Genomic DNA, 51,992 nt, shown 5'->3' with positions numbered 1-51,992 from the left:
GGGGAGGTTGGAGAAAGGAAAGATTTTAATGAATCAATGTCTGAAATACGGAGAATAAGCAATTTTGTGAAATTAGCCCGTGATGAAACTCAGATTAAGCAGAGAATATATAGTATCTTTTGTGGAAACAAAGTATTTCCTAATTTCCATTCCAGTGTTTTCATTTACAAGGCTGCCCCCAAGTAAGTGATCAAGGCATAATACTCAAAATATAGAGAGAAGCATCAGTCATATAGACCAGATGATTAACTTTGGAACTGTATGGACAACTTCAGACTTATAAAACAAAAAATTCCTGCAACATACTTTGCATGAATAACAAAGGTAGGTTTTGAATCTTGTTATTATTTTTGATGGTGTGAAAGTCATATTTGCATATTTGAATTGCCAGATTTTGACATCTCATCTAAAGCCTTTGCCTGAAATAACTTAAAAGCAGAGAGTGCACATTTTCTAGTAATAAAAATCTTTGCTCTTTTTAACATAGGAACATAGTAGTAAAAAGATGCTACCTGTGTATCAAGCATGAAGAATAATGTTGTTCTGATGTGTCAAAATATTCTTTAATGAGGAAAGGTATATAAAATGTACAAAGCAGGATAAACCAGCTACTAATACCTTCATTACTGTCTGTCAACGAATGACAGTCCTATCAGTAAATGAATGAGCTAGCAGGGATAAATGGACAGGTTATAGAAATTGCTTTCACAGTGATCTCTAAACACAGAAGATGCAGTTTCAAGCTTTCAAATTTCAATGCAGTCATTTTGGCAATAAGAACATAAGAATGCGTCAGGTGTCAAAAATGTTTTACTCTTTATATTCCATAATTAAGCTTTGTAGTATTTTTTTTTAATTTTAAATATGCCCTGTGAAATATCAGTGACTTTTACCCTTTAAAACTGTGTGGTCACTAGCATTATTATGGACTGTTGAATTCAACCTACTAATTACACTTCTAACAAGTTGATGGGGTTTTGGCCTTCCAGAATTAATGGAACTCTTTGTCTTGCCTGAGGCATAGCAACACTTAATACCGTGAACAAAATCCTGATCTGACCTTTGCTTCCAGGATGTAATGCTGGATCATAATATTTTTGAGGCTCATTCCAATAATATAATTATGATTTTAATGATGGCTCTGCAAACATACGGCAAAAGGAAAACACTTCTCATAGATTAAGCAGCATAGCTTCCATTAAACCTCTGGAATGACTAAACCCAGTAAATTGTTAAACACCAAAGTTTTTGTTTGTTGTACTTTGTTTAGTTATTTAACACCTGCCTCGTTCCTGCTTTAAGGTATAATCAGCATTAGAAATACTATTTCTAATCAGGTTGTCAAATCTTAAAGCATATATGCAGTTCTTGCTACTCTAAAACTGTACTGCTGCTGCTTCTTTAAAGCTGCACCTGATGTTTACCTGAGAAGCAGTGGGACTATTTTTCATAAATTAATTTATGAATATTTATATACCAGATGGATAAAAACTGCTGATGTTTAAACCAGAGTAATTGAGAAAGATTGAAGAAATTTGTGGAAATATCCAGGATTGGGGTAGTATGTTTGTGACTTGTATCAGCCAAATTGTTTATGTACTTGGAAGTACATACTTCACATTCTTGCTTGTGCATTTGATCTTGTAGTTAGCCTGTGCTTTTAAGAGCATTCTTTCTGCTGTATATAGCACAAGATTTGTAAAGGCTGAAGGTATGATGATGCCATTAATATGAATATCTGTCCACAGGGTCAGAAGTCAGACTGTGACTATGCATACTTTGAAAGACAGTCTTTGAGATGTGGGCAGAGAGGGAGCAGGGAAAAGTGATGATTTACTGTAAAAGGTGAATTCTGTCCTCCCCTTAGTTGTGTCTATGTATGCAGTTTAAATTAGCTACATTTCAGTACATTTACTTTGATGTATTTGCCCAAGCACTTTGTCAATTCTGAAGTAGCATTTGCTAACAGGCTGAATTTTGGTGCCATCATCTGTTGTTCATGTACAATTGCAGCATGGGCAGATGGGGATCCTGAAACACTTGTACCGCTTGTTTCACATCCAGCTTCATTTCTTGTGCTCACACCTTATGAATTGTGCTTTAAAAAATACCAAACACATACTGAAGTCTATACAGTGGAGCAGCCATTGTCTGTTGGGCTGGATGTCATGTGTGAATATGACAGGCAAAACAGACTTTTTACAGGGAAATAAACTAGACTGTGAACTCTTGAACTACATCTATAAAGCTGATTTTACATAGCCACTTTATGTCAAAAAACGATAGGTGGTCCTGATATTTGGCAGCAACAGTATGCATTGAAGTTATTTGTCTGGAAACTTCTGCTTTGTTTCACTAAAGAGTTTGACTTGGGTGAGCAAAACTTTTTGAAAGTAGTTAATAGTGACTTAATTCTTCACTAGAAGGAGCTCAAATTCCAGGTTTTCGGGGGTAAAGTATCTTGCAGTAATGTGTTCTCTTCAAGACTAGCTTCTGCAGGAAGATTATTGGTTTCTTTGTTTTGTCAAAGTGGTGTCTTTACATCCAGCAGATCATCCAGAGACAAGATTTAAATTATTCTTACTTGCTGGTAGTAGATACATACACTGTAATTGGGCTTTTCTAGCTGTGAGGTGGTGTAGTAGTAAGAATCCTGTCCACATTTGGGGCTTGTTACCACTAGGTGAAAAACTACCCTTCATTTGTAGCCTCAGACTCCATTTATGAATTTCTGTCCAAGTCCAACAAAAGAAATAACTTTGAAGGTGCTGGAGAGATGTCTGGCCTAAGAGTCACAGTTGTCACGATGAAAAATGAGCCTTGGCTACACCTCAGGGCTACATGCCTGATATTTGTGGATGCAAGTCATTGTCCAAAGACATCTGTGTCTGAGTTGATCATCTTTTCCATTAACAGTTAGTGCAGAGAGCTGCTGACATGATCTCACCCTAAGGTAGATGTTCCTAACTGGCAGGCACACCTGCCTTCTGTCCATTGTCTGTAACAAGATTTTGGGATATGCTATGATCTGAATTTTGCTAGGATGGATTCCATACAATACAGCCATACTGTCACTACATTTCTGTCACAGAGAAACAAACTCCACCATGAATATTTACAAAAGATTGTCAGCTGAAAATTAATTACTTGGAAAACCCCTGAGCAACATACTGAAAACTGGCCCGGCTCTGAGCAGGGGGTCAGACCAGACAACTGCCTGAGTCCAGTCTACCCTGAGCTTGTGTTTCTGGGTTTAAAGCAGGTACCCTTTCTCAAGGGTGAGAACCAAGGGAAAGCTTCCTCTCTTAATGTGTGTGGGATTGCTGTGTTTGATCCTTAGCAACCAAACAGATACATAACAGTTATAAGTCAGTGACAGATCTGTGCTGCACAGTAAGCTGCCCAGGTGGACTCAAAACTTGTCACTGATTTTTGCACTTTCTTAATCTTCCTGTTTATTCTGTGCTTCATTAAAGTCAATCTCTGCTGGACAGACTGTCACTCAGGCTAGGCCAGTCCTGCTGTCTGCACTCTCTGGGGATCACCCTTCATCCTGATAAATGGTCTATTAGGAGAGCACGTGTCAGAGAGAAACCCTTCGTGAAGCTAAATAGATTAGAGCCTCTTCCCTCTGAACGGTCTCAGTGGAATGGGGTAGGCGTGATCATTAAAGCGGATTTAGAATGAGAAGACGCTACTCCTCAGGACAGAAATTACTCTGAGTTTACAGAGGTTCTAGCAAATATATAGGGTGAAAACCCTCAGTGTTGGTACTTGCCACCAGAACAAATGCAGTGCGGTGGTCTGGAAGTTGCTGAACTTTCTCATGGTGCCCCCTTGGGAATTGAATAGTTCCAGCCTTTCTCTTTGCATTCTATACCTCCTGCAATTGCCAGCTTGAAGGAGCTGTACAAATTCAGTATTGCAGTGCAGTTTAGCAGCTGCAGATACGTTAGGACTGGTAAAGTGACCAGCAAGCAAAAGGAGGGGATTTCTGGTTCTTATAGACATCCTGTCCCAGCTGTGGCATTCTGAGTCATTGCTGTTCTGTCCTTGACCCTCTAAACCCATCATGGTAACAGCAAGGCCAAAAAATCCCTTGCAAAAGCTGCCTTTGAAATAATGTTTACAAGTGTGACAGTACGTGGCATCACACGCCCAAATGCCTCTGGTCTGTTTTCTGGTGCTGCCTTTATGTGGTGCAGGTTTCCTCAGGTGAGACATGGGAAGGGGAGAAAGAGGTTCAGGTTGCTCCTGTTTGTTTCTTTGTGGAGTTTGGGTAGTGGTAGGGATGGGAAGATGAGCTCAGTTGTTGCTCTGGGTTTAGCAAATTTTTAGCAGAGGTTGCCTCTGTTTTGCAGACCCTCAGAGGCAGCTCCAAGCTCTCAAAACTGCTTTGTGTTTAAAGTATTTCTTTAATAATTTTTTTTCTCTTTCACTTTCATCTTCCCTTTCTCTGCATTATTGGGTGAAGGTGAAGGGAAAATGGATTCCAAGCTTTTCCACATAGCTCTCTGTGTCCTGAGTAGCCACTTCCATTGGCAGCACAAGTTTCCATGTCTCTCGTCTTGAGCTGATTCACTGCTCTGTGGATGTTTAGTGTTGCAGGGATGCCTGTGGGAAAGGAAAAGCCTGTGCAAAGAGTAGGCAGGCAAGGTCTTGGTGCTTCTTTTTTGTTGCTTGAAGGAACATGCAGAAGCTCTGATTTTCACCCTTGTTGGAGCCAGTCCAACAGAAACATCTCAGTTCTCTTGGCACCGAAGAGAGTGGCAGGTTCTCATTGGTGGCATTTGCACCAAAAATGGGGAGGGAATGCTGCCAGAAGACTCTTGTGAGAAGAGTGGCTATCACCTAGGGAGAGGATAGAAAAAGATTATGCTGAGGAAGTTAATTTTTGCAGTTATTGTTCCTAAACTGCATCTTGCTTTTTGCAACAGTAATATATTCTCTGTCTGCCTGGGAAGATTTGGTAGACAATGACGGCAATGATGGTACAAAAGTTGAAAGACGTAATGTGGGGGAGTTCTGGAAGACTCTTTTCAGCTCTCTCTTTTGTTGTCATTTATTTAAATGCAAATCTTTCAGGAAAAAAAAAAGTCCAAAATCTGATAAATATTCAATAGCCTTGGTACATTCATGAGTGTGAGGCTGAGGTTGTGGAAATGGTGAGTCATACAGAAACTTGTCCAGGGAAACAAGGCACTTCTGTTAAAGGAAGAGCAGGGTACAGCTAACTCTTAAATTAAGCCATAGCCTAGAGTGTATTTTAGTGTCTTCTAATAATGATATTTAAAGATATAATGTGTAGGAAAATAGTTGCTTTGGTCATTTTCAGGCAGACCTAAGGCAGCACTGCATTCAGACAGGTGTAATCAGTGCAGTCTCTGCTCCCACACCCAAGGACAAGTGCCTGTGATGTGAGAAAAGTAGGTGCTTATGAAGCCTGAGACCAGGTTACCACACAAAACTGGAGTCAGAATTGAGGGTGTAGAGGGTGGTGTCCAGGAATGTGGTTCTGCTGTGCTGTTTCAGATTCTGGTTTGTGGCAGTAGAAGAGCTCTCCCAAAGCCAGGATCCTCTCCCAGGGCTGGACACAGTCTGATCCAAACAGATGCCAAAGCTCAGTTTCCCTTTCTGTTTCTTAGTAAATCAGTGTTTGTACACTATGACTTTTGCTCCCTGGGCAGCATGCCCCAAAATATGGCATGGGAAGACCCTTCTTTTCCTCTGTCAGGCCTGAAGAAGGATATGAGAGACAGCTCCTCCACCTGAACAATGTTATGTAATGCTGTAAATATGTTAATTCTCTAATTTCTAAAGGTTAAAACTTACTTGACCTATTTAAAAAGTGTCACTGTTTCCAGGATTTCACCAATTATAAAGGTACCTGAAAGAGAACTACAGAAAAGCTTGGGAGTATGTTTTGAATGTCATGTTATTTCATGTCATATTTCATTACATATTTTAGCAATTCTGCCTCTGAAAACTACGATTAGAACAGGATTCCTCCTGGACCCAAGCTGCCCACACCTAGAACTCGGGCTGCCCTTGGAGTGCCAAACGCCTCTGACAATCTGACATCAGGAGTCTGGGGTGCAAGTTTGATTTTCCCTGGAAAAGGGGCCTGTGGCTGGGAGCGGGCTTCTGGCTCCAAAGAATACAGAAGGAGCAGGATTCCTCCTGGACCCAAGCTACCCCCATCAAGAACTCTGGCTGTCTTTGGAGTGCCAAAGGCCTCTGACATACTGACATCGAGAACCTGGGTGGGGGAGTTTTGTTTCATATGAAGCAGTGCCCCAGTTCGTGTTCAGGGGCCCGTGGCCGGGTGCTGGCTTCTACCTCCAAAAATTACAAATGGAGCAGGATTCCTCCCACCTACTAGAACGGGTTCAAAACTTGATGATAGTGAAATCTGCAGAGCATAAAAAGAATTCAAGGTAAACATCTTTTGTTTGTAGGTAGAGATGACACAAAAATGTGTAGTTTGGTATTGGTTGTGTACTGGTATTCTTGTCTATGTTATGTTACCGCCATATTTCATTTTAAGTTCATTACAGAGCTTTGCCTCACAGTATGACACGAGTAAGCTTATATGCTTGTGAGCTCTGCCTATTTTATTGCTGAATTATACATTTTTAGCAATAATTTTTAGAAAATAATCGTCAACAAATATCTTGAATTTTTTTCAGGTTTTACTCAGATCAGCTTAAACTCTTAAAATCTTTGATAAAATAAAATGCAGCATAGTAGAGCCTGTAAATATAACCTTAATATTCATTTATCATTGACTAGAACTGGCCAGAAAATCACTATTTAGGGAGGGTTTACATACTTCTTAGGATGAAATTAATCTTTTTTTTTTTCATGGCTTCTCTGGAGGAAAAAGGGACAAGTTCTCTATCTGATGTAGTTGAGGACATGGAAGGTGAATCTTCTACATCCAAAGCTACTGGCTATTTAGTATTACCTGTTATTTAAGATACATTTCACTTTGTCTTCATTTTCACATCCCACTTTGAAGGCACACTGATTATTATTGTTGGTTGTTTTGCTTTGAGTTGAGGATAAACTGCTACAAGGACTGAGGCTCAAGGTATCCAAAGAAGGATTTGCACAGGGGGACTCCTTTCTATACCTTAGGTCAGACCTTTCCCATTCTAGGCTGTGTGCAGAGTAACAGGATGCTTTGCCATGACTTGCTAAGCCAGCCTTGGAGCCAGGCAAGGTGGATATTTACTGCCTGGAAGGCAAAGAGAGTAGGTTTTTCAAATACTAAATAGCAAAATATTGAAATTCAAAAGAAGAAAGCCCCCCCTCTAGAAATAAAATTTAAATGTATAATCCTTCAGGAAACCAGCATACATTGCATAACAAGCAGATAATGAATTATTCCTTTCAAGTCAGTTTTAAAAAGAGGGAAATATTTAGAAAGTGAATCTTGCAGTCTAGCTAAAAGTGATTTTGTTTTATGCAGCTGCCAGTGAAGAGTCCTGCTGCAGTGGTGACTTGAAAGTCAATAAAAATGAAGTATTTAGAAGACACAGGATAAAAATGAATGAATATTAAACCAGAATTAATCCACTGTGTAAGCACTAAGGAATGTGTATGTGTTCCTAGCAAACTGATAGTGACATCCATTTGGAATCTCAGTTTACATACATAAAAATGGTGTAAGTGAATGTTTCGTCTGATTTTAAATACATTTTAACTAAAATGCATGAACTAACTGTTAAGGATCAAGTAACTTAAATTAGAATATCTACAGTATATAAAAACAGACATGTCTGGCCAGGTGGTGTGAGAATAAGAAGTGACTGGATTTCAAATAAAGAACAAGCAACTAGAAATCATGTGCAATGGGATTCACCTGACCACCAAATATTAAAGCAACCTGCAAAGAAGAGATGAGGCAGTTTAAGAGAAAAGTTTCTATGTTGAAGGAGCAATGAAAAATCTCATTTAACAGAGATACTGTGTTAGTCATACTTTTTGCTTCTTCTGTCTGCAGAAATCAGGTCTCAACAGAGCTCTTGGATCCTGGAGAAACCTGATGAGAGATGTCATTCCAAACCCACTGACAAAAAAGCAAGAGGAGTAACTGTACTCACATGTAAATGAACTGAAAAATGCTTCACAACAAGAGGAAAAGGTGAAGAATTAGGAGTGCCCTAAAGAGTACTTTGTAGTACAATCACCTGTGGGATGGGAAGAAAATACTAAACAGGTAATGGAGATCAGAAAGGGTAGGAATGATTCCTCTGAAAATACTAAAATGAGGTTCTTGAACTACACGAGAACTTGTATCTCTCTAGTATAGATCTGAATGGATATGGAGTCAAGGAATGGTTATTTATTAGCTAAAGCAAAAAGTCCATGGGTATTGCTTTCAAACATACATACTATTTAAAGGACAAGCCCATGTAAAATGTTTTCCAAATGAACTTTGTTAAAATTTCAAAAGTATGAGTGGTTGGGAAAGAGGATTTCCAGCATATCTGACAGTAGAGGAAAAGTAGAAACTGCTCATCTTAACATATCTTGTAAAATTCTGTAGGTCACCCAGTTCCAGGTTGTGTGCCCTTATTAAAGCACCAGGAATGTTTCTGGACTAATTACAGTAAAAGCAAAGTTGTTCAACAGTGGTGTTTATCCGTTAGGACAGCATAGAGATCACAGATTCTTGTGTGAGTGACAGAAAGGTTAAGTTAGAGATCTTCTGAAGGAGGTCTCTTTTAGCCATAGGGGGCCAAAAGGAGGGGAAAGAAGAACTGACAAAGGTTGTGTACAAAGAAGCCTTTAATGAAGATATGCCATAAGGCAAGATAATAGTCCTTGAGTGTTATGAACTGCAGAAACTGCACAAACACATTATATTTTAAACACTTAATCTGTTTTACAAACTATGTACATTCTTCTGCTAAATAAGATGAATTGGGATTCAAGAAGCAGCACATCCTGACAAATCTTCTCCTAAAGGCATCCATTAATATAAATCAACAGTAGCAATTTTGTTTGATCATTTATTTGCAAGAATCATTAAGGTTTATTAGCATAATTATTCCCTGTGGGACTTCATGTCACATAAATGAAAAATGGCATTATCAATATTTAAAAGAGAAGTACGTAATGTTCAGAGTACTTAAACAGTATCCTGCAGGTGGTGTCCAGCTGTAGCAAATTAGATTAGGTTTGATTTCTAAATTCTAGAGATATAACTAGAGACAAAACTAGGTTCCTTATTGTGCAAGGCATAAGCACACAGCCAAACTCTATAGGTACTCATTACTGTTTGTGTGTGTAACACTATTTTCAAGAAAGCAACTTGTCTTAAGATACCAAGGGGGAAGCGAATGTTGTTCACTGGTGGAAATCCTTCTGTAATCTTGTCTTTCTTATTTTTAACAGTTCTATAGGATGACCTGAAATTTTCTCAATGAAACAAGCCAACTTTCTCCCTCATTTCAGTGGAAACATGGAGAAAGGCCCTGCTTTCCTGCAGGAGCTCTGAAACCAAAATCAGCTGGTGCCTCTGTACCAACTCTGTGATCATCTCAGTATTACCAATGAGCTTGGCTTGGAGGAGCACTGTTTGAAGCAGACACAGGGACTGATGCACAGCAAAGCCTGTGGGTAACACTGTAGTGGGAGCATGTCACAGACAGAGCTCTGTGGGCTTTGTCTGGCCCACAGCAATGCAGAGTCAAATCACCACTTCACTGAGGAATTCTTGTTGGAGCACAAAATTGCTGTTTTAGCAGCAGCAAAATATATCAGTAATCACTGTGCACTCTTTTCCTCTCTAAAAGCTCTTGAATAAAACATCAGTGATTTTACTAAACATGCCTCAGGACTCCTCCAGCCACATCCCCGTGTGGGGCAGGGAAGCAGAGCCTCCAGCAGCCTGGGGCTCATCACAACGCTCTGCCAAGGCTGCTGGGCAGGAGGAAATGCCAGCATAAGAGATGGATGCAGGGAGCAGAATGACTTTCACCTTGCTCTCAGCCCTTTCTGGATCTGATGTTTGTTTTCTGTCATTGCCCTTCAGTTACCCTTTCTGTTGGTTGGCTTGAGGTTATGGCTGCAGATTAATTTGTTTAATACGTTGTTGTGTGCAAATGACATCTTTTTTCTTAGTATTCTGCTCTTTGCTAAGCTCCCTTTTGGAGTGCCTCAGCTTTTTAATTATTCACAGAAGCTGAACTCTTTGGAATTAATTGTGTTTGGTGGTATCTTGCAGGAATGAAAGGGATTCCGCTTTCTTCTAAGTACATTTTTTAGTGCTTTCAAGTCTTCACTCTGGTTAGAACACATGTCAACACCTGGACTTGGTGCTTCCCAGGGAATGGGCAATCCCCAGGAAGCATTTGCCATCCCACCCTTTTTGCTAGGTGTATACTTTTTTGTGGGTGCTGGTATGGGAAGAGTTGTAAATCTGAGTACTTAATAGCTTCTTTCTCAATATGTCGTTCAGCCTTGGAAATTACAAATCTTCCTTCCAGAGGTGTACGTTCTGGTGACGTTGCATAAAAAATACCGAAAAGGAAGCTATGTTCAGTGCTTAATGACAGCCAAAATCAGCTGGGGGGATCATCACTGGGTGGAGGCCATGAATTATTTTAGTTTTCCCTCTCCCCATTCAGTTGGGCACTTTGGCAGACGAGCTTGCAGGCAGGTTATTCAAATGCCTCCTCTATGCCCCTCACAGAAAGGACAGGGATAGGCTAGAATAGAAAAAAATATAATCTTTCCTTACAAACTAAAAGCTACAGATAAAGCTTGTTATCTTGAAGGGCAGTTTTTGACAAATACTTGTATCAGAGGTCCCATGTCAAAATCTCAATAAATAGATACTTTTTAAAAAACCTTTTCCAAATAGAACCTTCATACTTATAAACCTTTAGATTCTATACTAAAAATCATTTCCGTTCACTTTTCTAAGTAAGGACTCAGTCCTTCTGCTTGAACTTCTGATCTGTGCTCTCTTTCATTGGTTATGATAGGTAAGTGGATAAAGCTTTTTCCTGCAAAAAACAGGTGTCATTATAGCAGTGTTTTACAACATTCTTTGCAGGAGAACTATATTTACTGTCCCTGGACTGGGTATTTAAAAAAAACTCTCAAGAGGTGAAGCAGAAAGCCTGGTTTTCTCAGCAGAAAGTCCATGTGTGCTCCCCTCAGAAAACTGACTCCTACAACCAAGTACTTATTAAACCCACATTTGTCTCATCAGAAACAGATATATTTTTGTTGAACACATTTGAAGCACTGCGTATTTTTGTCCCTTGTAATATTTTAGTTTAGAGTCCATTATGTCATGAGTAAAAGATTGCTTCTGCCTACTGCTGCTACAGGACATGTTTTTCCTACTACTGCAGGATAATTAAAAAAAAAGAATAAATTAGTGCTGAGACTTTGTTTGACAGTGATAGCCCCTTAGCTGCTAAATCCACTATCCCATCCATCACTAATCTCCAGCAAAGCAAGCATTAGTTTCTCTGTGACTTATCTAGGTCCTTAGTAGATCAATAGCACAGCTCAGATGTTTCAGTCTCTTCCCTCTTAATTCACATTTATCTTTTCATCCAAAGAAGGTAAATTACCTCACAGAGAAGCTGTGTTATCCCCAATAGTGGTTTATAATGTTGCAAAGTCAGCATGACCCACATATCTTATCTCAGCTGGAATGCATTTGTCACTGTCTCATGTTATGATCATCTGGTAAAATGCCCTAGAAAAGAGGTAAACCTGCAAAATGGCTTCACCGTTTTTGTTTAATGACCTTTTCTGCTATGTGCTCCTGTATAACCTTCAACTGAAACTGCTAAATAAAGGGAACTTACTTTTTCCCTTTAATGTTTCATTTCATCGTTTTTACCATTAGCATTCCTCAGCAGTCCTCACTTCTGCTGTCAGGAGTTCATCAGTGGGTGCTGATACTGAGTTTAAGAACTGACTCATTTATTAATATGCTGCATTAACCCTGAGAAAGGACTGCTGAGTTTAACTCTACATTTGTACAGTTGGCTGCTGATTCCCTAAAGCTTTTCAGGCTCTAGGAGGGTTTAATGCTCTTAGGAAAAATAAATGAGAATCAGGTCACTGACCTATAGCAGTAACCAGGCTGCTGCAAGAAGAAATGCTGTATGGAACAAGAGTTTGACAGCAGTTATGCAGACTCATTCCTTTCCATACTATAGGAAGGTAGATATTTCCTTATCTGTTATTCTATAAACTTCATAAACTATGTAATGGAAAAAACCCTTAAATATGAACACACTGGATTTCTAACAAGTCTGGCATAGCTGGTTGCTAAGACAGTGCATTTTTATTCTTCTGTAGAAGAGCAGAGCAACCCTGCCTGGACTGAACTCTGCTCTGCAAGTGTGAAATTCTTAGGTCTTTGACTGAGAAATTAATCAGTGCCATCAAGGAGCTCTGCTTTTTGACATGAGGAGAAGGTAGGTCTGTTTTCAGCACAGTGCTTGATATCTTCCCATATAAGAAGGTACAAGGGAGGCCCCTCCAGGGAGCAGCGACTTGCTGTGACCGCACAGCTGGGAGGAGGAGCAGCAAACACAGGTGCTTCCCTCTCAGTGGAGGAGGAGCAGCCGAGTGATGATGACCTTGATGAGGAGGAGAACAGGATGTACTGAGAGGGCCTGGCACAGAAATGCTTGGCCAGGTGCAGGTGAGAGGAGAACCAACAGGGAGGTGCAGTCAGTGCCCGAGGGCCAGAGAGCAGCAGTGGTTACAAACTGAAAAAGGGGAACTTCTGGCTGGATGTAGAGGGAGGGAATAAAAAAATTAAGATGCCCAAGCTTTAGGATAGCAGCCTGCAGTTCCTGGGGGTGCTCTCAAGAAGAGATGAAACCAGCAGTTGTGTCTAAGTTGAAAGAATGATTGTTTTCTGTCTCTTAATGTATTCCACTTAATGGAAGAATAAGGCAAGGGCATATTGGGTGTTTCTGTGGAATTTCTGGGTTATTCTCCTTGTCCTCTACGTGAAGTGACTGTGCTGGAAGGTTACTTGCCTTCCTTTGGAAATCTGCAGGTACAGTTTACTGAGCTGTCCCTGTGGCTTAATTAATGTTGGGGAAAGCAATCAGGACATTAAAGGTAAGAGTTTCTGAGCATAAACTGCAATAAGGTATTGAGGACAAAAGAATTCTTTGGTAGCTTTTTTTTTTTCTTCTTTGTGTTTTAAGCACACTTCAGCAAATGTGAAAAGTATGGGAAATAAAAGAACACTGAGGCTCCAAGGACTGGAAACCTCAAAATATTTTTCCATTGGGAATCTTCAGGGTATTAGTCCTGTGTCCTGTCCCTTCTGCGAAAGATACACTACTAACAAATAGTTTACATGCAAATTCAAGCCACCTCTTAATTTTAAATATAACTTTGTGAACTGACCCAATGGTCTCTGGTATATATTTCGTTCAAGCGTTTTCACTCCCACTTTTCTGTTGGAGTGCCTTGCTGCCCTGGAGACTGACTCTCAAGGTGTGTTTGTGCTCTCCTTTTAGAGCTGTTCAAAGGGAGGATGTCATGTGAGCAAAGATGACATTTTACATCTCAAGGTTATTTGCTCTTATTTCCTGAAGTGAAGGGCAGGGACTTTATTTTGTTCTTTTGTTTGGTAAGAAAGAAAATTCCATTTATTTCCAGTGAGGTGCGTATCTGTTTACTGAGGAGAAGGGACAGCAAAAGTATCTTTTACAGCTTTATCCCCCCAGTCCTGCCAACTCCAAACCTTGAGCACTCCAAGTCACTGCTGTACCAGGGTAGTTAAAAGATTCCTTTCTAGGTCACTGCCTTGGAATAATTGGGGTATGGGGGGAGCAGTGTTTGACATTTACTTGTTTCCTTGCCTAATGTTGAAAAGAGAAGTATAGTGGTAACACCACTTGCAAAGAAGAATTAGGGAGCATTTTTATCTTCTTCTGTCTCATCTCTCTCTGCTTGTATCTTTTTAATCACATGGTCTCCTGCAGTTTATTCTTCCCTTCCTCAGGCATTGTGGGGGAACACTGTTCTCATTTAAAAGACAGAGAATAACCAAAGCTTCAGAAAGAATACAACCAATTTGGGAAAATTTATAAAATATTTAAAATAGTAAGTGTTCTCATCTCAAAAAGATAGACACATCTAGGACTGCATCAGTAGAAACAAGACAAACTGTTACCTAATTCTCAGAGGTGTTCTTCTCTTAAGCTTTATTAATTTAAACTAATTTTATAAAGTAGGTGGCATTAATGAGTTTAAAATACTGCTTTAAATAAGTTTAAAGTCTTTAATTTTACTTAACTATGTGGAAAGGAACATTAAGGTGAGGAAAGTGGGTGGGCAGAGTTCGGGCAGTTGGATGCCACAGCGTTGATTTCCTTGCTGGAGCAGAGTTAATCCAGAAAAACTGTAGGGGGCAGTTGTGCTCATGTAAAGTCTCTGGAATATTGAAGGCTTGGTTTTCTTGAATAAAGCATACTCTGTACCAAGTAATCTTACCAGAATCCTCTGTTTTGGTGATGTTCATGTTGTGGCTATTGTGTTCCGCCCTGTGCCTGTATCTCCCATATCTGCTAGAGATTCATCCTCATAGCTGTGAAGGAGAGAAATTCTTAATTAAACGCTGCCACCTGGGGTTTGTGTTTGGAGGTGAGTCGAATGCATTAATTTCAAGTCACGATTCAAGAAATGCTTTTAAATACCATCTTTCAAAGTCCCCCTCGCGGTGACGTCACGCGGCCAGGGACCCGCCCACCCCTGGGTCATGTGTGGGGTCGGCTCACCATCCTGGCCAATCAGCGGAGGAGATGCCCCGGAAGTGAAACCGCGCCCTGGAGGCCGGCGGCGCCGGGCGTTGCCACGGCAACTACCGGCGGGATGGTGAGAGGGAGCGAGGGAGGGCCGCGATCGGGGCCGGCATGGGGAGCGGGGCCGTGAGGGGAGCGGGACCGTGAGGGGAGCGGGGCCGTGAGGGGAGCGGGATAGGGGGCGGTATGGGGAGCGGGACCGTGAGGGGACAGGGACCGTGAGGGGAGCGGGATAGGGGGCGGCATGGGTAGCGGGACCGTGAGGAGACAGGGACCGTGAGGGGAGCAGGACCATGAGGGGAGCGGGATAGGGGCCGGCATGGGGAGCGGGGCCGTGAGGGGAGCAGGACCGTGAGGGGAGCAGGACCGTGAAGAGACAGGGACCGTGAGGGGACAGGGACCGTGAGGGGAGCGGGATAGGGGCCGGCATGGGAAGCGGGACCGTGAGGGGAGCAGGACCGTGAGGGGAGCGGGGCCGGGGTCGGCACGGGGAGCGGGTCCCTGCGGCTGTCCTGCGCCACCGCCTCTCCCTTGTCGCCCGCAGGCGTCCGAGGAGCGGGAGTGGAGCAGACGGGCGGCCCGGCTGCGGGCCGAGCTGGAGCGGGAGCGGCGGCTGGATGAGGCGCTGCGGGCGGTAAGAGCTGCGGGGGCGACCGCGCTCAGGGAGGGGGAAGGCTGAAGAGAAGTGTTCGCCTGGCTTTACCTTTGCCTGTCAAAAGCTTTCCCCATTCACAAGCATTTACTGACTTGTATAGTCTTGCTTGACTGCACAGTCTCCTTGCCATCTCCTAAATGTGCATGTGTGAGAGTTGCTACGGAAATTGTTCTGATCAGGCAGAAGAGAACAGAAAGCAGAGAGTGCTGCAGCTGGAGCGAGAGCAGAAGCTGGCGGCTGAGCTGGCGAGGCGGGACCTCGAGAAAATGAAAGATGAAAAGATAAGGCAACAAGTCAGAGCAAACAGGTAATTCAGAAATTTCCCGGCTGTATCAAATTGGCTGCTCCTGTTATCAAGATTTGAGAAAGCTGTAGCAGGAGTGGAGACTACTCATTCTTGGAAGGAAAAGTTGCTTTGAGATTAAAGTATAATAGAAAGTTAATTTTATGCAAATTTTGTCAATAAAAAATGTTGATCCACAAAATTTTCATTTTGAATATGTATATGTACACTTGGGCATATCTGTGAGCATACACGTGTGTGTATGTGTATTTGTGCTTACGTAGTTAGAAGTGAAGTATGCAGAACTGTTAGCACATGTAGAAATACAGGTAGCTCTTGTTTTTAAATGGATTTTTTTTCTTTTCTGCCCTTTAACTAGAGCAATATTTTTCATCAGAGTTGCCCCAATGAAAAATACTGTTTAAATAGTGATGGAAACTTAATTTTTTCCCCTAGATATCTACCCCCTTGTAATAGGATAATTTTTTTCCCCCTCCAGTCTTGAACTTCGAGAGTTAGAAAGAAAGCTGAAATCTGCTTATATGAATAAAGAACGAGCTGCACAGATTGCTGAAAAAAAAGCTATATACGATGAGAAAATGGTAATTAATGCATCCCAGCACCTGAGTCCTGTAACTCTTTGTATGGATTGTGTGGAAGATTTTTCTTTTGACCTTTTTATCTAAAATATTGTTTGAGCATTCAGTGTTATTGAAAATGTATTTTGTGTTATGAAGGATTAATTAACCAGTAATAACTAGCTATAAGAAAAAGATTTACTTTGCCATTGCAATTGAAGGAGTAGTGATTGAATTAGCTGTATGACTGGTTATAGTTGTTATTTTACTAGTTTTGTAATATTTATCCAAGTCAAAACTATGGTACTCTTTGTACAGTAAGTGTTTGTAGTGGTGAATCCTTACCTCAGAGTCTGGCTGTTGAAAACAATGTTACTGTTATTAAAGAGTGATCTGGGTAACTTCAGAAAGACTTGCAAATTTGTATAGAAAGATATTGATGATCAGGAAGGTGATTCTGATGATGTTAATGCTTTATACAGAGTTCAGTGCAGGCAGTTGCTGTACAGCAATGTGCTCATTGAGGGCGTTCTCTGTAGCTCAGCCCCATTCCAGTCATTGTGCTGATGTGAGTGAGTCCCACCTGTACTCAAATGCTCAATACTTTGTTCTTTAGGTATTTATAGTGCTCCCCAAGTTGGTCAGATCTTGAGGATGCCCTTCAAGGGTTCTACTGACTGGTTTAAGCTATTAAGCATGTTAAGGCTCTATATTTATAGATTGAGGTGGAAGACGTTCATTTCTGGTAATGCTGCATAATTCCTTTCCCTACTGTGTATTTTTTTTCATTACAAGTTGTAGTAGTGGGAGTGAAAAGGAATCTTGCATTGCTTTTTCCCCCCTAGAAATGGGAGGACGAAGTAGCTCAAGAGATGAAAGAAGAGTACGACAGGTATCTGAGAGAAGAGATGTCTGCAGAACTGAGGCGAAACCAGGAGAAGAAAATGTACCATCAAGAGCTGGACAAGCAGGTTGAGGAACAGGAGAAAAAGAAGCAAGAGGCTTATGAAGAGTTTCTAAGAGAGAAACTCATGATTGATGAAATTGTGAAAAAGATCTATGAGGAAGACCAAATGTTAGTTATTTTGAATTTTTATTATTTATTAATTTTAAACAAAGCAATTCACATAATTCTGCACAGAATGCTAATTTGTATGCACCTATTCCATGTAGACTAAGACCTTGGTCACATTTTATTAACAAGAGACTGACTTCCATGAATTTTCCTGTTGAAACTTCAGAATGTCCCAGTCAGTCTGGCGTCCTTGTTCCCCAAATATGAAATCCAGCTTATTTGCAGGAGGGCTTCCATTGGTCCCATCATGCTGGACACAACAGCACATTACACATTTCTGCCTCACCGTGTGTCCCTGCCCTGCCATGAGATGCTTTATTTTCATGACTTAGGAACAGGGAAGGTTTCTGACAGCAGGGTATTGTGTGTGGGGTGGGTGGAGGGTTTAGTGTAAATAAAAAGTTTAGGGGTTGTGGTGATATTGGGCTTTCTTTTCTTCTTTCACTTTGATGGGGCATGTATAAAATGCAGCAGCAGTGAGTACTTTTGTGTACAGTCTGTCTTCCAGAAAGGTGTTAGACATGAGATTCCCTTCTTGGGGCAGTTTATTACTAAGTATTTTCAATTTAGCTATCTAGTTTCTAGCTGAATGGTTAAGGAAGAGTCATTTAAGTGTTAGTCTGTTGTTAATGGTGAGCATCTGGTTGATTAAATGTTACTGTGCAGTATGTTAAATAATTATTTGAACTTTTTTTTTTCCATCTTCTACAGGGAAAAACAACGGAAGTTAGATAAAATAAGAGAAACTCAGACATATATTGAAGAGTTTATAAAAGAACAAGCTATGTGGAGGAAAAGGAAACAGAAAGAGATGGAAGAAGAAAATAGGAAAATTATGGAGTTTGCCAACATGCAACGACAAAGAGAAGATGATAGGATGGCTAAAGTTCGAGATACTGAGGAGAAAAAACAGAGAGTTCAAAACATGGTATCAAAAATTGAAATTGTAGAAAAAATTGTTGTATGTTTTTGTCTTTCATTTAGAAACCTTTCCTCCCTGTAATAGCTTGCCAAGACCATGGAAAGAGAAGAACAGAGGCGTAGAGAACAAGAACAAATCCGCCAAGATCTGTATCTGGAAGAACAAGAAGCAATGGAAAGGAAGAAGGAGATGGTAAGTGCTGACAGGTACATGAAGATGTTTTTTTTCCACACTTTGGATTTCTAAGTCTGCAGTGTTGTTTGTGACTTTGGAGTTTCCAATTATGTTCTAGCACGAAGTATTTATTTTCAACACTATTTCCTAAATGTTGTCAGTCAGGCAATTTGTACATTAGCTTAGGTTTTGGAGGGAAAATTTTGTACTTTGAGTTTCCTTTTCTGTTCCTAATGTGTTTAAGCTTTAATTTCAACCAGGAAGACCAGTGAAGGTTTTGAATACCCTTATGGCCCCATTTATACATTTATTTATCTTGTTTAGGAGAATATACCAGTAGCTTTCAAGTATAGATTTAAGCTCTAAGCAGTTTAACTGCTTTTCTTCTGCATGTGTATTTCCTATGGGCCTGGCCACACTCCATCTTACCTTGCTGTGGGTGACAAACAAAATGTGACATAGGTTGTGATACCAAACACTGCTGGTTTTAGATTTAGTTCAGGATGACTGTCTTGATGATTCCCTTCATCATAGTGGGGAAAAAAAATCCCCTTTAGTTTTGGACTTAATTTTGAGAATCTTGTGACATTTGCCAAGCTGATTAATACTGGAGAGCACTGTCAGATATGCAATGTTTGCTCCAGTTAGTTATGCTAGAAGTTAAGAGCTACAGTAAATTTATTCCAAGATAAATCAAGTAGATTGTCTGCTGCTGCTGCGAATTTTTCCAAGTATGTTCAGTAATACTGCATTTTACTAAATTTTCTTTACAGGCAGAAATTGAAAAGAGAATAAGGCAGCGCCTAGACTTAAGGCAAGCCTATGAAGAGCAGTTTGCTGTAAAGGCAGCAGCAGCACAAGCCATGAGAGAAGAGGAGGAAGCTCTCCGGCAGCGGATTTTGGCCAAGCTGGCCGAGGACGATCGCATTGAGCAGCTGAATGCGCAGAAACGGAGAATGAAACAGCTTGAACACAAAACGGCCATGGAAAAAATTCTTGAGGACCGTCGCAAACAGTGTATTGCAGAAAAAGTAAGAGTTTCATACGCACCTTTGGTTTGAGCAGAGTTTTTAATATGGGAATACTTGTGCTATTCTAAGGGACAGTGCTGGTGTTGCTAGGGAAAGGTGGTGGGAATTGCAGAGAATAGCAGGGGGAACCAGGACTTTGTTTTGGTTTCTGACAAGGAAAAAGTATTTTTAGAGCTAACTTTTTGTAGCTCAAGAGGTTGGGGTTAACAACATCCCTGCCAACCCTGTGTAGCTGTGTACTGCAAATACCTCTTCAGGAGCCAAGAGAACAGCAACACAACTGCTGTCCAGTTCCACATCCCTGGTCAGCTGCACTGATGTGTGAGGAGGGGAAGGCCTAGCCTTGCTTTGAGGTTAAGTCTCTTTTATTGAGGTCTGAGGAAGAAAAGGTGTAAGCACGACATTGAATCCCATACTACTGTTTTCAGACCTGTGTAATGTGAATGGCAATTTCCAGTCATCAATGTGAGAATTCTTACCTATTGCTCCTTTGCCTGGATTAGCAGTAGGGCAGGAACAGACTAACTTGTCTGAGAGCCAAAAAGCCACCAGAACTGAACACTGCCTGCCTTCAAAAGGGCTTCTGACACCAAACACTTGGCTAGCAGACTCACCCTATGATTTGCCATTCAGTTTTCTCTTTTGTCTGAGATTGTTTTCCAGTTGCCAGACAGGTGTTGTTTAAGCAATGCTTTGTGGGGTTTTACATACACTTTTCCATCCTTTCCAAGAAAATTTCCTGTGACCGGGAATTAGTAAGTGGAAGTTCAAAATTTACTCCACTGAAATTTTTTCTCTCTATGCTGTTGTGGAGAGTGGCAGAAACAAATGTTCACAGAGCTGAAACAGAACTTAGGAAAACTTATTTATTGTAGGAACGAGAACTTGAAGAAAGAGATTTAGAGAAGAGAAGACAAGAAAGTATCCGTGCAATTATTGAAGAAGAGAGACAGAAACTCTTGAAAGAGCATGCATGGAAATTGTTGGGTTATCTTCCTCGAGTAAGTAAATTGTATTTTAAATATTTTTAATGTCTGTCCTGTAAACTGGTTTTCTCCTGGGTAGTTCAAGGTGAAGTTACAGAATTGTGGGAGTTCCTGGAGTCAGTGGATGTCCTTACTGTGTCAGCTCACCTGCACTCACCTCTTCCTTTTGCTTTTATGTCAGGACCCATTTACAGCACTGCTCTTTCTGCTGAAGGGCTCTAGGCTCTCTGGCACTATTGATGCCTTGTACAGAACTCGGAAAGCTTCCATAGAGCTTTGCACGTCCAGTTTGAAATATGGAACTTGAGTTCTACAGCAGGGCTTCTCTAGCTAGAAAGGGGTCCATCACATCTAAAAACCTGTTTCCACCAAATTTCTCAGCTGGGGTTTTGGCAGCAATTTCTTGCAGCTCTGACTTGTCTGCTAACTATTCCCTCACTATGGACTCTGCAACAGTGCAATGAACTACAGCATTTACAGAAGCATTACAGAGCTTGCTCTGTTCATCCCTGCTTTTAAAAGTTAAAAAGATGGAAGCAGTTATTGCAATAGGAGTAAACTACAATTAATTTTGTATTGTGCTTCAGAATTGGAAAACTCTCCTAGTGGTACACAAATGAACAGAGAGCTGCCTTCAAGATGTAAAAATGCATTTACAGTAGAGAGGGAACTATCCAGCTGGTTAAAGAAATTCTGCAGTATTGGAAAATGTTAAGTAGAGTAGAGTTTAATTTTTATTCAAATATTAATACAATAATTTGTTCAGGAATTTTTAACATTTGGAGTGAATTTTTCTCTAATGTAGATGTAATTAAAGGATAACTCATATTGACAAAATTTTGATAAACTTTTCTGGTTTGAATTTGCTGCTGTAGGAAGCCTTGGCAATTTCAGTGTCCAGGGCTCACACGTGTACCACGTATGATGTTCTACTTTTCTGTTCTCTGCTTCAACACTGTGTCTGAGTGGGGTGCTCCTACATCACATTACTTCACTCAAAATGGTTAAACAGCAAAGTGCTACCAAATTGGAAACTTTCCAATATAAATGCAGTTTGTAGTTTTTTCCTCTTTTTTAAATGCTGCAAGGTATGTTCTGTGGGTCATACATATTTTTAGAAGTAAAATTAATTTTAAATTAATTAGAAATTTAAATTTCTGTGTGCCTCAGCCTCTCTCCCCAGAAATACAGTTTTTGATTAAGTTGTCCAGCATTACTTGATTATTAGTTATTTCTTTGTATGAGCTAATTCCAACGCAGGTAAAGGTGGAGACAGAGCCCCAGCCCAGTCAGGGCCTCTCTTCACTGCAGTTGCTTGTTTTTACTAAACCTGCTCCTGTGCTGTACTGACTGTAATCATTCCTGTGAGCAAGAGAATGCAGCTAAATGTCTTTTGGCAGAACAAAAGGGGGGCTCTGGGTTAGCACTGATTTGTAACTCACCTGTTAAGGTTTTGTGATGGTTTTCAGGCTTGCTTTAAAGGTAACATAATAGTATTATGGATACCCTTATGGATACCTTCTATTTTCTTCCAAAGAAAATTTCAGAGATCCACAGTAATCTCTCTACTTTGTTTTACCTTCTGATATTTCTTTCCCATTAATGCAGGGAATAATCAAAGACGAAAACGACATTAACATGCTTGGAGAAGATTTCAGGTTGGCTTACCAGCAGAGAAGAGGTAATGAACTTTCAGAAGAGAGCTGAACCTTCCCCCAGCTCAGCTCCTGCTTTGCCACTAGGTGTCAGCTGATTCCCAGTGAAAACTTCCATTTGCTTTTAACAGTGAGGAATTCCTTTTTAATAGCATTAAAAGCCTTCATTTTAAAACCAAAGTTCTAAACAGATGAGCAGTTAGTTTCTATGTAAGTGTGTGCTCCACTTGAATTTTTCACCAATAAACTGTTCTGGAGTTCTCAATTATCCTCAGTCAGTCATGTAGTAGTGTTAGAAATGTTTTCCTCAGCAACACAGCAGAAACCTAACCTAGTTTGTGTATTCCAGTCTGGACTAAAGGATCCTGCTAATGCACTAGTTCAGGGAAGATGTGGCTGTACTGACACTACAGTCCTCATTTCAATGTAGTGTCTCATCTCCACGAGGTAGGTCTGAGGTACTTCACTGATAGGATCTAAGCAGAGATGATATGTCATTCTGAGGTCAGAACTACTGTTTAAACCTTTCTTTCAGGGCATAAACTGACTACTTTTGTCCCATGTTCTTATTCACTTTCTGAGGGAGGAATCCATTGAAATAGCTGAAGTCTGGCAGAGGTTCATGCAAGCAGCACAGGCTTTTATTGCTCCTGTTCATTAATGTACACACAATAGGCTCAGCTCATCTACCCTGAATCTGTTTTCTAGTTATTGATTACAATGATGACTAATGAAATTTTTAAGGATGTAATGCTTGTAGAGCACCTGTAAATACGGAGTCACTGCTCCTGCCTGTATCCCAAAGAAGCACCTGATGGCCAGGGAAAGGTTTAATTACTTTCACCTTGACTGAAGGAACAGTTCTACACAATACAGCTCCATGGGACTGTGGAGTCTGGACAATGAAGGGCAAGTCTCATGTATGGTTATGCCAGCCAGGGGCTAAGATGTAATGGCTAAAACAAGTTGTGGTCATTTCTATAAAGGAGCTGTTGGTGCTTAAATTAGATGCCAGACCAACTAGCTTTGAGGGGAGATCTGTTACAGAGAACAGACAAGGCCAATTTTCCAACCACGTGTTCTAAAAAGGACATGACATTTTCTTCTCAACTGGATCACTGGTTAGTTTATTTCTGTTGCAACAAGGAATTTTCTGAGACTAAATCCCGACTTCCTTGGACTGAATATTACCATAGGGAAGATACAGTTTTAAATGCTAGAACAGAGCAAACTGGTAACAAAGTTCACTTGTTGGAATATTCCTTCCATGGTCTGTGCTTCTCTGCTCCTTACAAAATGGGTAGTTTGGCCTGACAATGAAGTAGAATTTGGGTTTCATATGACACTACAACACAAGCTATCAGGCTTACAAAAGTTAAACTATTTAACATAAACAAAATCAACAAAATCAATTCAGTGGAATAAACAGTTATTAACTATTAATGAGGACTCATATACAGTCTCAAAATAATGTACCATCTGACTCATCTTTCAAACAGAAGTTAATGGGATCAATAATTTCCCCACTCAAGGGCTTTCATGAACTCCTCTTCGGTAAAAGAAAGCATTTTGGCAGCTTCAATGTGCATCTAAAAAAAAACCAAAAACAGAAGAGAGCAGAAGGTAAAATAGTGTGAGTGACCAATACAAAATCCTGGGATTTTTATTTTTTTAAAAAAAAATGGGCTATTTTATGGATTTTAATAAAGTACAAAAATTCCTGAAAATCTGACAACTCTTGTGACTTCTGAAGTACACATATAAGAAAACTGGTCCATGTTCTTTCAAGCTGATCAATATACAATTTACATTAAAGGTATTACAGAGCAAATCATCCCACTCCTGATATTTAATGTCTTTGGGGAATTTTTTCCCTCTGTCATTCTTCAGGCTCTGTCTGTTCTGTGCATCTGAACCTGTCACACAAATAGCCCAAATCAGTTTTTTCTAATTCATTCAACAAAAGACCCGTTTGAGGCAGACTTGAAGTCCTTCCACTGACTGTGAATACTCGGCACATGTGAGCTTCAGCTGCCCTTCCCCAGTGCCTTCTGCCAGAAGCTGCAAGGGGCAGTGTTAGCCCCAGTCTCTTACATGTCCCTCCAGTCAGTCTCTTCCGAAAGGACAACTCACAGCATCCTCCTTCTGTGAGTAATACTTTTTGTAAGAAAAGGTAAGTGGCTTTCTGACCTATCCACAGTTCTGATACAGCATCTGTAATTGTTAAAAATGTATTTAATGCAGTTTGTGGCATTTGTCTGAGACCATGGTTTGGTTCCCAGTCAAACAGAAATGCTGCTCTGTGACACCCATTTCAGTGAATTCATGTTCCAGAGGACAATGAGCTACCTCACCTGGGAGAACATATTTTGAGCGAATGCTGTCTGGTTTTCATTCTCAAAATCAACTTGCAGAGCTAGAAGGGCCAGCTGAAGACTAAGCTAGCACTGTTGCTATTAGGTGAATCCCCAGGATCTCCTCTCCATCCTGTTCCTGCCAGAAAAATTCTCTTGCACTGGAAATACATAAGCAGCCCCACTTCCTCTTATTCCACTTACCTGTCCTCCTTTGCCCTGTGTTGGGGAGATTATTCCAGATTCAAGGGTATAGTTTCATATTGCAATTCCCAGTTCTTAGGATAAGTTTGTGTATTTTGCATCCTGAAGTTGCCACTTCATACAGAACTATTTTTCCTCTAGGGGCTCAACAGCTTCAAAAGTGTTTACTAAATGTCTGGTGATCACTGAGAACCCAAAGGGTAAATAAAATGTTCTACTTCCTTATCTCTATGGCTGGCCCTTCTTAAAGGGGGTTCTGCTCAAGCCACCATACATTGCTTACTTTAGCTGTCTTACAGCTTTGGTTTGAGAGTGCAAGAAGTGCATTGACTTCATCCCAAAATGAATCCCACAGGATTCAGCAGAGTAAGCAATTGGAAGTGACCCACTCTGTCGTGTTAAATAAGGTCCTGCCCAGGCCATAGCTCTACATGTCTCATGCAGCCTCAGAAGGAAAACTGATGGAAATGACCGCACACATCCCAAATATTTTAAGTGAAAAGTGTGATGGAACTAGTAAGTGGAAAATCATTTGATTTGGGCAATATCTCTTAGTATACAGTCCTCTCAGTTTAATTTCCTTCCATGTAAATCCACAGTTTTCAGGATTACTTTACTGGACAGCAGACACATTTAGCTGGAGGTTGTTAACTGAAATACATCCATAGTCTGCTCCTTACCTTTTGTCTCTTCAAAATATCAATTAACTTTAACTGCTTTTTAAAACCTGTAATTAGCTCTCCTTTTTGTTTCTGCAGTTTCTTGTTTTCTGTTTTTAATTCTTCAATCATTTTGATTTCTTGGTTTGCTACATCCTACCAAGGGAAGAAAAAGAGAAATGTATTAATTATGAAAATGGTGCTTTAACCAATGAAACCTGGCATTACATAAGAAATGTGGCTACAAATAGCCACACAGGACACTTCTCAAAAGAAATGGGATTAATCAAAATACTCCCACATTAAAGTTTAAAAGAAAATCTTGCCAATAAGAGCTGTGGTTTGCCTTTGTATGTATTAAGTGTGTATATGTACTTCTCCCTCTTTCTAAACATGTCTCATTTTCACACAAATGAGAAAAATCAGAAAGGTTTTAACTTCATTCTGTACATTTCTTCTTTCTGCAGAGGTTGCAGTAGTATCCTCTAAGGTAACTTATTGAGGCCTTTTGTGACTTGCTCCAAGTTAATTTTGAGGCTGCCTGTAAAAGATACAAAGCTTCCAAAGCCCATCAAGCCTTTTGTCTCATTCTAGCATTACTGAGTGATTACAGACTGGAAATTGTTTTCCTAAGCCATAGTACCTTGTTGCTTTGCTTCAGTTTATTCAGCTCCACTTTATACTTTTCCACTTCTTCCAAGGCCCTGTTTAAACGAACCTCTGTTGCACTCTGAGTGGTTGCAGCCTGCTTTTGGGCTCGCTTTAGATTCTCCAATTCCTATTTGAAGCACAGGACAAACCAAATAAAAACATTATGAATAATGGTGTTCTAACAGATATTGCATCAACAACACATTTACAAAAAGGCTCACCTTTGAAAGCTGAAGAGTCTATGAACTTCTTGGGCCTGCAGATAGAATCTGTCTCAAAGACATTCTACCGTTAAAACATCCCCTTCTCCTTTGAAATCTTGAAAAAGGATCCTTCTCATCTTTATTTTTTTACACTTCTCTTGGAGTAATTGTGAAGTTGATCATGTAAAACCACAGGACTGACTGAAAAATGTTGCATGATCAGTCAGAAAAAGAGAAAAAAATATCACTTTGTCCACTCTGTGGCAGATTTTGGAATGGTGTCTCATGTTCCCAGCTGTTTCTTCCCACCTGCTACTTTCACCTCTTTGCCCCAGAGATTACTACATGAAATTACCACCAAGAAGTTAAAGCAGCCTACTGAAGAAGGCTGAGGGTAGTAACTATTTCATCTCGCAGAAAATAGTTCATTGAGTGTTATGGCACTAATCAAAGCAGTTGGCCCTGCTGACAGTATTTCACAGTGCAGTAAGTGAGAGAAAGAGACCAAGCTGAGGAACAGAAAAATGAGAGTAAAGATCAGGGCATATAGATAACATACAAAATAAAAGAAATAAACAATTCTGACAGAAAGAACATATCTTGTGTTTTATGAAAAAGAAATAGACTTTTTCTTTAAAGTATATTTTTAGTGACGGGCACAGAAAGATTCTTTTAACCAAATCAAGGTAGAGAGGGGGCTTACTGATAATGAGGCGGCCCTCAGACTGCCTCATTTCTGAGTAATTGTTCTATTTTCTCAATTCTACACCTGTTCTGTGGTGCTTATTCAAGACTTCCACATCATTTATCCAGGAAATACATACTAATTGACCTCTTTGTCCTACATCAAGATGATGGAGCTGTGAATAAAGTCTACTAAATCTTTTGCGCTATGTATTTTATTCTGCATTAGTATGAAAAGCTTTGGAATATAGTCTTTCAAGCACTTAATGACCAAAAAAAAATAGTCTACATGCAATGCAAATCACTTATCAGCTAATCAGATCATTTAATGAAAGAATTCTAAGAATTCTTTTAGGGATTTTTGACATTTACTGTCACACATAATATCTTATCAAGGACTTTTTTACAAGTCATCCAGTGATGGTATATTGTTAAAGATATTCAAATCTAAATTTTTAATCTTAAAAATGCCTGAAATAAATGTTTTATTTTGTAACTAGGCAAGGTTTCTGCCATTTCTTCAACACTTTAAGTCAAAGCTGGATTAGTTTTCTCATATAATGTTTCTCAAAGAGGGCGCAGGATAAACCACTGTATTTTAAAATTGCATCCCATTTCAATTTCTGGATTTTCCCCACTGTTCTGTCATGGCTGAGGCACTTGAGTGTCAGTGGGGCTGTGATGGCCTGAGTAACCCTCACCAGGCTTTCTGTCCTCCCAGCAGCAGTGTAGGCAGCACTGCTTTCTTCAGGAAGCTCTGCAACATCTCTCCAAAAACAGTTTTGAGAGAAGGTGTACTTAACATCAAGCCCTGCAGAAAAGCTTTAAAAGAGTAAGAGTACAACTTTGGTGTTTCCCAGACCAGTATCTAACATTAGAGCTCGGCTAAACAAGTGAGAGAGAATACAAAGGAAAGAATGTTCTTGTACACCAGTGGTGAAAAAGAGATGAGAGAGGTGATAGCATTTATTAGATCAACTGGACAGAAAACAGTTGGATTGCTGGAAAGAATTTAGTTACTGCCTTAGGTGGGTACTGCAGCAGTAATATTCACAGAGACTGAATGCCAAAAAATAAAATGTAAAAATAACAAAGTAGTTACCATATTTCAGGTAAATTGTGAAAGGCAGGTAAGAATCTTTCCCTAGGCACATATAAAAAGTACCCTGGGGGATTAATGAGTTTACAAAAATTTGATAATCTAAGGAGTTTGGGGAAGCACATATCATACCTGAGGTCTACCCTCAGCTACATTGCAACAACAGGAAGAGCAATAAAAGCCCCAAAATTACATTTGTACTCTCTCAGCTACACAGAAAACTTTCTCTAGACCAAAACAGTAATGAGAGTTCACCAGCACAGTAGCTAAAATACTACATATTTCAAGCCTGTGTGCACAGGAAATTGCTTTTAAACACGTCTAGAACTGATCTACACTACATTAATTAAATAGGCTTGACTAATACTTTGTATCTTAAAAATACAGCAGTTCTTAGACTTCTAAACCCACAGGAGATTGGAGCAGTTACTGCAAAATGCATGGTTTTTGCAGTTAGATAATTTATTATAGCAGAAAAAATATGTAAAATAACTTCTGGATTAGCAGAGAATTACATATACTTGGAGTTTTTTGCTGTCTTAGTATTTTAAAGGATTGCTACTATTTATCATGACCATGACTGATTGGCAACCTTGACAAATTTTAGATAACACAACCTATGAGGAACAATTGAAGCAACTGAGGATGGTAAATCCAAAGCAAAGACCAGTGAGGGACGTGACCATATTCTGGATATGGTACCTGTACAGTGGAGGTGAATCAACTTTTCATCCTGTTTCCTAAATACTTTCTAACTGTGACTGTGTGAAAAGAAGTAGCAGAAATTGCCATTCCAGAAGGCTGTAAGTACAGGTTAAACAAACTTATGTCCAGGATGGTATGAATATATTTTGTCCTGTCTTGCTTTAAGAGAAGGAACTGAATTACTGTAAATCTCTAGGTCCTACTAACTGTGAGCTGATGAGTAGCACAAATACTAGTACTGAATATTGTTCCTTACAGATACACAATCAGTATAAGGGACTTTAAAACCTGCAAGCATCTGCACAAAAAACTACAAAAACCATGTTAGTTTTAAAATGCCAGAACTACAAAACACTAAGATGCCCACACAAATCCATACTATGATTTAATTAAAGTATGAGACTTTGATGGGCTGAGCTGTGTTCTGTTTTCTCCAAGTTTTTAACTGAAACATTCTCTTGGTTGCATTACATCTACTACCCAACACTGTTACGTGGTTTTGAAGTCAACCTCTCTAGCTCTGAGTAATTACAGAAAAACTCATGCTGCCCTTAAGATTAAGTTCCAAACAAAGCAAGTTGTGTACGCAGCCATCTGCTGCGCCAGGCACGGGCATGGGGCAGCAGCCGCAGCCGCGCTCGCTTGGGCTCAGCCACACTGCAGTGCCCGCTTCTCCAGCAGTCCATCTGCAATAAAGACATCCCTTCCTTCACCTGCAGAAGATACTGTTAGAAGCTGTAGGTGCTTCTAAAAAACATGTTCACCAGCTTCTACAGCTTACAATAGAATTTACAGAATCCATTTTTTAAAAATTGTAATTAAAACCTGAAAAATGGAATTTCCTTGTACTTTTCAGGATTCTTTTTTTAAATTTAACAGCAGTTTCTGAAAAGGTAGTTTTCTCTCTTGTGTGTCTTCTACATAGGAATTTAATTTTAAAACACGAAAATACATGATGTAGAAGAAGAAAAGCAGTTAGCAGAATATATTATTTCTTCCTTTAAAAAATATAAGGCCATTTAAAAATACAATTTATAAATTAACAGACATTTAAACACTAATCAGATCTTTGGACATGGCTCTATCAATCCATCAGGGAAGAGAGGGTAATTTGATGTGGGTTTTTTCCCTTTTTCGAGATAAATGAATTAATATCTGCAATACCTTTTCTAGTGCAGTGACCTCTTGTTGTAACTCTTCAGTTTTTTTGTTTGCTTCTTGTGACAACATTTTGTACTTCTCGGTCTGAGACTGCTGCAGGCTGATTGTTCGTTGCAGTCTTGTGTTTTCTTCTTCAGTATCTTTAAGCCGAGTTTCTAAATTCTGATTTTCATCATCCTGTACAGCAGCAATTAGCAAAAAAACCCAACTAAATTAGTGCAAGGAAGCAGGAGGGTAATGCAGTAATAATGTCTTGTAAATAAAAGGCACTAAGAATATATGTGCTGTAGATTTAGAGAAAGCAACAAGTAAGACTAAGAAAACAAAACACCCTTCTACCAAGATAACACTGTAAAAAACAGTAATACTTTTCTCATTTACTTTTCTGCAGTCTTTTACTTGAAACTGTCTAGTAACAGTATAGAAAACATTTCTGAGAGCTCAAAGGTTTTGAAAATTATCAAAATGTTATAGTTATATGAATAATAGTGGCACATAGATATTTTGTGACATTTTTGTGAGAATAGCTAAATGCATATCTTAGGAAAAATTATGGAAAAAAGAAGAGAATATAATTACTGATAAACCACTCCATTATGTTTTAGGAGATTATCTGGTTTTGACTTAAAAGCAAGCTAATGATCCAGGATACATCATGTATTCAAATTTAAGATTCTCTTAACATGAAGTGAGTCCCATCTTAGATTCATGACCTACTGGCAATTACATCCCACATTAAGCATTATAATTCAAGGCATTTTTCTTTAATTTCTTTTCAAACATTGTAAGTGAATACTAATGTAGATTATTTCAGAGACACATTATGCCCTGCTTTTCTTTAAGAAAAAGAAACCAAGGCACATACAGAAATGGAATTTCTGTGAAAAAAAGTCTCTCAGCTGTTCTCTCAGTCCCTTGGAATACAAGCTTCCCACCTGGGAAATCTGTGTGCTTTATCCTAAGCTTCTCATGACTTCATGCACCTCAGAAACTCCCACCTCTTTAAACTTAAACAGATTTACTGCTTCCTTATAACAATTGAACTGTGAATTGGAACCAAACCCAGAATCTATCTCAAGGCTTTGCCAAAATGAAATTTTTGTGACCTTCTGAATGTAATAAAGTATTTTCACACCAGAGAAACTAGAACCCAAAATGATACATTTACATACAAAGTGCTAAGGGAGCAGGACAAGAATAAGTACAAGGTTGTCTTCTGTCATCTGCTACAGTAACTGAATTCTGTAGTGATTTTGGCACGGAATGATGAAGTTCAATAGCTACTGACAAAATTATTTGATTTGAAAATGAAAATGTCTTTAAAATCTAATGTACCATCTTTCTTCTGATCACAGCATAGTAGTATTGAAATGCAGAAGCACCTGTGTTGATAAAATAAAGTACAGATATAAAATATCAAAACCTAATTACTTCATGTACCTATCTCAAAAAACTAATTTACTATCATCCTGCTCCTTAAAGCTAAATTAAAAGCTTGTAAGAAAATATAAAGGTGTTTTGCCATATGTTCTTAATGTCATCATCACATTTGGGTCTGGGGATAGGTGGAAAAAAGCATTCTGAAGTTACAGAGACCACAACTAAAAATAATCCAGTTATGTAAAATGGAAAGTTAGTTCAAAAAAAAACCTTGCTTGATTACAAATACATGAATAAGAAGTGATTTCTCTGGCAGACAGATATGAACTACTTGAGTTTTTACAGTTCAAGAGCTGTTTGAGCATGACTTTAAAATATACTGCCAGACAGTACAGATCATAAAACTCACTTGTACATTCTAACAGTGAAATATCAGTGTAGCTTCACAATGCCTTAAGTTGTCTGATCTGTCCAAGTATGTAATTCCAAATATTGTCCTCTGCAACAATTATACTCTTGAGAACAGAGAAAGCCTAATTTGTTTTGACTGCAATATTCCACTTAAAATGGAAGCTATTTCCACACTGATCCACTGATGACACTGAAGGCACCTGATCGTATTTCTCATAATTTTCTATTTTTCAAGCTGTTCTATTTTTCATTCTACCCTAAACATCCATCTCATCTCAGCAGCCGGCTCTGGGCACCACTCTTATCCTCTCTGTACTCCACAAGCTGCATTTCACCACTACTGTTTCTTCCTCCTTTTTCTCAGGCTCCACTCTCCTTCCCAGCAGTGATGGTTTGAGACTTTGCAGCACCACGGTGGCCCTACAGCTGGGGCACATCTTTGTTCCCAGTGGTTCTTTCCTGCCCCAAATTATTTCCCATTAAGTGCATTTTACAAGCTTTTAGCCCAAGATCACACTTATAAAGAAATTACCACCCCTGACTCTAAATTCATATGATATTTAAAAAAACCAGAACTTTAACTCTTAATACTTGAAAAGTTGAGAGAATTCTGTTTTAGGATTATTTGCTAAAGAGGAACCTATCCCATTTCTAGATTAAAAAATTAATCTCTTACCTTTTTCCTGCATTCAAACAATACGTTTGCCAGGTCTTCCTGTGTCACACGTAACTTTGCCTTAAGAAATCTGATTTGAGCTTCTGTGAACATATAAAGTTACATTTAATATACACAAGGATTCATTATTCAATGCAGAAAAGAACCAAAACTGATGCAAGAACTCACTTGCATCTTGTATTTAAAACCACATTACATTGCTTATAATTATTAAGGAGAAATAGGTAAAATCTCAGATTTCTAAAAAAGTGTTTGCAGGTTTCTCATTCTTAGGCAAAGCTTTCATAGGATGGTCTTGGGTTATAAAGTAACCAACTAGTTAGGGACAGGTAAACAAGAAAAGGACATCTAAGAGACTATGATACTCTACAAGAAAGAACAGATTTCTTGAATTCTTGAGATAAGATGAAGATTAATGTGAAGAGCAACAATACATTCAGGTATTTTATTCCCACATGTAAGGGTATATTAGATAAAAACAGAACTTCATGTTCAGCCTTCTCTATGTCTATGTGCTTCTATCACTGCTGGTTACTGCAGAGTTGAATTATAACCCCCAAAACCAGACTAAAATAATATCTAAGCTACTCTGCTGGCAGAAAAATGGCTGCACTGCAGTAATCTGTGATCATGAAATAAAGACAGTGAACCCAGTTCCAGGAAGAATGCTGCAAGAAGCTCAAGGAAAGGAAAATGCTGTGCAACCTTATCATATTGTCCTAAATAGCCGGACACAGGCCTAAGGAATCCATTATGGAGAGTCCCACTGAGCCCTATCTGTAACAAGGCCTGCTTAATACTTGTGTCTGCTTCCTTGTGAGCACCCTGTCCTCAGAGTCTGACACTACTGGAATGCTCTGCAATAGCTTATTTACCACATTAAGAAGGTATTCAGAGTGTTCAAAACAGCCAGTACCAAATTCAAAATGCAAAACTCAACCCAGAGGATTTTTATTTCACCATTAAAGTTACAGAAACAATCCTCAATACCACAATACATGCCCTTGGTCCCTGATTACAAGGCACCAATAATAACTCTTCTGAGTTGCCTGGAATTAATTTGGTATAAGTTTCCAATGCAAGCCAAAGCAATTTCTTTTTGCTTTTCTTTTTCAGGAAGAAAACTATAAAAAAGTTATCTGAGGATCTGTTATGGGAGACTTGATAAGAGAGGATGTGCACAGAATTACATGAGGTTAGAAACCAAGCTATTTCTGTATTGGCAGCCTTGTTGACATCAAGCTGTTAGATTAAAGGAGAGGGCTCAGGCACTTCCAGCTACTGCAGCGAATCTCTGACTTCATGCTCACTTTAGCATTGTAAAGAACTACACAAACTCACTTTCATCACACCAGAGCCAAAAAGACAGATGTGTGTCATGCCTTTAGCCTCGCTGGCAAATGCTGCAATCCCTTCCCTGTTCTGTTTCTAGGACAGACATAAACACACCATTTGGAGTGGGAAAATATCTGGAGGATTCTAATTCAAGCACTGTAGCTGAAACATTACCTCGTTTGAGCTACAGCAGTGGTCTGAGGAAAGGCTCTTACCTCTAAAGGCAGAGTTTGTGCAAAGACTGGAGCTCATCTTTTTGGAAACACAAGCTTAGCATCCCGTACTTCCAGTTCCCCAGTGAAATGAATCAAATGTTATGCACTTATTCAACATATGTAACCACCCAAATACCTCCCTACAAAGGTGGAAAAGAACATAAAAATTCGCTTTTCCACATAATCATAGTCCTGATCTTTCTGCAGGATCTTGTAAAGAGGAAAAACCTTCTTTCCTTTTTCCATTAAGTTCAAGGCTTTAGCATTTCTCTGAATTTTTACAGAAACTCCTTCTTTTTTCTCTCCCCAGAAAAACCCACTTCTAACAGACATGAAGCAAAAATAAAGGTACTAACCATGGAAGGAAACTTACCTGCTCCCATTTCATTTCCAAACCTTGGAATAATATCATCATCTTGACAGTCTGGTAAGACTCCTTTCTTTAGTTTTTCTTCAACTTTGCTTATTGTTTTTGTTAAAGAAAAGCCTATGCAATCTTCCAGTACTGCAATACCATCAGCACTTTGTACTTCCATGTTCCTTAATTTTGAACTAAAAAAATGAAAACCCTAGATTTTAAATTTATAATACATCATATTTTTGTAAAATACTTTTTGTATTTTCTATTTTTAAGAGTGCACAGTTATTTACCTAATGCAATTTCATTACCTGCATTCACATGAAAGATGCATCGATGGCAATTTCTCATTTGCTTTCTGTAATACACCTTTACCATATTCCACATAAATAATTACAGGATTTTAAATACCATAATGTAGAAGGCAGAGAAACCACTACCATTTTCAGCTGAGAGGATTCTGGCATGGTCTTCTCATCCAACAAATCCATAAGTACATCAGAGTAAAGCAAAGAAAGAGAGGAATGTTCCATTGGCTTTGGCTAATGGGGTGATCCTCTATCCTCTGTTATAATTTTTGCTCTTTCCACTCCCCACCACATTATCCTGTAGAACTCTGTTGACCCTGGCTGTACTCCTACCTTACAACCATTTCTGCATCATTATGCCCAGCCTAGGAAACTTCACTGATCCTAGAAGTTGCATATCAACATTTTCATAAAACCAAAATGCAGGGTAACATACCACCTACACAGGGTATCTCCTCAGCTTTCACCAACAGAAAGGTCATCTTAAGTTCTCACAGGATCTGAAGCTCCTAATTTCTTATTCCAACATATCCTCATTCCAGCGTCCAAACTCCTCCTAGCTCCTAACTTTCTCCCACAACTTTTGGGTTGCCCCACAGGCTCTGTATCTGCACAATTCCACCTCCAAACCTCATGACAGGGTGCCAGCATGCTAACCTCCCCTGAACTGCCCAATCTACAGGGACTTCTGACTCCTGCAAGAGAGCCTCGGCCTCTGTCAGTTCCATGTCCTGCCACCTTGCAGACAATTTTCATCCTATTTTGGTATTAGGTCATAATTCATGGCAGTTCTAATTAGCGCCCTGGATCTTACATATTTTTTTGACTCTTTGTCCAGATCACCATTTCTTGGTTTTACAACCTTGAATTTGCTCTCTAGAGAGCTGAAGTTTCTCAGCTGGGAGCTCCTGGAAGTTGTGCTGTATTACTGAGCCTCTTGTCCTGTGAGCCCAAGATTCACTACAAGAGAGGAGGTCCTTCAAGGCCTCATGTTTCCCAGCACCAGTCTGGTCACAAATCAGGCCGTAGCACCCAAGTGTGCTGGCCCAGGTTGCCTCAGGTGCTCTGTTTTTGCTCATTGGGCCTCGTTTCACTGAAGGAATTTACAGAATTCAGCTGTCAGCCTTGAGAAGTGATAAAGCAGAAAGCAACAGTTTCATTGCTTAATCACATATGTTCACTGATAATTTCTGGTGCAAGTGAAGAGAGATAACCACATGGTGGAGCTGATTGAGGAGGACCAGAAGTTTGATACATTTATTTGTATATTATAAAAATATAATATGTACATTAAATATAACGGCATACATCTATAAAATAACTTGATAGACAAAAATTTCAACTAAAAGATTTCATGACAAACCAAATTAGATGTTTGATATACCTTGAACTTGCTCTTTTTCCCTTACTTGCAGAGTATGGTCTGTTCTGAGCTGTGGGCACAGAAGGAAATTTCTTCTTGTTTTCTACCTAAAAGTTTTTTCAGAAATTAGTGGAGTATTATTATTATTGAAATACTTTTTTCTATTTTTTCATGGTTTTTTTTCTTCATGTATCTGTACTCAAGGATAGTTTTCAAAGTATGCTTTTCAAACCTTCAAAATGACGTCTCAGTTTTATTTGCACTCATCTTTAGTTGACAACTTTTATGTCTCTACACCCTAATTGTAATACACCCAATAGTCATTGGCTCGTGGGAGTTTTTCATACATACTCCTAATAAATCTATGCACACGCAAGGCTCTGATCTTTTATCAAGGTATTAATTACTGGACTGTCATCATATCTTCAGAAATATGGTATTTTATCCACTATTTTAATCTTATAAAGTCCCTGCTGAAGGAAGATTTAACAGTATTTGTTACTTTCACCCAAATAGTGTTTAAAAATTAGAGGGTTTTCTACTGTATTGTGATAAATAACTGCAGATGGTATTTTAACAGCTTCAGCTCACCTCATGAGAGTATCAATATAGCTGTATTTAGAGATTGAGATTGTTCCTAACCTCATTTTTCCATTATATTTTCTAAATTCAGTTACTCTGACTACTTGTTTATTATCTAGAAGACACTGGTACTGCCTTTAGTATTATACAAGAGAGGGAAGAAAGAAAGCAAGAAATTAATTATATTCTAATATTTTTCACTTAGAAGTCCCCATTTGATGTTCAAAACACTGAACATTTCTCCCAATGCTGAAGAGAAAATAAATTAAAAATTAAACATTATGTAAGTCCACCTGACCACCAGTGGCACTGAGAATCCCTGGTAACACTGTCCCTGTAGCACTGCTTTGGACATCACTTCCCTTTGGCTTGACACCCATGTAAGTCCCCAGTGTAGCCTCAAAACCATGAGTCATTATATTTTTCAAATTATGCTAGAAAAGAGTTTAATCAGGATAGTTTTGGTACCTTTGCAAGTGAGTGTGTAAGAGATGGAACTTCAGGAGAGAGTGGATCTCTGCATTAAAAAAAAAAGACAAAAATTCACTGACCCATAATAATGTAAACAGTTTGCAGTTAAAATACAACCCCCCTGTCAGAATTAGGAGAATAACATTTTATATGTTTAGAATAAACAATATACCTAAGGTGGGAATATATACTGAGTAGTTCAAGCATAAATTCAGTCTCATTCCCAGTCTATCCAGTCCACCTCAATTGCAACCCAAACCACCTGGTGAGCCTAAGGTATCCAACACAACACTCATGTACCAGAATCCTGATCTTGTCTCTTGGCATTCAGGCTGCTGGCTTGTTAGATCAATGATTCCCTGTACCAGGGAGTACTCAGCTAGGAAGCAGAGTTACAGCTTCCCCAGGACAATCCAGAACCAAAGACTGCCAGCAGCTCACTGAGTACCTCAGTGACATAAAACCCCTGACCATACAAACAAAGTGAAGATATAACCAGTGTCCTCTACATCCTGTGAGGAGGTAGCTCCACCTGTCCTAGCAGGATCAGACTGACTCTTGGCAGATCAATTGACAGGGACTGTCAGAGGAATACGAGGTGGAGCAATTTATAAATTAAGCCTCATCGAATTTTCTCAGAAGTATTACAAATATGGTATTCATTTTACAGATGGGGAATAAAATCAAGTATAAAAAAACAAAAAAAACCCCAGCTTTCTTATCTGTTTATTTGGCTAAAAACTGTGCTTCTCAGTAACTGATTTTCAAGTTAAATGATTATTTTTCAAGTCTGTTGAAATTAAGCAGAGTGTTTTAGCATGCTGTGTACTATTCAGGTAAAATTCCTTGTCACATAGCTATACAAATACTATTTTACTTTCAAAATGAGTTATGTGAAGGTATATTATTGCAATGAAAGGCTATTTTTTAGCTACCCTTTATAAATTTTTTACGTCAATTAAAATGCTGACTTATAAAAGATTTTGAATAAAATTTAAATTTCTGGCTCATCAAGTCACCTAATTTTTTTGCCAGGCTGATCTGAGCAAATGTTTAGATCTTGCCTTTAAAAATTTCACAGACGTTCATCAACAAGAATTATCTGCACAAAGCTCTGAATTTTATTAATAAAAAAAAAAACAAAAACAAAAACAAAAAAAACCCCCAAAAACCTGGAGAAATCATCTGTGTGTGGCTGGCAACAGACTTCAAGAATAGGATGATTAGTTTTTGTCTATTTACCCTATTTTCCGCAAGCTTTCTCCCTATTGGCTAGCTCTAGGAGCATGCAGAAGGTGAGAATTTGCTGCCACAGAAATAACAGCTATATGTTATTCTGAAAAATATGAAAATACAACACGCTCCATACTCAAGAAAACAATTCTGTTCTTTTCCTCAATACAGTAATTTGCTCCTACTGTATCTGTTGTCTTAGGGTCGCCTTAAAAAAAACAAAACAGAAAAAACCCAAACACGAAAAAAGCAAAACCAAAAACCCAACCTCATGGTACCTCTCAAATTCTCCAATTTATTTAACCCTAATGGCTCTTTCCTGCCGCACATCCACGGCACCCCATTTTGAAAGCCCTCTCCCCAGTTGTGCGGCCGTACGGCCGGTGAAAGGACCGGGAAAGGCTGCGGAGGGAGGGAGGCACACGGACAGGCAGCCCGGGGAAAGCCCACAGAGGGAGGGAGGCACACGGACAGGCAGCCCGGGGAAAGCCCACAGAGGGAGGGAGGCACACGGACAGGCAGCCCGGCCCGGGGAAAGCCCGCGCGGAGCCGCTCCGGGGAGCAGGCTGCCCGCTGCCCGCTGCCCGCTGCCCGCTGCCCGCTGCCCGCTGCACTCGGGCCGGGGCTGCCCATGCGCGGCCCTGCCCAGCGCCGCCGGCCGGGCCATGGCTGGAGAGGCAAAGTGTAAACAAAAGCTCATTGCACTGCGCTCTCACCGGAGCTGCTTTGTTGCCAAGGAATTCACATTTCCCCGCAGACAGTATGCTGCAAGAACTCCAGAATAACTTAATTTAAAATATACCCTGACTTGTTGAATGACTTAAATATTTGTTGTCTTTTTTCTACTTTGCTTACTCATTTGTTTTTTCCTTTCAACCTGTCATTTTTTTCCCCTCCCCCGATATCGCCTCTTTCTTTGCTTCAGTTCCTCCCTTCTTTCCAGTTGCTTTAGTGTTCATTCTTCTTAAAGCAATCAATAGAAATTTCAAGGAGATAGTTCAAAAATACCTCAAGTGCTTTCTTTAGATTTAAGGCCTATCTGCTTGCACAATTTTGGAAAAAAAAAGAATTTTTAATTAAATATTAAATACTTGGAACTAATCTAATTGAATGGCCTCAATGTTCACTCATGGATAATCAGTGTGCCTAATTCCTAGTGCACATTTCTAATTTTTTTCACTACAGCATGGGATTTCCAATCTTCTCTCATGTAAATATTTAACAGGACACTATGTTTACCAGACCATGGTTGTTTTAAGGTGTTTTAATTTATGTTGGTAAGTGGTAGGTCAGCTGATACTCTGACATGCTAACTGCCCTTTTGTTTCTTTTTTAAAATTCTTGCAACATTTCAATTTATTTCTAATGTATACCATCCAAGCTAATAATTCCCTTTGTGGGGCTGAATCTTCCAATCACATTACTTAGTAAAGCAGCCCTAAAACTCAACTCCAGTTTTAAGTTCTTAAAAATTCTCTGTCTAATGTTCAAAATCCATCTAACAGAACATAAAACTAAAGTGAGATCCAGAATTTGCTTAAAAAGCATGACTATACTGACTGATACACACATTAAGTTTCTTGCCCTTCACTCCCTCAGCTATAGCTTTAAAATAGGTCAGGAATGATTTTAATTGTAGTAGCAAACTTTTGCTGGTAGTCAGGCTTCTATTATAGAAGCTGACTTGCTGTCACATCTTTTTGTGTACTGAAAACCCCTTTTACTTTCAGAAAAACTCCGTATCTTTGCTCCTATTCTACACAAATATAACTATTTGATCATTTTTATCAGACCTTCATATACACTATCTGAAAAGTTTCCCTACTGCAGCTTAACATTTGAAGTATTTTGTTGTCTGTTCCTGTACCATTCTTATCCAGATTAGTGGCATCATAAATTTAGGAACCTACAGATCAGATCCTTGATAAACTGTGTATTAGTCTATCTTAAATTCACCCATTTCCCACACTACCAATATATAAACCCTTGAACATCTAAGGAAATTATAATGCCCGTGAATGACTAAGGGAACACAGCCATGTCCCCACTCGTGAGCTGAGGGGTTTGGACACTTGGACTGTGATCATCCAGGCCAAAGGCATGCCGGCCCCAGCACTGTAATGGTATCCACATTCCAGAGGGTGGCAGCTCAATGTTTGCCTGTCTTAGGGTTTTGTGTTTGTTTTCATAAGGCATTTCCTGTCCCAGGAACGTTTAGGCCAAATGTGAACCAGTATCTATTCCTTCACTTTGTAAGCTCAACTGTTAAAAACCATCCACTGCCCAGTGCCTACTGTTAGGTACTGCAAAGAAACCCGTGACCTTACCTTGCTCTTTTACAAAGCTCAGCACTTCTTAATATCTTAGATAGAACATTCCAGCAAAATTACACCTTCCTTGAAATAACAACACTTGCTTAGGATCCCCCTTTTTTTTTTTTTTTTAAATAGTAAAAAAATTAAGACTCCACCAATGGAGTATGCAGCAATGACAGATAAAACAGGAGCATGATTAGGACACAAGGTATGCAGGATCAGTGTGAGGTTCCCCACCAATTATACACAGCAGTTGTAAAGCACATACCTCTGTCTGTCATCTTCAGGTGACTTACTCTGTACTGAAATTGGCTGAGATAGTATCTTCTGTTGGCCTTTCTTCATTAAAAAAAAAAGAAAAAAAAAGTAGTTGATTTTGGGAGAATATAATTTATTAAAGATGAATTACCTATTTGTAAATCAGAAATCACAGTAACTACAGTCTACTATGGAAAAGAATGGAAACTATAGTCTGCTGTGGAACAGAACTTCTAAACACAAGAAAAGATGTCTAAAAATGAAAATGCCGTTGCTGTTTTGTTGTTAAATGTATATCTATGCAATCTGGCAGTGCCATGTGGTATATTAAGTACCCTAAGAATATTTCATCTTCTGCTATATTTAGAAAAGAAAAAAACAGTGGTTTTGTTGTTGCTGTTTTCTAAAGGAAAGAGACTAGATGCTATTTTGGCCGTTTCATCTGCTCCTGTTCAAATGCCAAGCATTTAGCCTCAGCTTGTCACTGCTCAAGAGAAGAATATGTTTTCACAGCCCATAAAATTGAAGTTTCAACAGAAGGAAAAGTGCATACAAGTACAGCTTTCCAGAATACTTAGTAATTTGCTTTCTAAGCCTTGTTTATTTGAATGAGTGTACTTATAACAAATATTTCTAATATGTAGAACACCTTCTCCAAGCTGTTTTGGGTATAAACCACACCTGCCCTGTTCATTAGTCCAACTTTCATAAAAAGTCTTGACTCTATCTAGTACACAGCCACACCAATGTTAAATGATAATACTGATAACAAACAGCAACTTTTTCTGTTTTGAGAGTTTCCTTCTTACTAAGTTCATGTTTTCTATTTATGTTGATTATTCTTTGTATCCCTTTCAGCTTGAATAATGTAGATCCTATTTCACTACGAAGTTACTATAACAGTATCTGGTTTTCAAATACTGATTTTTAGTATTTAAGGAATAAAACCACCTACAGATACTTTTCTTAAAAAACTGAACAAGTTTTTAATGTGGATTTATGTATGTATCTGTACAAATGCTGTACGCAGGTATATGAATACCTGCCTGATGAAATTACGTAGGAACTATTTTTGAATATGAGTGTTTTTAATACAAGTTTACAACTTAGAAAAAAAAATAAAGCTTACCTTGCATCTGAAAGCAACATGCTTTTAGTAGTCAGGGTCTAAATTTCTTTTGAAGCTCTACCCTGTGTGCATGTGAATCCAGACTAAAGTACTTAACAGTCTGCTTAACCTACTCACCATTAGCTCTTCAGCCTGACGCACCAGTTTTTCTGTTTTGGCTTCTAATTCTGCATTCAGTCGCCTAAAAGAGTAAGCATTTTATTGTCACTGAGTTTTTGAAAGATTTAAAAGGAATAAATGTGAGTGTGACAGTATTTTTGCCTGAACTAAGAGAAATTTTAATGATTCCTACAAAGGAATGCTGAAATACACTTCAAGGCATTAAAAAAGGTAAGTTTCAACAATTTCCTGTGTTGCAGCCAAATCAATAGTAATAAAACACGAACACCCATTAAACAGAAACTGTGAGAGATGAAGGATGTTTTTGTTTTTGGACATGCCATTGTATGTCTTTATTACCTAAAGGTTTTCCATCTTTAACACAGTCCTTCCTTTCAGTATACCCAGCAGCAAGGGTTGGGGAAGGACTATGCACAACTACATTGCTTATGATGTATTCAAGGATGTGTCGCTGTACGGCTGTACAGGTGAGGGTTAGTGAGGTGTTACCGCATGTTCACATCCAGTCCCTGCTGCTGTGACTGACGTGGCTCTCCGTGCACCCTCACCATCCACAGGGGCTGGGCACTAACACAGGGCGTCCATTTAAAACCTTTACAGCTTTTAAACTGTTTTTAACAGGCTTAAGCTTTTATATAGTCATAATTTAGTTCTAAAGTCAATGTTCGAAGTGCAGCAGAACCTCATGTCCGGGCCTAGAGCCTGCCTGAGGCGGTGGTGTCCAGCGGCGCTGGGCGCTGTTCCGCTGCCCCGGGTAATGCCATCCACCCTCTGCGGGGCCGGAGCCGCGGCACCCGGCTACAGGGGACCGGCTGTGCCCCGGTCCCAGCGGGGCAGGGCCTCCTTACTTGTACTGTTCTTCCTTGGCCAGCCATGCTCCGCTCAGCGCGCCGGGCCCCGCGGGCGCCTGGGGGCTGCCGGCCGCTCTCCGCACCTGCGGGGAGGATGCCATAGTGAGCGGGCGGGCCCGCTGCGGCCCCGCTGCCCCGACTCCGAGCCCAGCCCGAGCCGCCGCCTTACCCCGGGCAGATCCCCGCCCCGCCGGGCCGCTCCGACCGCCGACATTTTGTCCGCGCCGAGGCCGCTGTGGCGTCGCCTTCGCCCGGGCAACCGGCGGCCGCCCGCCCTCGCTCCTTCCCGCCCTCCTTCCCTCTCCCCTCCCCTCCGTCCGTGTCAGGGCCGCAGCCGCGGGGACAGGCCCGTCTGCAGGGACCGCCTGGCAGCCGGGCTGCCTCGGCTTCGGAGCAGGTGAAAAGGGCTGAGGGGCCATTACAATTGTTAGTGTAAGAAATTGTTATTACAGCCCTTCTGGTCTTGCTACACGTTATCCTGCCAGCGTTCCCTCATTTCAGTGCATTAAACTCACGTTTACGGCATGACCTGTGCCACCTTCTGTACAGCTTTTTGGCGCTGTCGTCCCTCTGCATTTCCTGTACACACATTTCTGTGATTGTCGCCTGGTTTTAGCCTTGTCCTCCGTCACTTGTTTGAATCCCTCCATTATTTTTGTCCCTCACCCACACACAGTTTGCTTTTGCTACGTTTCTCGTTCTGGTCACCCTTGAGCCTGTTCCCACTCTCGTCTGTCACAAAGCCTGGGAGACACAGAGTGGGTCAGGTTGGAACCACAGCGGGGTCATCTGGTCCACCCTGCCAGCTCAATCCCGGTTATCCCTGAACACATGGCACAGGATTGCATCCAGATGGTTCTGGAATATCTCCAGCGAGGGGGCCTCCATGCCCTCTCTGGGCAGCCTGTTCCAGTGCTCGCTCACTGCACAGTAAAGAAGTTCTTCCTCAGTTCAGCTGGAACTTTCTGTGCCTCAGGTTCTGCCCGATGCCTCGTGTCCCATTGCTCAGCAGCACCAAGCAGCTTGTGGATTACTTGCCCACTCACCCACTCATTCACTCCCATGTCTTTTCCCAGCAGATTGTGCCCCTGCATGTGACAGCAGCCCAGCTGTTCTGTGCCAGTATCTACAGAGCAAGAATAATGTGGTTCTACGCTGAGTTATGTGGGCTGTATATGATTTTAATTAAGAGATTTGCACCAGGGAAATCAGAAGGGCTTAGCTGGCTGGAAGTAGGAGGTCTGTGCTGAAGGATTTCTGCAGAAGTATTACTTACGAGACAGAAGAAACGCTTGAAGATTTTGAGCATTGAGACAGGCAATGTAATGGGATAGATAAGGTGAAATGAAAAACAGGAGAAATGTGATTAGTGGAAGGCAAAAAATAGAAACATCAATATTGAAAATGAAAGTGCTTAGCACTAATGTTGAATCAAAAGTATTGACACACTGAGGGAAAAGAGTAAGCCTATGAAAAATTATGGGGATTTTGAAAAAAAATACATCAAGAAGTCAGTCCATTACCATAATTTTTGTGTATTTACAAATAAGAATAGCAAGGGGTTAATAGTGGCATTTAAAAAAGAAAGAAAAACAAAAAACACGCACCCACACCAGAATTTAACTCCATCACTCGTGCTTTCGGTTTGGAAAAACAAAAAGAGTGAGGTCAACACTAGAGATCTAACCTCCACGGGGAAAAAACAGATTTTGTTAAGAAATAAATTGAAGATTCTATGAGACATTAACACATCATAACAAAAGTCATGTTTTAGAAATATCTCTAGTGACATCCTGGGGGATTTTAAGAGAAACAGGGGAACTAGAGAAGGAAATGAAGGTTGGCAGAATGAAAGCTAAGAGGAGAAATATGTTCTTTCCAAACAGGAACTTTTTTTCCCCAAAAGTACTATTTTTTTGCAGAATTAAAATATCATCTTATTAATATTTTTACTGGTTTTAAAGTTCTTGTACAAAATAGCTGTAAGAGCATAACACCTTAAAATATCAAAAGTATTAGCTAGAAGATCTCTACTAGTTAGATACTGAAGCAAAAAAATCATTGGTTGAGATTAGAGAGATTAGAGCAACTGGTTTTCTAGCCAGCTGTTAGCTAAGACTTAATAAACAAAAGAGGGGTAATTTATTAGATCATAAATTATTAAATATGTTAACAAACGCAGAAACACAAGGTTATTTTTGTTTACAAGCCCCTGGGATTAATAACATACGTACATATTAGGATTGCAAATTTGCACAATATTTCTAAGATCCAGAGCATGATTTATTTAATATGATTTATTTTTTTAAATATTATATCAATTGGATTTAGAATTCAACTACCTATATTTGAAATAATATGAAAAGATCAGTATATTTGGATAAGAATTTCTTAGTGAACTTTAAAGTATTTCTCCAGAGATGTCAAAAACAAAATTAGAAAAAATAAGAGATTTTCTTACATTCTTGATCCCTTACTCCATTATGGTTTTATCACTTTAAAGTTGACCTGATGTGACCTTAACAGTTGTGGTTAATTCTCTAATACATAGTTGGTAACTGGGTAGAGAATAGGCTTATATTAGAGACCCCAACCAATAGCAAGATACATAAGGAGATAGGAAAAATTATCTCAGTATTTATCTGGGGGGCAAAGCATTAGTATATGGTATAAGATTTAGTCAACAATATTTGATAGCAAATCCCCATTTTCCATTTAATCATTTTTTAAGTGTTGACTCAAACATCGTGACTATAAAATGAAAATGTTTTTATTATTTTGGGGTGAAGTGTGCAGCAGGTTAGAGACAGGTTTTAACCAGAGCAGTATTTGTGGTCATAATGAGCTGTACTTGGGACCTCTTTCTAGGGACCTCTGTGATTAGAGTACTACATCAGCATTCTATATTTTTCCAGTGTTTCAGTATTTTTTTTCTGAGGATTATAAGATCGCAGAATTAAATTACTCCAACAGAAATGTTAAATTCAAAATGAAGTTGTTCACTGTGTAGCCTTTGGTTTTTTTCCCAGCAAAGGAGGAGATAGGTCAGAGAACAGAAGAGCTCCATCAGGACAGCTGTTAGGAGAGGTTTGGGACACACAGAAGGGTGTGTGTAGATGCTGGGATGTTAGAATAGTTTACTGCAGAAGACTGCTGAGGATCGATATGCAGTGTTTGCTTTTCATTAACCAAAGCACATGCACTAATTGTTACCCCTGGCCCTCTTCCTTCTATAGGCATAAATTTTGTGATCTCTCCTTCCTCCTTCAATAAAAATATAAAGCATGAGATTTTTACATGAGTCTATTATCTTCATGCTTTTTGACATCATTTTTGTTTGTAGTATCTTCTTATTTGCTTGAAGATTCATTATACAGGATTTTCCTCTCTTTTCATAAAAGTTGTGATGTTTAGTAGAGACCTAGAAAACTATCAATGGGAAAGGACAGGATTTCACTGTATATTACATTACTTGTCAGAAACACAGGAACAGAAGTGGTTTGGCACAGTGTTTTCTTCCATAAAAATCATTGCAAATGTATCAGGCCAAAGAGATAACAGCTGATACTCTGGCCTCAAGCTTTTTGTTCTTGTGGGGTTTTTTACTGTAAGGCTCATTGTAAACAAATAAATAGCACATATAGATGCCACAAATGCTTACTATTTTTAGACCAAGGATCATGTTAAGTGCTATATATTATCTTTGGTATGTGGTAGAGCTAAATTTGATTAACCTGCTCTTACTACAGGCCTCTCTCATTTATATATCTGTTGATTCCACCTCTAGAAGAAAAAGTCTTTCATAGGACTTGCAGCTGTCTGCTGTACCTCCATCCTAGGAAAGAGGGATGCTTCACCAAGGCAGTATGACTCAAAATGTTACCTTGTCAGCAGGTTTGTTTGCCCAGGACCGTTTTTACTGCTTCACTTACCCTGCTGTGGGTCAGGCAGCCCTGGAGGGATTGTTTCCCGCAGCACATCTCCTCTCTCAGACCCAGGCACTGTGCTTCCCTGGGACAGCAGCCCTGTCCGCAGGCTCGGGGCTCCAGAGCAGAGCGCTCACCCGTGCAGGGGTGTGTGTTGCCACGGGGCTGCTCCACTGCATTGCTGCCACGTCTCTGGGTGGTGTGACGTGAGCTGCTCTTCACAGCATCCTCCTCCCAGCAGGGATGGATGGATGGAGAGCCTCACACTGCACAGCTCCTGTGCAGCCTCAGCATCCTCCTCCCAGCAGGGATGGATGGATGGATGGAGAGCCTTACACTGCACAGCTCCTGTGCAGCCTCAGCATCCTCCTCCCAGCAGGGATGGATGGATGGAGAGCCTCACACTGCACAGACCCTGTGCAGCCACAGCCCAGCCACAAGGAAGGAAACCAGAGACAGTGACTGCAGCACTCACACACGAAGGCAAATAATGTCAAGCTAGCAGGCAGTTGTTTGTTTACCTATTTATTCTAAATGTGCCAGAGAGGATGTCAAATTTAAATCCAAGGCATATCACTGTAACCTAAGCAACTGTAACCATTACAGCCACTTCACACTTGAATAGTTTCCCTACCTTAAATTTCTCCTTCATTTTTCTAGTTCCAATTTCCTGGAGGGGGGAGAGAGGGAAGAGCAGAATTTTGGAATGAATTTTAAGTGGAATTTAACACTTAGCAGATTTCTGGAAACCTGGATGGGCTGGTATTTTTGGTTTTGTTTTGATTGGAGTTTTTTGGGGGCGGAGGGTTTGCTTGTTTGTTCATTTCTTGTTAGCTTTAGATACTCATCTTGGTTTTTGGTTTAAAAAATAAAATTGCTATTTCATGTTTCTGTTATATGGAATGTATAATAGCTAATCTTGAATTCACCTAAAAATCAGACTAAAATACATTATTAGTGTGCAATTGTAGGAAAAAATACCCACAAACTTGTGTACAGCATTTGCAGACATTAGTGGAATGGTAGGATCTAGACAATATGTAGCTATTAAATCAATAATCCAGACATTGAGGGAATTCCCCAGACAGCTGTTGGATATTTCCCCCTAATCAGTAATAATAATCCAATGGTGTTTGAAATGGCATGATTGTATATTGGAACATATTTTTCTGCTGATATTTTTTCGTGCATCTCTAATGGTTCCCTAAAATATGAAGAGGACCAAGTATTATTCATAGCCATGGATCTCCTGTGAAAAAGCTGCTGTTTGAATATATGAAGTCTGCAAGTTCTTTAGCCCTTTCTGACAGACATCCTAAGCTGGTTTAGCACCACTATACCCTGCTATCTTTTGTTTCCTGGCAGGATAACCCTGATGGATGTCAGCGCTGTGTGCCAAGTTTTGTGTGGCAGAAGTTGGGGAGGTGTGTGGGAACCAGCTACACAGATTTTGAGAGGCAGCAGAGCTGGGGGATGGGCAGGCTGACCTTTTAAGTCTCTTCCATTTCCAATGTCTCCAGTTTTGCTTTCATATATATTTCAGTGCCATGGAAATTATTTCCTTCTTCTAGTAGTTGTGTAGACATATACAATACATAGTTTCTAGGCTGGTCCAAGTTATTTTTTTATATAGCTATAACCAGCATATTTGTGCTATCCAGATTCCTGTTTACAAATATAAACATTTTTCTTTGTTCTTCTCTGCTTCACTGCACTATTGGGGCTTACTTATTTCAGTGTCATCCTTCCTAACCTAATCCAAACAATAACCTTGGCTCAACAATTTAAACATATTGAATCCCCAACCAGAGTAGTTTTCCCTAGTAATACTCTGATTACAGCAGCTTTTATGTCTGAACAGGAAAGGACCTTAAACACTAAATCTCATCAGCACTGTAAAAAATAAGTGGTGAGCATCAGTCACATTTTCTTGAAATACCACAAGTCTTTCTTGAGGCCTAATCCTTTAATCTCTGGATTTTGGGCACTTCTGTTCTGATTACTAGGGATCAAAAGGTTTGGCAAATACTCTTCAGACCACTCATCAAAGTGGCCACTGTAATACTACCAGGTTGTTATGACAATTGTATGATGTTTTGTTCTAGTGGTAGCTGGTATTTTTGGAAAAAACAGAGAAGTTATTTTATCAAAGCAATGGCCTGCCACATTGAAAATTTGTATGGAGGTTCAGAGGATTTAGGAACATGACAGTGTCAAAGTAAAGGAGAAATGTCCTTCACTAATGATGAAAATTCCATCTACTCTGTAAGAGGCAACCTTTTTAATGGAGGGTACCCTCAGAGGGCTGCTGCAGCATACACAAAGGCCTTGTTCCCAAAGCTACAGAGTGACCTTTCATTTCACTGTAAATGGAAATCTTATGTCATTTCCTGCCTGAAATACTGTCATGTGTGACGTTACATAAAAAAAAGGAAAGAATTTTGCATGTCAGTCATGGCCCAAAATCTACTTGTAGACCCTTCTACCAGGCAGTTTTGTTAGATGTTCATTAGTCTGCTCTGGAAGTATACAGTTTTTCCTTAAATGAGATATTTTCCTTGAACTGTTTTAAACAAAGGCTACATAAATTGGAACAAATCAGTGACTCCTCCTCCACAAATTTCATTTTACTTATTGCAAACTAGCAATAAAATTAAACTGAATATTTCCCAATACATTTGATCACTGGGATTCCAAAATACTTTCCTGTTCATTCCAGCCTTCATTGATGGGCTCTGTTTTTTGTTCTTGTCCCTGCTGTAGTCAGTAAGAAATCCAACTGGGTGTTTAGAACCAAAACCCCAAAGCCTGAAAGAGCCAAATACTCTTGTGCCCATCACGAATATTTTATCTGCATAGGTCTGTCATCACTTGCATCCAGTTCCTCTTTACTTGGAAGATTATTTGCTGCTATACAACATAAAATTCTTTGGGAAAAAATATTTTATACTGTTGCTTCCATGGGATTTGCCACTTTGTATATTGGAGTGGGCACATCAAGGGTGAATGCAGGCAAGAGCTTTCAAAGTTACTGTGCTGTGTTGACAACACTGCAACAGGTCTGGCCTTTACTATCAAATTGTGTATTTTTATTAATTTTTCTTTCAGTTAAATATTCTGAAATATTCAGTGACTATAGTGGGCTATGGCCAAGCAAATTAATATTATGTATCAAGTATAAACAAGTTCTAGCATTTTCAGGGTGCTAATGTTAGCATTCAATGTTAGCTGTAAACTAGAATAACACATGTTTTTGTGTATACTGTGTTTATGCTTGATAAAAGAAATGCTCATTGAGTCTGTAGTACCAGTTCAGCCCTTGGCTTCCCTGATAATTCCTTCTCTCTTTGAGAAACTTGTGCCAGTCTAAGAAAAGGAATTAAAAGTCAAGCTCTCCACTCCTGTGTAGACACCCAGTATGAGCACACATTACTTGTTTGTGTATTAAACTGCACTGAAAAGTTATTTTGGCTTAGGGGAGGTAGGAGCTTTTTTTCTAGCTTGGGGAAAAGATGTGTAGCTCCCTGTCAGCTGGGGGAGAACGCTGGTTTGTTATCTTTTGCCTGTTTTCATAAACAAATGCCGACAGCAATTGTTGTTTTTGCAAAGCCAGCAGAAAGTCATAGGGGGTTTCTTTTTGTTGTACTGCCACACTAAAAAGAGATGTTATTTTAACAACAGAATGTTTGATAGCTTTTAAAAATACAAGGCCTAGTTTTTATGCATGCTGAGCCCCCTAATTTCTGTTGCAGTCAGCTCTTGTTGCAGATGCCCCAGAGCACTCCAAGGAGTTTCTCAGATTCAAGATCCAAATACAGCATTAGGGAACATCTCTGATGTGAGCACAGTCACCAGGAAAAGGACAGAGGCTTTGTTTTCTGTACATGAACACAAATTGGACTGAGTCTTTTGGAAGGTACATATATTGAATGTGTTCATAAACTTGCCATGTTACCCTGTCAGCAGTCAGACTTAGTAATAAGGTGCAAGTTAGCTTACACTAAAGGATTTCTCTAATGGGAATTGCTTTGTGAGACAGAATGCAGAGCTAAGATTGCAGCATAACCACTGTGGGACATTCGGGCACAGGGAAACATCTGTCCTATGAAGAAACTGTCTATGGCAAAAATAACCCCAGACTGAGCACTGAGCTCAACTCCCAGGTTAGGCCCATCTGACAGAGCTTTAAAGATTTCTGTTGTGTGGTCAAAATGGGTTTTCTCCCTTATTGGAACTAAGGTTTTCCCAGGATTTGTGCCTCATGAGGTAACAGTTAATGGAGAAAGTCTTCTTTAAAAAAAAACCAAAAAAAAAAACCAAAAAAAACCAAATCCCAAATAACAAAGCACTTAAGATTTCAAATCCCTATCAAAAATAAGTACATAAACACAAAATGTATTAGTTGCATTTGCAAATAAAATAGGAAAATTACCTTACTTCCATCTCATCAAAACTTATTGTTTTCTTTCTCAAACAAAGATTAATCCTGACTTAATTTTGATGTTGTATATTTATTTAGTGTTATAGGACAGATATACAAGCAATGTAGTGACAGATAAATGGCCCTTGAATCCAATAAAATTTATTATCAACTGGTTTATTAGCATTTTTAAGTGAATGTCTGTGTTCAAATGTTCTGAGCCTTTAGTAAAGAAGGTAGGAGGGAATAAAGACTGGCTGAAACTAATTTTGAATTAATTCAGCTTTTTTTGCTGTCCTGAGTAAAAAGAGCACTCCAAATGTGTTGAATTTCAGAGGCAAGGTTGTGGGTTCTTTTCTGTAAAACCTGATCAAAATAAAAAGATCCATTGTAACAGCTATTATGTTTACTTAGATTTGGATATACTTCTTCAGTGTTGGTAGCTCAGATTTTGCAAGATCATGCCACTGCATAAGAAGCAGCAAGTGGAATGTGGAGATAAAAGCAACCATTTTCTATCAAAGAAAAGTTTAATTCTTTCTGTAAAGAAATAACTTGAAGAGTGAAAATATTAATTGTAAAATTATTGCTTGTATCAATAAATTGAAAAAATTACCCTTAACATTAAGTGTTAAGTTGCATTTAATATATTTTTTTTAATGCATGTTGAACAGCTCTGGTTATAAGCATAATTCTGTAGTACTTCTTTTCATTATAAATTGAGTCTTAAAAGATGGTTAAATAGAATTAAA

General features: G+C 39.5%; 2 protein-coding genes across 5 annotated transcripts; one reads left to right on the top strand and one right to left on the bottom strand.

Annotated features, from left to right (window-relative positions):
* Positions 1 to 14,784: 14,784 nt before the first annotated feature.
* MNS1 (meiosis specific nuclear structural 1) lies at positions 14,785 to 34,333 on the top strand. Of its 2 annotated transcripts, none has more exons than XM_058847192.1 (10): positions 14,785 to 14,883; positions 15,355 to 15,444; positions 15,645 to 15,772; positions 16,248 to 16,350; positions 17,172 to 17,401; positions 18,113 to 18,329; positions 18,408 to 18,515; positions 19,271 to 19,528; positions 20,404 to 20,529; positions 22,123 to 24,000. In XM_058847192.1, exons 1-10 carry the CDS (start codon positions 14,881 to 14,883, stop codon positions 22,219 to 22,221), a joined length of 1,362 nt encoding a protein of 453 aa, XP_058703175.1. In that variant the 5' UTR covers positions 14,785 to 14,880; the 3' UTR covers positions 22,222 to 24,000. The 2 variants fall into 2 exon arrangements, with proteins under 2 accessions (XP_058703175.1, XP_058703174.1); XM_058847191.1 differs by lacking the exon at positions 14,785 to 14,883 and adding an exon at positions 34,217 to 34,333 and having other exon boundaries at positions 15,375 to 15,444; positions 15,584 to 15,772; positions 22,123 to 22,195.
* Positions 23,634 to 43,179, bottom strand: TEX9 (testis expressed 9). Of its 3 annotated transcripts, XM_058847193.1 has the most exons (12): positions 43,064 to 43,179; positions 42,892 to 42,977; positions 42,041 to 42,104; positions 40,805 to 40,875; positions 36,986 to 37,034; positions 35,957 to 36,042; positions 34,280 to 34,458; positions 32,357 to 32,439; positions 29,893 to 30,066; positions 26,030 to 26,164; positions 25,408 to 25,542; positions 23,634 to 23,758 (listed from the first exon to the last, which is right to left on the bottom strand). In XM_058847193.1, exons 1-12 carry the CDS (start codon positions 43,106 to 43,108, stop codon positions 23,681 to 23,683), a joined length of 1,185 nt encoding a protein of 394 aa, XP_058703176.1. In that variant the 5' UTR covers positions 43,109 to 43,179; the 3' UTR covers positions 23,634 to 23,680. The 3 variants fall into 3 exon arrangements, with proteins under 3 accessions (XP_058703176.1, XP_058703177.1, XP_058703178.1); XM_058847194.1 differs by lacking the exons at positions 42,892 to 42,977; positions 43,064 to 43,179 and adding an exon at positions 42,726 to 42,852; XM_058847195.1 differs by lacking the exons at positions 35,957 to 36,042; positions 36,986 to 37,034.
* Between the last annotated feature and the right edge of the window lie 8,813 nt (positions 43,180 to 51,992).

The sequence above is a fragment of the Poecile atricapillus genome, chromosome 11 (genome assembly GCF_030490865.1).
Source record: "Poecile atricapillus isolate bPoeAtr1 chromosome 11, bPoeAtr1.hap1, whole genome shotgun sequence".
Taxonomy (NCBI): domain Eukaryota; kingdom Metazoa; phylum Chordata; class Aves; order Passeriformes; family Paridae; genus Poecile; species Poecile atricapillus.
This window is presented reverse-complemented; position numbering and strand designations above follow the sequence as displayed.

Bases quoted from the DNA above. Each gene is read 5' to 3' on its own strand.
- TEX9 (XM_058847193.1), bottom strand. From the start codon at position 43,108: ATGTCGGCGGTCGGAGCGGCCCGGCGGGGCGGGGATCTGCCCGGG. The intron at 26,165-29,892 runs GTATTGCAGATA...TGCTTCAAATAG, and splicing joins AGGTCACTGCACTAGAAAAG to GAATTGGAGAATCTAAAGCG. The intron at 25,543-26,029 runs GTACTATGGCTT...TTCCCTTGGTAG, and splicing joins AACTGAAGCAAAGCAACAAG to GATGTAGCAAACCAAGAAAT.
- MNS1 (XM_058847191.1), top strand. From the start codon at position 15,603: ATGTGCATGTGTGAGAGTTGCTACGGAAATTGTTCTGATCAGGCAGAA. The intron at 19,529-20,403 runs GTAAGAGTTTCA...TATTTATTGTAG, and splicing joins AACAGTGTATTGCAGAAAAA to GAACGAGAACTTGAAGAAAG. The intron at 22,196-34,216 runs GTAATGAACTTT...TTCTCTCCCCAG, and splicing joins GGCTTACCAGCAGAGAAGAG to AAAAACCCACTTCTAACAGA.